Source organism: Gossypium raimondii, chromosome 13, assembly GCF_025698545.1.
Source record: "Gossypium raimondii isolate GPD5lz chromosome 13, ASM2569854v1, whole genome shotgun sequence".
Taxonomy (NCBI): domain Eukaryota; kingdom Viridiplantae; phylum Streptophyta; class Magnoliopsida; order Malvales; family Malvaceae; genus Gossypium; species Gossypium raimondii.
Genome location: NC_068577.1, coordinates 56,914,248 through 56,970,032, shown reverse-complemented (window position 1 = coordinate 56,970,032; position 55,785 = coordinate 56,914,248). Strand labels below are relative to the sequence as shown.

At 29.6% G+C, this 55,785-nt stretch overlaps 6 protein-coding genes and 1 non-coding gene across 16 annotated transcripts; 3 read left to right on the top strand and 4 right to left on the bottom strand.

The window, feature by feature from the left end:
- The first annotated feature begins 6,594 nt into the window (after positions 1-6,594).
- LOC105781872 (transcription factor MYB36) lies at positions 6,595-8,447 on the top strand. The gene is made up of 3 exons (XM_012606397.2): positions 6,595-6,767; positions 6,849-6,978; positions 7,639-8,447. The coding sequence occupies exons 1-3, from the start codon at positions 6,629-6,631 to the stop codon at positions 8,276-8,278; spliced, it is 909 nt and encodes a 302-aa protein (XP_012461851.1). The 5' UTR covers positions 6,595-6,628; the 3' UTR covers positions 8,279-8,447.
- A 2,229-nt stretch (positions 8,448-10,676) lies between these two features.
- Positions 10,677-14,664, bottom strand: LOC105784251 (protein DETOXIFICATION 16). Of its 2 annotated transcripts, none has more exons than XM_052626047.1 (8): positions 14,301-14,664; positions 13,330-13,871; positions 13,162-13,248; positions 12,618-12,674; positions 12,298-12,536; positions 11,616-11,734; positions 11,413-11,499; positions 10,677-10,997 (listed from the first exon to the last, which is right to left on the bottom strand). In XM_052626047.1, exons 1-8 carry the CDS (start codon positions 14,556-14,558, stop codon positions 10,962-10,964), a joined length of 1,425 nt encoding a protein of 474 aa, XP_052482007.1. In that variant the 5' UTR covers positions 14,559-14,664; the 3' UTR covers positions 10,677-10,961. The 2 variants fall into 2 exon arrangements, with proteins under 2 accessions (XP_052482007.1, XP_052482006.1); XM_052626046.1 differs by having other exon boundaries at positions 13,330-13,874; positions 14,301-14,663.
- Positions 14,665-18,686: 4,022 nt separating this feature from the next.
- Positions 18,687-18,816, top strand: LOC128036469 (small nucleolar RNA snoR77). Its single transcript, XR_008193264.1, has one exon. It is a non-coding gene; the product is annotated as a small nucleolar RNA snoR77 (small nucleolar RNA).
- Positions 18,817-21,083: 2,267 nt separating this feature from the next.
- Positions 21,084-23,182, top strand: LOC105784029 (zinc finger protein CONSTANS-LIKE 5). The gene is given in 2 exon segments (XM_012609783.2): positions 21,084-21,981; positions 22,658-23,182. Coding segments are annotated over 2 exon segments (891 nt in total). The 5' UTR covers positions 21,084-21,465; the 3' UTR covers positions 23,033-23,182.
- A 4,618-nt stretch (positions 23,183-27,800) lies between these two features.
- LOC105784129 (protein GLUTAMINE DUMPER 2) lies at positions 27,801-28,655 on the bottom strand. Its single transcript, XM_012609926.2, has one exon. It carries the CDS (start codon positions 28,607-28,609, stop codon positions 28,106-28,108), a length of 504 nt encoding a protein of 167 aa, XP_012465380.1. The 5' UTR covers positions 28,610-28,655; the 3' UTR covers positions 27,801-28,105.
- A 12,068-nt stretch (positions 28,656-40,723) lies between these two features.
- Positions 40,724-47,341, bottom strand: LOC105782726 (diacylglycerol kinase 7). 2 transcript variants are annotated; one of them, XM_012607657.2, is made up of 12 exons: positions 46,776-47,339; positions 46,553-46,675; positions 46,138-46,275; positions 45,963-46,048; positions 45,642-45,729; positions 45,049-45,124; positions 44,626-44,708; positions 43,842-43,912; positions 42,645-42,722; positions 42,275-42,362; positions 41,363-41,479; positions 40,724-41,149 (listed from the first exon to the last, which is right to left on the bottom strand). In XM_012607657.2, the coding sequence occupies exons 1-12, from the start codon at positions 47,127-47,129 to the stop codon at positions 40,991-40,993; spliced, it is 1,461 nt and encodes a 486-aa protein (XP_012463111.1). In that variant the 5' UTR covers positions 47,130-47,339; the 3' UTR covers positions 40,724-40,990. The 2 variants fall into 2 exon arrangements, with proteins under 2 accessions (XP_012463111.1, XP_052482447.1); XM_052626487.1 differs by lacking the exon at positions 46,553-46,675 and having other exon boundaries at positions 46,776-47,341.
- Positions 47,342-52,542: 5,201 nt separating this feature from the next.
- Positions 52,543-54,993, bottom strand: LOC105782727 (serine hydroxymethyltransferase 7-like). 8 transcript variants are annotated; one of them, XR_001129898.2, is made up of 4 exons: positions 54,760-54,993; positions 54,206-54,605; positions 54,002-54,108; positions 52,543-53,073 (listed from the first exon to the last, which is right to left on the bottom strand). XR_001129898.2 is itself a non-coding variant. In XM_012607659.2 (4 exons), the coding sequence occupies exons 2-4, from the start codon at positions 54,545-54,547 to the stop codon at positions 53,043-53,045; spliced, it is 444 nt and encodes a 147-aa protein (XP_012463113.1). In that variant the 5' UTR covers positions 54,548-54,664; positions 54,760-54,993; the 3' UTR covers positions 52,543-53,042. The 8 variants fall into 8 exon arrangements, 3 of the variants coding, with proteins under 3 accessions (XP_012463113.1, XP_012463112.1, XP_012463114.1); XR_001129900.2 differs by having other exon boundaries at positions 54,002-54,068; XR_001129901.2 differs by having other exon boundaries at positions 54,002-54,061.
- Between the last annotated feature and the right edge of the window lie 792 nt (positions 54,994-55,785).

The window sequence follows — 55,785 nt, the reverse complement described above, 5'->3', positions numbered from 1 at the left end:
ATTATTGTTGGTCCGACGGTCGAACTGGTTGAATTGGGAACCAGTGGTCTGATCTGTTCAACGACCGATTTGAAATTTAATATAATTTTTTTATTTTTCAAGTGATGATGTGGCATAATCTCAAAGCGTCAAAGTGCACAAAAAAAGTACAAATAGCAAAGTGGACATAGTGCAAAGTTCATGGGCCAAAAATTTTATTAGCCCTATGTTATTTGGTACCCAAGTTTGACACTTTTTTTTTTCTAATGTGACATTTATATTATTTTTGGTCTAATGTGGTACATGTATTTAGCAAACGTTATATATTTTGGTACCCAAACGTAACAATGTTGACATTTTAGTATTTAATTCGGGTATAGAATTGATTTAATGAAAGTTAATTGCTACTATTATTAAGTTTGAATTCTCATTATTTTGTTAATAGAATAAATTCAGTATTAATTGTGATTTTATTTAATTTTATGTTTAATTTGTCGATACAACGTGATTGACTTTGATTTTGGAGAGTTTTAAGGTTGATTTGATGAAAGTTAATTGATAATATTATTAGTTAATTATGAATTTACATCACATCAACTATAAAACTCAAAATAAACACTAAAAGTTAACTTTAGGTACAAAATGTATAACTTTTGCAAAATACATGTACCACATTGAACAAAAAATAATGCAAGTACTATATTAGAAAAAATGTCGAACTCAGTACCAAATATGTATTAAGCCAATTTTTCTATTTGATATTTAAAATCAATTAAAAAGTTTTTTTATGTTTATATAGGTTTGAAATAGTGTTTATTCATTTAAAATTAAAACCCTTCCTTTTTATTTTTTATTTTACAAAATATTTTCAGCGAAAATAATATATTTTTGTTTTTAAATTTTACATTATTTTTAAAATTTTCAACCAAGCATTATTTCTTTAATATTTTTATATTTTATGAAAACGAAAACGAAAATAAATTTTTTTTATCTCGAGTTTTTTTTTTTTGGTTGAATCTGGTGAAGAAGAAGAAAATAAAAGTAGAAAGGAGCCTAATTTTGTAGTTATATGGTGACTATTCAAACAAGTGTGATGCAATGTTAGAGGCATTTTCCATTGAAATTTAACCATACATCATCTCCATAAGTCATTAACCATAGAAGAAACTAACAGAAATATACAAGAAAGGGGAATGATTTTGTCTTGAAACTCAGTCAGTCTTCCATTTGACTCCATCCTGTGGAATTTTTCTTTTCTCAAGGATATAACAAAATTCCACAACTATATACAATCATATTTGTTTTTCTTTTAAGGAGGTGTTTTGGTATTTGTTAGTTACATCACGTCTCGATTAAATATAAAGTTGAATCGAATGAGATTTAAGTAGAATTTTGTTAATTTTATTCTTTTCATTCACAATACTCGAACTCAAAACTTTACTTAAAAAACATTGAATTTATTGTCACAGAAATCAATAAATCTCTATAACAAAAAGTAATAAGACTTGATAGTTGTTGGTAACTTGAAAGGAGGGATAAAGATAGGGGACCAATTATTTGAGCTCAACAACTTCACTCCAACACGACAATATTGTTTCCCCTCTTATTTTATCAGAAGGAAAGCGCATTAACCACGAATGTTAGGTGAGATGGTAGGAGTATCTTCTAAATTGACAAGTGGTCAATGGTTCGATCACTGCCTTGGATATAGAACAACTTTAAAACTTATGGCCAACGTCTACTCCCTTAATGTTCCTAAAGATCAGTTATCGAGTTCGCTTCAACGAATACACATTCCTAAAGAATAGTGTTTTATGCTACAGGTTTCTTTTAATTTTAGTTTCTTTACTTGTACTTTAAGAACTTTAGTTTTCTATTTTTTGAATTTAATAATAATAATAATGTTAACACCGTTAGTTTTAGTTTCCAATATAAGAGGACGTGGGTTCGAGTGCGCTGAAGCGTATTATCCTCTTATTTATGAGTTGGGGAGGGACTATAGATAATTTCAAACATCGTGTAAAAAAAATACGAATATAATCAAAATCTATAACGAGATAACTAAAAGTATATTATGGTGTGAAAGTCAACAAATTGCATGCATGATTGTCAACTTAGCTGACAATTATAATTTAACGATGTCTCTGACTTATTTATGTTTTGTTCTTAATCTCTGGGAATTAAATCCAATCTTATCTTAATCTTTGGGGTATTAAAATAACAAATAAAATTCGAATCTAAAATGACAGGTGGCTTTAAAATATCAATCATTAAAATAATTAATGATTAAAATACACATACTTTGTTTGAACTAAGGCATTTGTCCTTTAATATCATGCCTAATATTCAGCTTAGCACTAGCCAACCCTCTTCTTTTTCAAACATACAAGACAATAATAAAATAATTACCATTACATTATTATTTTTCAACCCTTTAAACTCCATTAAATTTAAATATTATCCTTATATTCATCTCCAAATGTTTTGATTTGGGACTAATTTAGAATCAATGTTATAATTTGAAGATCTATGGTGCAATTAATTCTTTTTCTTTTAGGTGTTTTTGTAAAGGGGAAATTAGCTTGCATTGTTCGCATCTTGGGTTTGCACATGAGGTGTTCGTATATTTTCATGAGCTCGCACGAGGTGAGTTCGCACAAAAAAAAAAACACAGGTGTTAATCTTATAATAGGGTACGTGTTCGTATGCATGAGGATTTACTTACGACGTCATATAATCTGGAACCGTATTATATAAATAGAAAAACTAAAAGATGTTAGTCAATTATTTGTTGATTAAGAATTTAGAATAATTTTGATTTTGATAGTTTCCTCTTGTTATTTTCATGTAGTTATAAGATTCTAAAAACACTTTTATTTCTTCTCATACCTTAATAAATATATTAATCAGAGGAAATAAGGTCAACAATGAGTTGTTCTACTTGCTTCTATAAGAAAAAAGAAAAAGAAAAAAGGAGTAGGACATAAAATATCACTAAATACGAATAAAAAAATTACAGATCGCTACATCTAACATAAACCAGAAGCGAATCTAAGGTAGAAATATTGGTCCCCTTCAAATGAAAAATTACCATATAAATTCCTATTAAATGACTAAATTAAAAATTAATTTATCATAAATTCCACTTTGACCCTAAAAATGAAGAAAACTAAATTAATAAATTATGAAATTACGTTTTGATCTCTTGAAAGTTTGTTATTCAATTTCGGTCCTCTAGAAAAAAATCGATTCGCCCCCTGTTTAGCGAAATGTTGGCCAATAAAACATGTGGAATTAATTTGGATTCAAGTTAATTGGGTATTCGAATCAACATTTACAAATTTAATTCATGATTATTGGAATTGGACCGAATTGATTAAATCGAGAGCCGTATATTAATTAACCCACTTGAAACCAGTTAAATCAGATTTATAAAATTTATAATTTATTTAATTAAAATCGAATTAAATGATCTAATTGATTCGATTATTCATCTGATTTTTAAAACCATTTTCTTCTAGATCATTTTCAGTGTACAATTCAATGCTAGTAACCTACTTAGTTGTTTTTCTATGACCATATGATCATGATGTGCAATTTATACTTCTTTTTTACCATAATTGAAAATTTGACAATAATAAGAGAAAAAAGGCATTACGATGACATGGTTAGTAGGTCACTTAACACAAGTAGGTCAGAGCCATTTTTACTTCATTTTAGTTACAAAATTACTTCCCCTAATACGTAACTGGTTTTTCTTAATAGCATAGCAGGGGTGAGGATGAGGTGACAAAGTTTGAAAAACTCGAGTTAGACAATAACTAAAAAGAGCTCACGTCAGCTTTCCTTCATTTATTGAATGGCAACTAATAGAAGAGCAATTAAAATATTTAGTTTCAAAAAGTTAAGTAATTAATCGAAAAAAACAAATAATTAAGTGACCAAAATAGAATCAAAGCATATTTGGATAACTATTTTTGTAGTTTGTCTTTCTTTTTAATTTAGGTAACTTTTGTTTACCGTTAGTAGAATAAAAAATTCGCAAGTAGGTTTGGGAGGGTAATATGTGTTATTTTAAAAATTTTAAAGGTTAATATTTGATACATTATAAGTAGAAAATTTTATTCTCGAGTAAGAATATAATATTCAAATAATATCATGTATCCTAATTTTTTAAAATATTTATTTTTTTAAAAAAGGTATGTGTCACCCTTTACTCTTAATTTTACAATGACCTATATATTAAGGGGTCAATATAACTTTCAGTTCGAATTTGACAATTAGATTCACTTTAATATTTGAATTAAACAATTATGCTCATTTTGATCCTTAAATTTAGAAAATATAAAAAACGATGACGTGACACTCTAGAACTAAAAAAAGATATCAACCTTGTATAATATTAAAAAAATAACAACATCCTGAATCAAAATGAACTTAATTATCAAATTCATAAATATTTTTGGTTTCCAAATATCCTCAAATAGTCATTGGCCGAGAAAAGAAAAGAAAAAGTAGTCATTGAAGAAATTATAGGGATGAGTAAAACTCGATTCAATTCGAAAAAATCGAAATTTTTTTTTGAATTTCGAGTTAACCGAATCAAGTTATTCGAGCCAACTCAAATAAGTAATTCGAGTTTCGAGTTCGAGTCGAATTAAATTTCACAATTTGAATAATTCGAATAACAGATTGGTGTAAATACTCATTTAGTCCTCGACAATTTTGAAAATGAGTAAATTGGTCTCTCTGAACAAAAATTACAAAAAGAAAATAAAAATATTTATCAAAATTCCAAAATTTATATTTAAAAAAATATAAAAAATTTCTAAAGAATATATAAAGAAAGTTAAAATTCTCTAAAATAATAATTTTGGGACCTAAATAAATTAACTAATGATTCAAGTTTAACATTCAAAAGTATCTTATTGTTTTTTATTATTTTACTTTGAAAAATTTTCAAATTTATGTGCTCTAACATTAAATTAATTATCTTGTAACAAGATTTTAATTTGACATGTTTAATATTTTAATTTAACTTGAACAATTCCACTCAATTTGAAAAATATCAAATCGAGTTAGAATGATAAAATAGGATTTTTCAACTCGATTAACACAAAATATTTTCACCCAATTCGATCGGAATGTTAAATGTAGTTTTCAACATACATATCTTAATCAAGGTATGAATTCATAATATACCTTTTGATCACATATTCTATCAGTACTGTAGTGTCATTCCAAGAAACTTCCTCTGTGAAAATTATATACCATTAAATTGAACATATTTACCAGTCAAAGCTGTGTTTGCATTGTTTCAAAAAAGAAAGGAAAAAGAAGTTGTATTTGCATTAAATTATTCTCCATTACATACAATAATACTCTAAGCATATATATAATTTCATATAGTCTAATTAATTAAGTTTTAAGCCTAGGTTAATAATGGAACAATGCATCGATTAAATATTAGTTCGATTGGCATGTGTATTATTGTTAACATAGGAAAACGTGGGTTCGAGCGAGCTGAAGTGCATTATCCTCCTATTTATGGGTTAGGGAAGAGACTATGAATAATACAGATATAATCAAAACTTATAATGAGATTATTCAAGAAAAAAAAAAAAAGAACAAAACAAAGATAGAAAAGACAAATGAGAGAAGATAAGGTGTGTGTCTTTTTTTTCATATCAAGTCCTTGTACCTGTACACATTTGGTCCAATTCCCTAATATTAAATTAAACTAAAGGAGATTAATTTAAAATGCAAAAGAAGAAGAAAAGTTGTGGTATACTTTGTCTAGTTCTATGCATAGATTAATCAGATAATCAAACTAATCCAAAAAGTAAGATAAAAAATATTGTTGGTTGAGATGGTAGTAATCTCGTCTTTTTTAATACTGAAAATACAAGTTTAAATCTTTAAAAACATGCTTATTTGAAAGGGGTATTTGATTTGTAAAATCTTATATTCTCGACAGTAATGAAAGATTTTGGGAACGTGACTACCTGGTTTGGATTTCAAACATTCTCATGAGTTAGTACTCTCACGTTTTCGATAGTGTCAAGATTTTGAAACATAGGACGGTCCATCTGGAATCTTAATTTTTAGACATTTTTACCCTTTTGTTTTATTATTTTATTAAATTTCACCCTTCATTTAAATAAAATATAAATATAATTAATGCTGCTTTTAATTATTATAATAATGATTTAAGAGTTTATTTACTTATTAATAAATATTGTAATAAAAGCTACAAAAATTATTATGATTTTATGAAAATTGAGATTAAAAAAATTAAAAGAAGAGTTAAGAAGAGAAACAAATTGTATTAAAAATATAATTGAATAAAATGTGTTAACTAAACGCTCAAAATTTTATCTTCCCAAATAGAATAACGTAACATATTCGATAATGTGTTAAGTAAATCTTGCGTTCTAATTATCGTACTCGGATGTGTAATAATAAGATGGTAGAGAAGAAAGAGAAGAATAGGGTTGACTAATGAAGGTAATGTGTTGGACTTTTTTGTCCACACGTCACCGGACGTCACCCCACTACTAATTCATACCTATAAATCAAGGTCTTTCATTCACCCAAGTTTCCCAGCATCTAACCAGCTTTTCCCCTTTGGCTAATTTTGAAGAAAGAGATGGGTCGAGCACCTTGCTGTGACAAAGCCAATGTGAAAAAAGGACCATGGTCACCCGAAGAGGATGCTAAGCTCAAGGCTTATATGGAGAAGCATGGCACTCGTGGTGGCAATTGGATTGCTCTTCCTCACAAAATTGGTATACCCTATATATAAACCTTAAGTAATATATATATATGTTTGTATAAGATATAGTTGATGAAGTTGACCTTGTGAACAGGTTTGAAGAGATGTGGGAAGAGTTGCAGGCTGAGATGGCTGAATTATTTGAGACCAAACATTAAACATGGTGGTTTCTCTGAAGAAGAAGACAACATCATCTGCAACCTCTATTTGAGTATTGGAAGCAGGTATCTTGTTTTTTTTTTCTTTTTCTTTAAATTACATTAAGTCTTAATTAAATTTAGAGTTAAACCTTAAATGAAGATCCAATTTTTTCTTTTTTCTTTTTACTTTAACCTAACAAGCGAGGATTGTCTTTTATTCTTTGTTTTAGTATTTTACAAAATTATAAGAATAAAGTAACATTTAATACTTGAATTTTATAATTTTTTTCTCAATTCGATTATTGAACTTCTTTGGGTATACATTAGCTTTGGAATTTGAGAATTTTTAATTAAATTTTTAATTTGAATTTCGTTAAATTGTGATAATGTGTTACATCATCACTTTTTAAAATAATTCCTTAAATTTTAATTTTTTAGTGGGTGTCGTTTTTAAATTGTGTCACATTATTATAAAAATTTAAAATTAAACGACACCCACTAAAAAAATTAAAATTTAAGTGATGACGTAACAAAATTTTAAAAGTGTCGAGTTATCATATTTTAATAGAATTCAAATATGAGTCAAATCGAGAAAAATTATCAAATTAATTATGATTGAGAGACTAAAAATTACATTTATCTCAAAATTATGTCCAAGACCCCAAAACTTTAAGCGTCAAATATATATGTATACATTTTTCATAGGATTTTGACCAACTGATAATGTGCTTTGTTTTGTCTTAGGTGGTCCATAATTGCAGCACAGCTACCTGGAAGAACAGACAATGATATAAAAAACTACTGGAACACCAAACTGAAGAAGAAACTACTTGGGAGGCACAAACAATCCGACATCAATACCAACTTGTCGGACCATAGTAATAATAATAATAATCAGTTCCCACAGGGTTTAACAAACTCAGCCATGGAACGTTTACAACTCCATCTTCAACTTCAAGCTCTTCAAAATCCAATCTTCTCCTTCTACAACAATCCAGCTCTATGGCCTAATATTCTTCCATTGCAACAAAAAGTAACCATCCAAGGTGCCTCCAATGGCAGTACCCCTAACATTGTTATGGAGCCTGCTGCAGCTGCTACAACACCCTTAACCGGAGACACTTTGGTGGACTCGAAACCGGTGGCAATGGGACCACTGGTTTCGAGTTTCCGGCAGGGTGAGGTGGTGGATGAGTTTGTTGGTGTACAAGAAGGTGGTCAAATGGCTGAAGTTGATGGGTTTGATGGTTTAAAGGACAGCATGGTTTGGTGGTCTAATGGGTTTGATGCAAAAGTAGGGTCTTCTAACTGTTGGGGTTCGGCTTCTTCTGTTGTTCAGTTCAATGAAATGTTCAAAGATTATGAATTGGGGTTCAATATGTAGGAAAAGTACAAAAGAAGGAGAAAAACAAGTTTGGGGGATTGGTATATGTAAGGGGTTTAAGCTTTATTTGGGTATGGAAAGTGGACATCTAAGGTTGGATTTCAGACTGAGATAGATGTAAATTTTTGTGAATAATAATTTTTTCATCGTATTTATCTGTTCTTTTTTTACACAATACTTAAATAGGAAGATAATGCGTTTCAGCGCACTTAAAATTATGTCCTCCTACATTGACAACAATGTCCATATTCAAGCTAAAACTCAACCGACTTGTGAATAATAATCTTAATTTCCTTCTAACCATATAACTTTGGAATCACTTTATATATGATATATCTTTTCTCGAGTTTTGTAGCTATTCATCTTTAAAGTTTGATGAGTTCATGTAAATGACATTATTATTTTAATCCCTTAAAGTCTTTAAAATTATAAGTTAATTTAATAATAAAATGCATTTTGATCTTCAAAGATGAAAAATTTATCCACTTTAAAATAGCAAGCATATTCAAAAATAAAATTGTACTTTGACCCTTTTAAAATTTTAAAATTTATTTTGACCCTTCAAAGATAAACTTATAACTTCGTTTATAATGTAATGCGCCTTACCACTACAACCAATATTTGTTGGTAAAATAAATAATTTCTTAAAATATATATTAGTATTGGTCAATGGGTCTCCTACATGTAGATTTCTTAGGCAAAGCAGCTTGGAGCAAGGGAATCCATTATGTTAATCATCTTGTTATTTTCACATATTACTCACTACAAATTTAGTTAATGAATTAACGGTTGTTATTTGCCTCAAGATTGAACTTTCAAAATCCGCAACTTAGAATGATCCGATTGAAAACTTTGTACTAAATCTATAATTGTATATACAATACAGGTCTAGTAATTAAATATAAACAAATAAATTTAACAGCTACTGTTTAGGTCAGGATTAAAATTTTAAAATTCGAAAAGTATAAGGACTAAAAGTGACCAATTTAAAAAGTAGAGAGACTAAAATTGATCAGGTTAAAGTATAGGGACTAAATTCATAACTTTTTTAAAGTATAAAGACTAATAGCAAAATAAAATTGTGATAGCCACTTCTTTGGTGCTCCCATAAAATTCACATTTGGAATCTGTAAGCCCATTCAACAATATTATATGTTGACAAAAACTTGCAATTTTTTCATTAATTCATGTTTTTAAATCTAGAATAATTATCTTTGGTGTAGGTTTTCTTCTTGCCTACATTGGGTAAACTATCTAATTAGTCACTGAACTTTTTGTGTGTTTCTATTTTGATCATAGAACCATGAAAATTTTTAATTTGATCACTAATTCATTGTTTCTAGTCACTGTGCCATCATGTCTGAAACAGCTGGATGATGTGGCCATTATAAACTACACTAATAATCGCTCAACTATGAGAGTGTTTTTATTTTGGTCACTTAACTATAATTTTTCTTTTGACTTAGTCACTAAATTTTTGAAATTAGTTTTTTGGTCACCATGCCGTTAAGTTGATAACGGAAGTTTGACGTGACATTTTTTTATTGGCCTAATATTTATATGAACTATAAATTTAGTCCTAATTCTTTAAAAAAAAATCAACAAATTTGGTCCTAAACATCCTTACTAGTAATTTGCACTAGAAAGTTTTTAATAATTGTTTTATTTCATGCTAGTAAGATTTAAGTTTTTGATACCGGAAAATCAGTGTTTTAAAGTAAAAATATATAAAAATTATAAACTAATAATTAGGATTATATTGACAAAATTTAAAAATGTTGAGAGCTAATTGGTTTTAGAATTAAGACTAAATTGATAAAATGTATAAATATTAAAGGGCTAAATTTATTATTAAACAAATAAAAAAACCACGTCAAACTTTCGTTACCGGCTTAATCTAATTTAAAAGACTTCAGTAACTAAATAAAAAAAAATTTATAATTGGGTGACCAAGCCAAAAACACTCTCATAATTGAGTGGCAATTCATATAGTTTATAATAATCACGTTATCTTGCCATTTCAAACTTAATGGCATAGTGACTAAAAATGAGTTCGAATAATTTAGTGATTAAATTAATAATTACAAACACATAAAAAGTTGAGTGACTAATTAAGTAATTTACCATTATATATAAAGCATCCAACCCTTTAAATGATAAAATTTTGAAGCAACTTGCACCTTTTGTTTTGTTACTATAAATATAGAAAATAGCTAAATGAAGAAATTGTTTGGACCTTTATGCATCATACAATGTATTTTGTATTTTTAAAAATTTCAGTCAAATTTATCACAATATTATAAACTAAAAGCATCTAAATTTGGGTTTTAGTGCACTAGATTTCCACAATTTAATTTTAAATTCATTTTTTAAATGGAAAATAAAAAACATTGACCGATTTATAAACCGTCCAAATATTTTTATTAGTTTTTTTATTTTAAATAATTTTATTATAAATTCTGATCGTATCAGCTCTTTTTGACATAATACCTAAAATTGTTCATAGTTTCTCCTCAACTCATAAATAGAAGAACAATGCACTTTAATACATTCTTACCCACATCCTCCTATATTGATAATAAAATATATACCGATCGAGTTAAGACTTTAATCGAAGAGCACTTGGTGGCAATAATGCATAACAGTACAAGTCAATCTCTTCTCTTTATGATAACATTGCACCCTATGAATTTGTTGCCCTCTTAACAGCTTTCTTTGCCTGCAAATAGACAAAATAAAAATTAATATTACATATATATATATATATATATCATAATATATATAGGGATAAAGTACTATTTAATACTTGAATTTTGAAATTTTTTTCAATTAGATTCTTGAGTTATCTTTTAGTTCGCATTAGTTTTTAAGCTTAACAAATTTTCTCAATTTTGGTCTATATTAGGACATGACATTATAAGATTGTGCCATGTCATTATCATAATTTTTTAGATGATGACGTGATACAATATCAGAGTATCACGTTATCATATGGACCAAAACTGAAAAATAATTGACAAATCCCTATATCAATGTGGACCGAAAAATTCAATGACTAAATATTACTTTATCCCATGTATATATATATATATATATATATATATATATATATAGCAAAAGAGAGCTTTAATTACTTCTTCCTCCCATTTAATGTTTAGAGTTACTATGGCTAAACATATTGCTTGTACAAAAAGTGCCACTATTAGACCTGTCCAAAGTCCCTGCCAACAATAATCAAAACATTATTAAAATTATTATTAACCGTAAAACAAATATGAACGATATCTCGATTATATAAAAAGATTTCAAAAATCATTGAAAGTAACTCAACTATTACCTTCCCTCCAAGATGGTAAACAAAAGCTAGTAGAACTGAACAAGGGGTACCAATAAGATGATATGCACCCAGATTAATCCATGCCCCAATTTTTTGCCATCCACATCCCCTAGCAACCCCTGCAATATATATCTTTTATTCATGTACTTATTTATTTATAGGTAAACTAAATTCAAGGTCATTAAATTATTCGTAATTTTATATTTTGATCATTAAATTTTAAAAAGTTATAAAATGGCCCTTAAACTATTCAAAAATTTTTACTTAAGTCATTGGCTGTTAAACTTGTTGTTGTATAACTTTCCCTATTCGCACCACCTGCACCAACTAAAAGCTCTAATTCTCTTCTTTTCTATACTTTAATTTTTTTTCATGAAACAACTTTGAACGTCACACATCTACAAACCAAAATCCAAACAATTTTATTCTTCGACCATCGATATTGACCGTTAGATTGACTTAGATTTAAAGCATATTATTCTACTCGTCAATGGGTACTAATTCATTGTGACTAAAATAAAAACTTTTGAAGAGGTCAATAACCATCTTGTAATTTTTTTAAGTTGAGTAATCAAAATATAAACTTATTAATAGTTTAATGAGTGGAGTTTACCCTTTATTTTTTATTTTTTGGATATATCGGCATAAAGGGGTAAAACTAGTAAGTTGGGGGCACACTAACCTGTAAGTACAGATTGAATACCATCAATAAGATGGGAAGCAGCAATGAGCAGCAACATTTGTCCTACATATTTCACCACTTGCTCATCTTTGCTATAGAGATAACCCCAATATTTTCGACCCGAAATCATGGCGGTGCCTATCACGGTTCCTTCAGTGACCACCATCAACAACGTAACACAGACCGCTAGTCGAGCGGCCCGCGGTCGCCCGGCTCCTAGTTCATTGGAAGCTCTTGTGCTGATCAAAGAATATAACCATAAGAGGGAAATTAAGAACAAAAAGAAGCAATTAAATTGCATGGAGTTATTGAAAGCTCACCTAACTGCAGCACTAAGTCCAAGGGGTATCATAAAAATTGTTGAACTTGTATTAAGGCTGAAAGAGTAACAGATTCACAATTGATCAATGATATTTGATGACATTATTGTTGATTATAATTTAAAAGGTAAAAATATTATGGAGGTTCTTGTATTTAGAGTCAAATTGCATTTTACTCACTCAATTAAAAAAAAAGGTAAATTAGCCCCTATACATTAGATTAAATAGCAAATTAATCCTTTCTAGTAAAAATTCTATCCCTTTGTATTCTTATAAATTGGTGTAGCTCACAGAATAACTAGACAGTGACATGTGGTGTGCTATGTATACCTCAAACTGAAGTACAAAGACCAGTTTTTAACAGTAAAAATGGATAAATTTTTTAATAAAAAGACTGATTTATTCTTGGATCTAACGTACAATGACTAATTTACCCATTTTTTGAGTAGAGTGAACCAAAATACAATCTAATTTCTAGTACAAGGGCTCCGTGATACATTTACCTAATTTAAAGGTATCGCATTTAATGGAATGGGAGATAAACCTGATTGCAAAAACTGGAGTTTCAAGCTTTGGATTTGGAAGCAAACCAGATAAAAGGACCATCATCTCAAAGGACCAGATTTCCAGGCTGTTCCGAAACATGTACAGACGGAGTTACAGTGACAATCAATACATTCGTATAACAATGACCATAAACAATCATAATCACCTGAGCATTATAGCTGAAGGAATTGATAGTTTCAAGAACTTACGGATACCATAGAAAGCTTCCATGGAGTAACCTGTCCAAGTTTTCTTACAAGAAGGAGAGGTTCTGACATACAATACTAGAAGCAGAGCATTAGTCCAGTACGAGAATGCGTTCGCCAAAGCGGCGCCTTTGTTTCCGAGACCGGATTTGAACACCAGTATCCAACAAACAAGGATGTGAAGTAATGTTGTGAATCCTGAGATTATCATCATTGGAACCACATTGTTTTGAGCTTGTAAGAACCTGATATGGCATTCCTGGATGGCGAAACCGAAGATGCTTGGCAGCATGAAACGAGCGTATTTACCGGCTTCGGCCGCTATTTCCGGGTCTTGTCCTAAGAATAAAAGGATGGAAGCAGCATTGGCCCATATAAATGCCAAGGGAATGCTGGCTGTTAGTAGAACAAGCAAGGACCCTTGCAAGTGAATACCAAGCATGTGATACTGTTTCGCTCCAAAAGACTGACCACAAAATGTATCTAACGCACTTGCCATTCCCTTCTAAACCATCACAAGGGGAAAACGTTAGAACTAGAAGGTGAAATTCTACTATTAGTCCATGTACTGCGCATAAGTTATAGATTTAGTCTTTACATTTTAATTGATAAATTTTAGTCCATAGCAGTTAAATTTGTTTAGTTAAATTATGATATTAGTCCTATACTATTTGTAAAATTGTAAATTTAGTCCATGTTTTCTTAATTGGATAATTCTTAGTCACTATATTTTTGAAGATCAAAATTTCAATTTTGATGAAAACCACTATCGTTAAATAATTGGCTTTCTGTGAGTGAAATTAGTAAACTAACATAACATCATATATATATATATATATATATATATATATATATATACGATAATACTGAAATTAAAGAAAAGAAAGGACAATTAAACACACACTTGTGTTCAAGTGAAGAGGGTACTTACCAGCAAGCTAAAACCAGTAACAGAAGCAAAGGAAGTCGCCATTGAAGCACCAGAAAGTGGAAGGTTACCAAGATGACCCACAAACATTACTGATATAAGCTGCAAAGCAAATACCAAGAAATTGACAGATACAAGAGGGCCAGCTAACAGGAGCTGCTTTTTAACCTCGCCCAATATCTCATCTTTGGCAAATCCCTGTTGAGATTGAGGAATTAGTGGGGATTCAAGGCAGTCCCTTTGCTCTTCAAGGTTCTCCATGTATTTGTTTGTTCCCCAAGAAAGCTCTGGTTTTGCAGAGCTAATGTGGGAAAAAAGAATCAAAGTGATTCCATAAAAAACAAAAATGGCTACAGATATTATGAGTAGCGAGAATCGAGCTGACTCATTCATAGCACGCTCTTCTTTTGTCCTAATTGAAAGAAATATAAATTGTTTAATAAGGTCAAAATTTGAATCGTGATGCACACAAAAAATAAAAATATTACAATTTAGTTCAATTAATCTATATCAATTATGGCAAGATAAATTCATATTTTTAATACATTTCTTTTCGGTTAATTATCGAATAAAATGTTATTAAATTTCAGGTATGAAATTCTTACCAAAATGGGTTAAATTTAAATAAAAACAAAGAGGAAGGATAGATTGAAAGATTAAAGGTTTGAAGTTCGCTAGATAAATATTGAAGACTTAAAATTAGTTGGATAAAGATAAAATTATTTTTATATGGTTAAAATTTGTAATTAATTTAAATTTAATCTTTAGCTTAAATTTTGATTTTTAAATTTTGATTTATCTAATGATAATTTAACACTAGAATTGTGTATAGCAGACTTGGCTTTGGGAGGTATCAATTCTTTAGTGTTTTCTATTGTGTTAGTGTTTTCTATTATGTTATTTCAAATTTCTTTTACTTTCAACATTAATGGAGAATTCAGGAAATACTTTAAGGACAATAAGAAAAGGTGTAGATTATTTTACAAGAACTTTCAAGTGCATGTAGTAGAATAATTAATTCTCGAGGAACCGAACGAATAACACTCAGGTCGTCGAGTTAATAACGTTAAACAAAAGCGCTTTTTGAGAGGCAACCCATATTTATTTCAATTTATTTAATTTTGAATTCAGTTTAATTTATGTTGAAAATAAAAGAAATAAGATTATTATTTAATCTATTTTATTGTGTCGTTTTTTAGGAATGATGGTAGAGGCTGTCCTATTTCATCCAAAAATAAATTAGATTTGGACGTCTATGGTGTGAGCACGCATTGTCAAATTTTACTGTTGTCATTTGTTGAAATATACACTCAGGATCAAACTTACCAGAACCAACCCGAATTGCCCGAATCACCATTCGCCAAATTAACACGGGAAGTACACTTGACCCTTCTATTTATTATTATTTTAATTTGCACATTGAAGGCAATATGGGCTAGGTAGGGGGTTCGTAGGATCGTGCCATATTTTCTTCTTTACATGTATTTTGCTAAAGCATAATTTCTTAATTCATTTCGAAAATAAATCTTTAATTCTTATGTCTAGTTTATTTAAATAAGTGGGTGAATCATGAATAACTATTGTTTGCTTGATCAATGAATATTTTGTATAATTGAAAATATTATGCCTTAGTCTATATTTCATGAAAATTGTTGGCTCTTTTGAATTTGCCTAATGAAATTACTCGTTTAAATAAATAAATAAATTTGATAAAAGCTTGGTTAAGAGTGAAGGTTCGTAAATGTGACAAAATTGAGTAACCGGGATAAGGTGTTTGGGTTGTCATCTCATTTCACATCAAAAAGTTTGGTGACGAACCGAAACTTGTAACATTCCACTAACTGAGCTGCCTTGAGAAAGGAGAAATAAATTGATTATGGACATGTGAAATTGAGTAATCGGGATGAGGTATTTGAGTTGTCATCTCATTTCCCGTCAAAAGGTTTGATTATGTGTAATAGCTCGATTTTCAGTAATGTCGAAAACAGTAGTTCGCGACCACCAAATTCGACAAATGAGCTCTTAAATTTTATTATTTAATAATTACAAGCCTAGATTTCATCTCGCCTAGTTTTGCCCACAAATAAATTAGCATGTTCAATTGGAAAAAGCTAGTTGGATTCCATCAAGGGAGATAGTGATCGAATTTAAACGACCCACACGGTCCAATGAACTAAGTCGAGCTAGTGTGAGATAAGTAGGGGTAAGTTTTCGGTTGAATCGAGTTAGTGAAAATTCTTTGAATTGACGAATCCTATTTTATCATCCTAACATGATTTGAAATTTTTTCGAATCGAGTCGAGTGAAATAAAATTCGAGTCGAGTTGAATCAAATCGAGTGAAATTGTTTGAGTTAAATTAAAAAATTAAAATCTTGTTACAGTATATCTAATTTCATATTAAAGCACATAAATTTGAAACCATGTATATTTGAAAAATTTTTCAAAGCAAAACGGTAAAAAAGATACTTTAGTATAATAAATTTAAAATTATTAATTAACTTATTTAGGTCCATAAAATTATTATTTTAGAAAATTTTAAAATGATAACTTCCTTTATATATATTTTAGAATTTTTAAAATTTTAAAATATAAATATTAAAATTTTTATAAATATTTTAAAATTTTGAAAATTATTTTTATATATAATAGGTTAGGGTCAAACTAGAGGTGTTCATGGGCCGGGCCGGGCCCAAAAAAAAATCGGCCCGGCCCGAAATATGGGCCTAGAATTTTGCCTAGGCCCGGCTCGGGAAAAAATTCATAAGCCGGGCCGGCCCCCCTTTTTAAATAAATACCAAAAATTTATTTTAAAATTAAAATAAAATTAAAAAAGTATTTTAAAATATTTTAAAATTAAAAAATTAAAAAAGTATTTTAAAAAATTTAAAATTAAAAAAATTAAAAAAAATATTTTAAAGTTAAAAATAAAAATAAAAATATTTATTATTTGGTAAATGGACCGGCCAAAAAAAGTGGTGCTTGAGGTCTGCCCGCTTTTTAATCGGGCCTCTTTTTTACCCAAGCCCATATTTCGGCCTATATTTTTACCCAAACCCTCCCATATTTCGGGCGAGCCGTCGGGTCGGGTCGGGCCGGGCCGCCCGGCCTATGAACACCTCTAGGTCAAACCAACTTGCCATATCACATAAATGTGTCGTCGCTTTCAACGATAGGATACTTTTGTAGGGAAATATGTTTTTGTCACTAATATATATATTCATTACTCTAATGATATAATTACTTATTAATTTTATAAAAAAAAAGTTTATTTTAGTTCTCCATCAAAAGTTTATTTTAGTACCTAAATTTGTCACATGAATGCTATATCGATAGTTGATTAATTGCTTACATGACATACACATAGATTGTTATATCAATAAAATTAACAAACGTTAATTTTTCTAGTCATTTTAAAAGAGGCGAAAAAACTAAATAAAATGTTAAAATGATTACTAGACCTAAAAAGTTGAAAGGTTTGGACAAAAATATTAGTTCAAAAAGTGGGCTTGGGCAAAAATAGGGCCTGTTTAGAGAATGAGTCGGGTCAGGAGTAAAGTTTTTTTGGCTCGGGCTCAACCCAAATTTGCAAAAATGAAATATGCTATTTTGTTGGTGTTTTGCCATTGTTTTGTTGTTATTTCACTATTATGATGTTACTATTTTGTTGTTACTATTTGGATATTGTATAACTCTTATTTTATTGTTAATTTTGTTATTATTATCTTAGTATTATTTAAATATAATTTTTTTTAAAAATTTATTTTCAATTTGTTAAATAACATTTATCTTAATATTTTTAATCTATTATGTTTTTTTTAAAAAATTATATATAAAAATTTAATTCGTGCAAATCAGGTTAGGTTTAGATTTTAACATTTTTATCCCCACTTACAACCCGGGTCAACCCTTGCAAACTCTATCTTTTTTCGATAATATAATCTCCGCCTTGCATATTTTGAAAACCCTAAATTCAACATCCGTCTCTTTATTACCAGTGCCGCTAAGCGTCTCAAGTTTCATTTCTCTCACTCAAACCTAATTTACCAACGCCGCCTCTCTGATTTCTCTTTCATTGTCTGTTGTTCTCTTTAAATTTCTTTAATTTCCCTAAGCCCCCTGTCTCGGTTTTGTTATTGTTTTTTTCATTCTTGTTCTGATTAATGGATTTATTGTATGAATTGAATTTGAAAAAACGGGGGAAGAGTTTGGCTCTTTGGCTAAAAACCCAGATCCCTGTCATGGAGATGAATATTGCTCCCAATATCAAATCCTGTCGCCGAAATTTGCCACGATCATCCATCGGTCGAGCAAACCTAGCGGACTTCTTTGAACAAAGCTGGTACATCTTTTTATCATTTTTTTTTAAAAGGACTTTGAGTAGTGATTCAGGCAACCTCCTGCGGTGACGATGGCAATTGGAGGTGTTAAACTGCTCGGAAATTAAGTAATGCTTTTGCTCTTCAGACTTGCTGAGGTCATATCCCCATTGAAGCTGGTCTAGTAAGCCTAAGCACATTCAGAGTATAAATAATACAATCAATTTGAACTAATAATTACAATCAATTAATTATACATTTTACATTTTTACTATAGTGAAAATTATACTTCAAATATTTGACCCTCGACTTTTTGTCATTGTATATTCCTATTTTGTCAATTATATTTTATTTTAACAAGAAATTATTTATATTATTTAAAATAATTTATCAACATTATTATTTATAATAATAAAATGATATTAATTAATATGATACCAATTATTTTGATCATATCTTTTAAAAGTTCTACATAAAAAATAATATAATATATTATTAATTAATAAAATTATAAATCTATGAAACTATTTAATATAGTTGGATAAATTAAAAAATAAAATTCAAGTTTCTAATTAAATATTTCATTAAATAATTAAAATATATAAATATATGATTTTATTTTAAATATGATAATAATTATTTTACTAATAATGTTTCTATTAAATTTTAAGGTTGGGAATTGGTACAATGGTTGTGTGCACCAATTTTGAAAATTTGACACGTGTTTTTTTAATATTTTACTATATGTCTATAGGATATTTGTTAACCCTTAATATTATTTATGAAGTTTAAAACTCTACTTATAATATATCAAATAATTTTCCTAAAACTTGGATATAAAACTAAGAGATAGGTTTACATTAATAATTATAATTATTTTATTAATAATACTTTCATTATTAATGCGATAATTATCATCACTTAATTATACTTTAAATTCATATTAAATTACACTTATTGTTTTAGATTATTATCACTTAATTAGTGTTGTAGTTATATACAAATTATAGCTAATATTTAGCACCGTAAATATACGTATTAGCAAAACTTTTCATTCAAATAACATTCAAAGAATTGACTAGAAAAATCATATTTTAGGGTTATGTTTCAGTAACAAAAAATTATGATTTTAATTATCATTTGATAAGTTTAGTTATTATTATTTGATATGCGACAGTTTTATTGTTATTTGATTCTAACAATACTTACATAATAGTTAATGTTTTTTATCATTTTATTTTGAAATATTATGTTAAACGCGATGAAATATTAAAATAAGGGTTCTTTGTAAGCGAAATTTTGACTCATATTTGAATGACAAATTATTTTAGCTGTTTTCTTAATATTTTACTATAAGTTATTTTACTTTTATATATTCATTACTTTTAAAATATTATTTACTAAATTAAAAGTTACAGATAAAATCACGTTTATACATGTAACATTGAAACTAATATAAATGCACATATAATTTTGGATTTTTAAAATTGATTGAGAAACATGAGAATTCTTTTAATTTAACAAAATCCTTGTTATAAATAAAATTTAATTTATTGGTTTGATTTAAATAAAATGAATGCTAACACTTAATCGACACTAGAGGCAGATGATAAGAGGGTTATAGGGGCCTTGGCCTCTCAAAATTTTGGAAAATTTGAAGTTTTAAAAAAATTAAAATTTTAAAAATTCTTTAATTAAGTCCTCCAAATTTTGAAAACTTCTAGTATACTTTTTTTCCCGAAAATTTTAATTGATCTCTTTTAAAATTTTAAAATTCTCATTAATCTCATAAAAATTAAAATTTTAATTAAACCCTTAATTTTAAAATTCCATTAAACTCGTAAAATTTTTAAAAATTATGTTAAACCCTAAAATTTAATCCCAAAATCCACCATACATGAACATTCATATACAATTCCAATCATAGGAGTAAATAATTTGCATTACTTAAATGTTTATTCACATCAAATCTAATTTTCAAACATCAACACCCTTTAAAAAATCAAAATGTCTAGTGGTTTTCGACGTCCTTTTCCATATGACCGCCCAAATGTTATACTTTATTTGTTTATTATATCGTGATATGTCTTTTCTTCCCTTTACATCAAAATTAAATCATGACTTGTTGAATTTCATGGTCAAACTCTATTGAGTTTATGTTTTTTATTTAATTTTAAAATGTTATAAAATAATCATTAAATTATTCGAAAGTTTTTATTTAAGTCATCGAAATATTAAAATTACCGTCGTATAGTTTTTGTTTTGTTGACATCGCCTGTACCAATAAAAAACTTTTATTCCCATTCTCTTTTACAATTTAATTTTTTTTCTTCATGAAATATTTTTAAACATTACGAATCTACGAACTAATATTCAACAAACTGTTTCTTCGTTCTTCGACACGACTGTTAGATCAGATCAAATTTAATGTATGTTCTTCTATTCATTGTTGGGTGTTAATCCACTCTACTACCGTTTAACCGTTGCTTAGAGCTCGTTAATTAGTTAAACCTTTTTGAAACATACAAATAATTTAATAACTTAAATAAAAACTTTCGATTAATATAATCATCGTGTGACTTTTGAAAATTAAATCGCACTATATCAATATTTTTATTGCAATGACTTCATCTTCCTTGTCAATCCCTCTTGGGCCCAAGGTCGGCACAGACACAAAGCCATCATTTTCAATCTAACATTTAAAAATCCCCGAAATACATTTCCACGGTGTATATCGTACCACGTGTCCTTCTCTCACTCGTTATCACCTAATTTTCCCGCCTCGCTAAATGCACACAGCCTGTTGTAAAACTCCACGTTGATTCCAAAGATCTCACCCCATCAACTGAAATGGCTGCTAAGCATTGCGACATATGTAAACCAACAGCTACCGATCCAGATTTTATGTGCCTGAGTTATGATTCTTCCACCACCGTCCACGGCGGCATTGGGAGGGTGTTGATGTGCGACGTTTGCGAGCAAGCTCCGGCTGCGTTCACTTGCAAAGCCGATGCCGCCGCGCTTTGTGTCGCTTGTGATGCCGATATTCACTCCGCTAATCATTTGGCTCGTCGTCACTACCGTGTCCCGATCGACCCTTTTCTTGGTCCACAAAAAGAGGATGTAGTAGAGATGGGTTCTTGGTCTTTGTTACCTGGTTTCAATCATAAACTGGTTGAAACAGAGGATTTGGGGATTTCAGAAATGGATCCGTTAATTGATTTGGAGTACCAGGATGGATATCATGTTTTACAGCATCATAATTTAGGTATGGAAAGCTTAGTTCCAGTTCAGATCGAACCGGCAACAACAGTTCCAGTGGTCAACCCTATTCACTTCTGCCAATCTCAGTCTCTCAGCCATAGTGTACGTACTTCAATCCTATTTCTCGGGTTATATCTCTATTAATATTATTTGAGTTTAATATCATGAGCAGGCTGGGGGGAAGGCCAAAACGCAAGTATTGTCCTTGACCCTCCAAAATGGTAGATTTGCTAGTTAACCCCTTAAAATTTTATGAAATTGCATATTAATATTGTGATAAAATTGTACGTTGACACTTCAAAATTTATGATTCGTCTATCGCCCCTTAATGCAATTTTTTTGACTTTGCCCATGCAAGAAAAAGGGTGAAGCTAGAAATTTTTGTTTGGAGAGTCAAGATAAAAATATAAATTGTTGGGAGGCCAAAGGGTTAAATCAATTTGATAAGTTTTAGGGGGGCTAAAATTGCAATATAGTCATTTTATTCAAGGGGCCAAAGCCTCTGCTGGCGCACTTTTAGATTAATCCCTGATTACGAGTCAATTAGATAACAATTCACTTAGATAATGATGAAAATACCTTATATTATTTCATATCTTACGTTGTTTTAAGGATGTTTTTATTATTTCATATCTTATATATAAAAATTTTAATTTACAAATACACATAATATGATTGAAACCAAATATATTTATCATATAATTTATTTATTTTTACTTATATTAAAACCAAATATATGTATAGATTTTGATGTGGATAATTAAATAAAAATTTTCAGGTACCGTCATCCTCGGTTGAGTTAAGTGATGGGAATTCCGTATCAGATATCTCGTACCCATTAAGAGGTACCACAGTTGATCCAAGTGTACTCATATGCAACAACCAAGCAAACCAAGTTGGTACAATGGATCGAGTGGCTCGGGTTTTGAGGTATAGAGAAAAGTGAAAGAAGAGGAAATTCGAGAAAACAGTTCGTTATGCTTCACGAAAAGCCTACGCTGAATCAAGACCGAGAATCAAAGGTCGTTTCGTTAAAAGAACCCAAATCCACAACCGAGTTGACCATCTCTGTAACTCAGCAATATCACCATCAACAACAACAACAACAACATCCCACACGCATTACTACGGTATCGTCCCATCTTTTTTATGAAAGGGAAACGTGGAAAAATGAAACCAAAAAATTTAATTTTAGTGATGATATTGTAAAATTCATCTAGTTATGTAGCAAGTAGAGTAATAATCCCAAGTCCATTAAGATTAAGGAAGATGGTATGTCACCCAAATAACGGTGATGTTTTTGTTAGCCGTTGATTTTTGGGGCTTTTAGGGTTATACGCAAGCAGATGTTAGAGTTCTAAGAACTGATATTTTGCTTGCAGTTCTGAAAATAATGAAGCCCTTTTCACCATTTTTATTGAGGGGGGCTTCTTTTGTTGTTATGTTACTAAAGTTTGACTTGGGTTTTTCTCAACTAAATTTTTTTTATCGTTTATGTCTGTGTTACGGATTATATTTGGGATTCATGATTACTTCTCTCAACAATATCAAAATCAAGATTTGAACATTCATTTATTCTTGGGAATGCAATGCATACCTAGCTCGTCTCGACACTTTCTTCTTTTGTTCCCTCTATTTAGAGGTGATCATGAGATGGGCCACAATAGAATTTTAGACTCGAGCTCAGCCCAAAAAATGAGTCTAAAATTTTGCTCAAGCTCAGCTTGGTTAAAAATGCTAAAATTGGAGTTCAGCTCGTTGATATTAATTTTTTGTATAAAAACAAAGTTAAAAAATATAATACATCAAATACATTAAAAATATTAAAATAAATATTTTCCAACAAATTAAAAATAAAATTAAAAAATTATTTATACCTAAATAACACAAAAATAGATAAAATTTAGCAAACATAATACCTTTAAAATAGTAGCAAAATTAATAATAAAATAATAACAACAAAATAGTAGCAATATAATAGCGAAACGATACTAAATCAATGACAAAACAATATTTTTTTTTTTTGCAAATTCAAGTTGGACCAGACTAGGGCAAAAAAAAGTTTAGCGAAGCTCAACCTGTTTAGAAAACAGGTCTCATTTTTTACTTAAGCCCATTTTTTGGGTCTATATTTTTTCCTAAACCTTCTCATTTTTCAAGCGAGCCTTTAGCCCAGGCCGAGTGGGTTTACCTCTATTATAGAGATTAAATCAAAATAATTTATTTATTATTAAATAGATTAATTTAATCTTATTATTATTAAAAAAATCAAATAAAACTAAACTGTAGACATCAAATTTTAAAAAAATTGTGATTTCATTTACAAAAATCTTCACAACATTAACTTTATTAAATAGTAAATAACTTTTTTTTAAACAAGAAATGTTAATGCTATCCAATTTTTTTAGAGGAAATAGATTAAATTTACCTATTTAATAATCGAATCATAAATTTTATCAAATATTTTGACCTTGCAAATTATGGTGGGGATTACATCAATAAGATTTAAAGTCTGATTATCCAACAATGAACCTTAATTCCTGCTTCCTTATGCTGTTAACTACTCTATAAAATAAAATAAAATAAACTAATTGCATTTAAAATAAGATTTTTTTAGAATGTAGCCTTGCTTTCTCTGATTTGAACATCTATTATGGACTCTAATCTTGGGCCTCATGGGCCATCCCTTTTACATTTAGGAAGTTCACTCCTATAACGAAATCCAAAAAGATGAACCCCATAGAAAAGGATTGCTTCTCTTTTTACTTTCAACTTAAAAAGTTAGGTGTAGATTATAGATATAAGTTTTTGCACTTTAATTTTTAATTTTTAATTTTGAGTTTTTATTTTTAATATTATAGTAGTTAAATTTGTTTGGTCAAATTCTATTATTGTTCTCATACTATGAGTAAGTTGTGGGTTTAGTTATTGTTCTCTAATTTAATCATTTTAGTCTCTTTACTTTTGAATTTTGAAATTTCAGTTCGAATTAAATTGTAGCCACTAAATCCATTAACAACAATGGCGTGACATTTTTGTAAATATTATATGAAAATTGTAACTTGGCATGACATTATAAACATGATAATATATTTTTCGTCTAAGATATTAGAAATAGAAGAATCTAGTTTAATGGATTTAACGATTCTCGCTTAAGTCATGATTGAAATTTCAAAACTAAAAAGTATAATGATTAAAATGATCAGATTAAAGTATAGAAACTAAAATTGTAACTTATATATAGTATAAGGATTAATAATGTAATTTGATTGAAAGGTAAATTGAGTCAACTAAACTATTCATGTAGTGGTAAAAGACTAGTGTTATCAAGTCTTAAATCGATATCTAATCATGAGTTCAAAGCTTGGATAACCTTTACTTCTTTTCGTAATTTCTTATAAGTTTATTTTATTTATACACACCAACATTCTCCGAAGACAATTATTGTTTATCCATACTTTTGTCTTAATTTTTTTTTTGGGGGAGAGTTTGACTAATATAAATATAGTACATTCACAAGTACAATACAAATACAAATGTATGTTCAACCAACTACAATGTAAATTAAATTAGTGCGAAGCACAAAGGACGAAAATTAAGCAATAATTGAACTAAAAAAAAAGACAAAACTCGAGATAACATATGCATAGAATAAAAACCCACACATCGTAATTACTTATAATAAAACTAGAAAACTTTAACTAACGAACCAAAACCTCATTTACTAAGTTCAAGGAACCTTGGAATAATGAATTCTAATTGAGTTTATACTTTGATCATGTACATTACATTTATTATATAAATAAATAAGACAATAATCTCCAGCAAAATAAATAAATAAGACAATCATAATTTGTACGACTATTAGATTTAGACTTGATCATGGGTCGAGTCATCCAACCATGCTCGAAGGCTTACTTGAAAAGTAAGAGGGTTTGGGTGAAAATATAGATCCGAAAAATGAGTTTGGACAAAAAGTAAGGCTCGTTTTCTAAATGGGTCCGGCCTCAAGTAAGCTTTTTTTAGCCCAACCCGAATTTACAAAATAAAAAACTGTTGCTGTTTTTTACTGTTTTGCCACTATTTTTCATTGTTTTACTATCATTTCGCTATTATATTGTTATTATTTGGGTATTGTATAACTCTTGTTTTATTATTAATTTTGCTACTATTTTAGAGGTATTTGCTTGCTAAGTTGCTCTTGTCTCAGTATTATTTAAGTTTTTTTATTGGAAAATATTTATTTTAATGTTTTTGATGTATTATATTTTAAATTTATTTTTATATAAAAAAAATAATACGGGCAAATCAGGTCGAGTTTAGATTTTAGCATTTTTATCCGGACTAGACTTGGACAAAATTTTAAGCTTTTTTTTCGAGCCGAGTCTAAAAAACGAATCTAAAATTTTAACTTGACCTAACCAAAACTCGGCACGGTACATGATCAGCTCTAATTAGATTGTGAGATGTTTATATATATATATATATATATATATATATATATATATATATTTGTATTTTGTTATGGAATTTAAAATCGCTATTTTGATAAATGATTACTTAAAATTAAAATATTTGTGTTAACTCAAAAAGAAACTATTGTACGACAGTTAGATTTTATATTAATTTATTGTCTTTTATCACCTTTTAAAGGAATTTTAATTTTAATATGAACCAAAAATACTAATATATATTTTCTAATACAATATATATATATTTATATTCATAATTTTCTTTTAACTTTTAAATAGGATTTCTTCTTTATTGTAATAGGTAACGGTGTTAATTTAATTAAAATTTAATCAATAAATATTTATATTTATATGAATTAATTTTTAAACTATTTTTCATGTAAAAACTTTCAACCGTTTAATAAATAATAATATATATAGATTTTTTATTCATGCATAAAAATATGAATTATATTAATAAATTTATGGTTGAATCGTTAAAATAAACGAAAAAACTATAGAACTAATTTAATTTTATACCGATGTAAGAGATAAATTCAACCCAAAATTTAATATTAATCAAAAGTTTGTTTGCAATTGCACCAAGAGTTTGATTTGCACTACTGAAAAAAAAAGTTTTTGACTACTTTTTCTAATAAACACAAAATATGGCCATTCAACATAAATAGTAAATACTTTTCCTTCCATGTTATGATGTACCAAATTATGTTATTTTGAGGATCTAAAATATTCTAAATTTGAGAAAACTTTCACAAAATTCAAAGAATTAATCTAATATTTTTTAAATTAGATTTTGAGTTCGAGTTTTGCGAATGAAGAAAATAATAATAATAAAATTTTGTTTCCGTTTAGAGTCTGAATAAACGAAACTCATAAATTAATCGAATCTTAATGTGATTATTGGTCTTTAGAGATCAAGACTAATGTTTATTGGGTCGAATGATAAGGAACTCAATACCGTTGGAATCTTATAGATAGAGAAATAATGTTAAGAAAGCTTTGCTTCAATTTAAGGTGTGATTCGACTAAATTCGAAATTTAATATGATTACCGAACCAAGGGCTGTGCTAGGGGGTCTAGCAAGGGCCCTAGTCTCCTTAAAATGTAAATTTTCACTTTTACCCCTTTAAGCTTTACAAGATTTTAATTTTGTAAAATGTAAAATTACACTTTGGGCTCTCAAAAATGATAAATTTTGATTTAATCTTTTAAAATTTATAAAGATATAAACTAAAAAAATTATAAAATTATATTTTAACTCTCATAAAAATATATAATTTAATTCCGACACTTACCTTTGTAACCAACATGGAATTGAAGGAGGAAAGTGAAGTCTTACTTACATTCAATTTCATTAAAATTTACATTTATCGAAATTATTAGAAAATAGAAAAGGGACTAATATTGAGTCCTTATATTACACTTTAAAAAGAAAAATAATAGAGATGATAATGTTAAAAAAAGATCATTACGAACCTCTACCATGTACCGTAAAACGTACATCAAAAAAATGGAAGAGAAAGAGCCCAAAAAGCATAAAAAAAACAAAAGGAAAACTGAAAAAGCTAAAGCTAACATCAATGGAGCATGCAATTGCAAGCTGAAAAATAAAAAGCTAAATATACAGACCCACAACACAACCACCGCCACCCATCCTTCCAAAGAACCCCCACCTTGAAATACTCAATATCTGATCTTATATCATCCTAAATTTTCTTTCTTTTTTTTTTCCTTCAATTTTTTCTTTTACAAAATCAATGATCATCACTTGAAGATTGTTGGGTCACCGTAGTTTCAGCTCCACCGTCACCACCACCATCACCACCACGGCAGACCTCTTTCTCATCTTGCTTGCCTTCCTCTCCCTTTTGATCACTACAGCAACATCGCTTTTCACTATTGTCACCCAAATAATACGACCCGTTAGAACCAATTGGGGTGGCCAAGAACGTCGGCTTTTTTTCTCCCGCCATTATAACAAGAACCTTTGGTTCCATAACCGGCCGACCAGCTTCACCTTTACCTTCTCCGGCTTCTAAGTCTCTCTCCGTTCCCCCTTCACCGTCGTTCTCGTTGTAACCCAATAGTTTCCAATAAGAACATGCAAGGACGAGAAGCGCAAACGCTATAAGACCCAACATGGCAGCTAACCCGCCGAACAAGTAGGGTACCGGCGAATGCCAGGGAGACGTGTGGAGTTCACTGTTTACGCCTGAATGTGTCCTTGCCGTCGCATTATGTGGCTCTCTTGCTTCCATTTTTGCTTGAAAATAAAAAAAGAAAGCTGAGTTGTTCTTTTTTTTTTTTTTGGTGAGCTTTAGGTTAATGCTTGGAGCATGTGAAGGTATTTATATAAGGAAAAAGAAGAAGAGAAGTAAAGAGAAATATGGCGTCATTTTTTGTACTAAATTTGAAGGGACCCACAAAGTGGGGCCACTCAGGAGTTCTTTGAGAATTTCTAAACGAAACAGTGTATGGGGAAACGCACTTACGAGAACAAACAAATCAGCTTTAAAAAGTTCAATGAATTTTCTTTTTATATATTTCTATTTCTATTTTATAATTTAATTTATGTAACATTTCATTTCTATTTTTTTCAATTTGATTTTATTTTTTTTAATTATCATATAAAATGGTATCACATCATCATTTAAAATTTTATATAAAATTTAAAAAATATATACTATTTTTTGAAAATATTTTTTTAAAAATTTTCAGATGATGTGATACGATATCAAAGCGCCGCATCACCATACCTTAATGATATCTAAATTCAGAGATTAATTTGGGAACACGGGAGAGCTGGAACTAACGTGGACAAAAAAAAATTTAAATCCCAAAGTGAGAAATGTTTCAAAGCTCAAAGACTAAATGTTCAATCATCTATAACGATAATCAACTCGTTACAAAGTATAGGATTGAAAATTAAAATATATCTAAATCGAATAAATATGAACAGAGCTTACATATAGTGAGATTTAAATTGAATAATTTGAGAGAGGAGTCACATATACCACTTGTAAATGATGAAACTCGAATATATATGAACTTTTAAAGTCTTAAATTCTTTGATTTATGATAATAGCTCAATTAAAATATTAAAATAATATAAATATAATTTTAGATACCTTTTATTATAAAGTAAAATTTAAAACACGTAAACCATGGTCCTTCTTCTTAGTCATACGTGGATTGCACTTTGAAAAATTATAAGTGAGGGTCTTCTTCACGATTGTTACATTCATCGTTATATAATATTAAATTGTTAATGATAATGTAATTATGCTATTTTTTACGGATTGAATTTTAGTTCGATTGGTATGAGTGTCAATGTAAGAGGGCATAGGTTCGAATGCACTTAAACGCATTATCCTCCTATTTATGGGTTCAGAAGGGGCTATGAATAGTTTTAAGTATTGTCTAAAAAAAATTGATATAATCAAAACTTATAATAAAATTGTTCAAAAGAAATTATGTTATTTTCAATTTTGGTTAACAATTGGCCATGTTATGAAATTTCATAATCCAATATATGTATGAGTAGATAATGAGAATTTGGTATGATTGATAAATATGAGAGGTGAGAGTTCAAGTTTTATTTTATGTAATTTATGTATTGATTTTGTTTAAATTTATATTTGATTTAAATTTCATTATATGTACAGGTCAAGTTAAAAGATTGTTTTAGAGTGATAAAATGAATAATTTTTAGAAGGGTCAAAATGTAATTTTATTATTATAGTGAAAATTTTTATTTTCTTCATTGTTATATATACGGATTATTTGTAAGCATAATTTTTTTTGAACAATCTCATTGTAGATTTTGATTATATCTGTACTTTTTGACACAATACCTACAATTACCCATAGCCCCTCCCCAACCCATAAATAGGAGGGTAATGTAATTTAGCGTACTCGAACCCACGTCCTTCTGCATTGACAATAATGCTCATACCAATCGAGCTGGTAAGACTCAATCGGTAAAACGTACTTAAACTTTAAACCTCTTATTTAAAGACAACATTAGAGTGATATTGCAATATTATATGTTAATAGATTAACAGATTTATTTAAGTCTTAATTAACTGAACCTATAAATAAATTTAATTAAATGTAATGTTTAATAAAAGATGTCCACAAAAGACATGCAATTCAAATAAAAGTGCATGCACCATACAATTTCAATCAACCATAGGCTTTTATCCATTGAATTTGAGTATTTAAAGTTAAAGTTGTAAGTCCAATCATAATAATTTTACAATGGGTTTGTTTATTCGTGTTTATTCATCTTTTTCTTAAAAAATGTATTGATTTTCGATTGAGTCTTAATTCGGTTAGTATTAGTATTGGTGTCAGTGCAGGAGAACGTGAGTTTGACTGTGCTGGAACGCATTTATCCTCCTATTTAAGAGTTGGGATGAATTATGAGTAGTTTTAAGTATTGTATCAACTTAAAAACTTTCAAATACTTTTGCAATCGAATTAGATTTTTTTTTAAATGTATTGCTAAACATTTAAATTATTTATATTTTTAGTTATAACATATAACTTTTTCAAAAAGAAAAAAAAAGGAAAGAAATCTTGTTGTGGGATTGGACTCTTTCAAGGAGAAATTTTTGAAGTGTTTTCTGTTAGGAATCAACGAGCCTCTTAACAGTGGAGATATTGTGCTTGGGGTGTCTATATTCAATTTTATCCTCGGATTTTGTTTCACAACTTTGCGAAGAGCACTCGACGAGTTCATGGAGTGGAAAAAGTGGCACCATTCTTACCACCAAAGCTAAAAGCTCATATTTCCTTAGTTGACAAGGCATAATCTACTCTGTGAACCCGCCTTGGGCTATCTACAAAGACAAGAGACAAAATTTAGGGATAAACCAGACACGGATACTTCGAGCAAAATATTTCCATCTATGAAAAGTCCGTTAACTATCAATGTAAGATACCTCAAAATTTTCTCCAAATAAAAAATATAAACTCCCCTCGACAACCTCACTTGCAATTAATTTTGAAAAGAATTTGATGTCAATTTAGTTACTCAATTCATTCATTAATTGTCGTAAATTTTAACTCAAAAAAGATAAAAATTGTTGAGCTAAAATTGGTCCAATAATTTCAACTAATTTTTGGCATTATTTGTTGTTGTTTTTTTTATATAATATGATGCTTCAAATGCACATTACTTTTAAGCTTTGATCATTATAATTATATTTTCAACAATTTATCATCTTGCAAATCAAATAAATATTTTCTTTGTCTTTTATATTTTTAGAGTTAATTATTAATTAATTGTTCATGCCCAATCCATTATATGAGTAAAAGAAATAAAAAAATACATTGCTTATCTTCATACTATCTAAATTTGGCAACTCATTAGGTTTTACATGCATATATAGGCATTGTTCAAAATTTCAAGTTTATTATTTTTTTTTTGGAATAGATAAGAATAGAGTTATTCGGTGATTGAATTCGATAGAAGACTTGAAAAATAAATCTTTCATAGTTTTACTTGTGACGTACAAACAGAGTGAATGTTCTTCTACAGTGAAGTTTTTTTTTTCTTAATGCACAGTATTAATAGAAGTCAAGATGAAAGTTAAGATGGAAGAGGACGGTCTTCTCGTTCAGAAAACAGAGTGGGAGTCTCCTTTTTCAAATGAAGTGCCTGAAGTTACTTAAACTACGAGTATGTTGGGTCAAATCCCGAATCAGATCTCGAATTAAATTATTATATATTTTACTATAATTACATAACAAATTAGTTTTTTCCTTCATTTTCTGTGTTTTTAAGTTAATACAATTTTTAATGGAAAACACAATTGATAGTCCAAGAGGTTATTTTGTATTTTATGATTATCATTAATGAGCATTTTGTAGGTTTTAATTAAATTTAAAAACATGGAATGAAATTAATTACAAAGATATTTAATAATGCATTATATGTGAATGATGTATTGGTTTAATAATAAAATTAAAACTCAAATTTATTTGTACTTGTTACTTTTTTTTCCTTATAATTAAAGATGAAATACATATATTCAAGTTAATTTTATTTTGAATCGATTAAAAGGTTAAATTAACATTTTTTTTAAAATTTATCAAATAAGTCGTTTTTTTTTAGATTTAGGGAAATAGGTTAATTTTAGAGAAAGAATATGAAAAGTGCGTTTTCTGCAAAGTTGGCAGGAAAGCTCGCCCACCAATTGGGCAAGCTTTCCGCACAATTCCAAAGAAAACGCATCTAGTTGGGCAAGCTTTCTGCACATTTAGTAGGAAAGCACGTCCAGCTGGACGAGCTTTTGCTGACATGTCAGGGAAAGCGCATCCAACTGGACACGTTTCCTTTGGAATTTTCAGAAAACGTTTTCAGCTGTGCGTGCTTTCTTGACATGTCAGCAAAAGCTTGTTCAGTTGGACTCGCTTTCATACTTTTTCCAAAATCGATCTATTTTCCTAAATCTCAAAAAAAAAAAAACCAGATATACATGCACAATTTAGCCGGATTTAAATTTAAATTTAAATTTAAAATTTTAAGAATTCCATTTCATTTTTTTTCCATATTTGCTAAATAATAAATCAAAGGAAATATGATAAAATTGAAGAAGAAATAACAAATCAAATAAAGGCTCAATTACCTATCATATACTTCACACTTATGCTTTCTTTCTTTTTTTAAATTTAAAATTCAGAATCATAAAAAAAATAAAAATAAAAATAAAAACTTAAAAGGGATAGGATAAGGGTGAAGGGTCCCACCAAATAGTTGTCTCTCCAAATGGTGTTGTGGGACCCACTTAAGTTGTCAGCTTCCATCACGAAATGACACGTGGAGTTTTGTTTCATATTCCGTTGTTCAACATAAATTTGGTAACATAATCATATAATCACTTTTCACACATTTTTAATGTACATGTGTATAAAAATTTAATTAAAATAAAATATAAAATTATATAAACATAATTATTCAAAATTTATTTAATATTAGTTATTAACATATTATAATTTATAAAAATACAAAAAATAAATATAAATGTATATATAATTCATTTAGAATGTAAATTACCCAAAGATTACATAAATATATACATATAATTTATTGAAAAATAAAAATTTAGACTTTATAAAATTATATATATCATTTTAGGAGGTAAAAGTATCATGAATAGAAAAATTAGTCCACTAATATACATTCGATTATTCTATACGTCATAAATGAAATTTAGGTTTGATGTATTACCATTCAAACTAGTTCTTATACGAGGTATGTGACGTTCACTGTTTGATTATTTTATCGGTCACGTTAGTTTTTAACAATACAAATGGATAAATTTTTAACAGAAATGACCAATTTGTTATGTATTTAATGTATAAGAACAAACTTGTCCATTTATTTTTTTGGTCGAAGGGGCAAAGTGTTATCTAACTTTTAGTAGAGGAACCTTTACGATACTTTTACCCATGTTAAAGTGTAATGAAAGTTAACAACATAATAAAATATGTGACAGTATCTTTACTTAAATACTAACCCTTATTATTATTTTTTTCAATCACCCCACCTCAACTGATAAATGAGAAGATAATGTATTTCAGCGCACTCAATTTCACGTCATTCTACATTGACAACAATACACATAGCAATTGAGTTAAGACTCAATCGACGATCACCTTTATTTTTTATTCCAAATTTGTTAATTATTCCACTAATATTGCTTATTATCTTTAAAGATAGGTTAGAGAAAATAATGACAAGACGTAAGGAATAAATCCATACCAAATCCCACTCATGAGCAATGAACATATTTAAGTGACCCTATCTCCTTTGCTGCCAATAGGATAAAAAAGCTTTAATTTACTTTTAATTTGAAAATTAATTTTTTGGGTCTTTTTTTAAATGGGAAATTTGGCATCTAGGTTGACAATTAGTCTCCTAAAGTTGGAATATATATAATTTAGTTTATGTGTTTTATTTTATTTTATTTTTGGGTCATTTTAATTGTTATGATATCATCAATCTGAGTATAGAACTCTCCATGAATCATATTCTGCTCCTACTTAATTTTTTTTTATGTTAGCTAATATTTTGTCTACACGATTTCACTTATAGAATTTTCTCAAATAACTTCACACTAGTGTTATACCATCTTTTTCATTTTGCAAATATCGGTATAGAGTTCACGTATGATTAGACTTAAATCAGAATAAATATGTATTAAAAGTTCAGATATAATTTTCACAATTCAACTTTGGAACCTTCAAGCTTTCGCCTAAACTTAAATGGCAACAAGATAAAAAGGATGAGATAAGACATTGTTTTTTTTACATACAATGCCTAGATTTATCCATATTTCTTCTCTAACTTTTATATAGGAGGATAAATGTGCTGGAAATAACGAATATTTCAACCAAGATAAGCGTCAATCGATAAGATGAGACATTGTTTAATACTAAAAGGCATAACGGGGGCAATAAACCTCAATGTATCTACTAGAACGAGTTCGATAACTAATTCTCCGCATTCTGTAAACTTATTAATTAAATAGATAGATACCGATAAAAAAAAATCCAATCATACATTGTAACGAGAGCATGCACATTAGCAAGAGCGTAGATATATGGCCTCCAATACTATAAATTGATTTGATTGATGTCATAAATTAAAATTATCTTAGTTCCTTAGACAGAAACGTACGACTTTGATTCCCTTACGTTAGCAGGCACTAATTTCTTTGATGCTGTACGTAATGGAATTTGTATAATGTGGATTAAGGGTGGAATTTGTTTAAGAGATGGAACCTTGTTAGTAATTAAAATATAACTTAAGTGGGATTGCCACCACCTTCATTTAGAAGGGGAGCCACGATTACTTTGGTGGGCTATACTCTTATTATATTCTTTAATCATAATTATTCCATAGTTATGATTAATAATTAATTAATACACATGGTAGAAGACAGCATTATTTGGATAAGCTTTAGTTGGATAATCTCAATGTACCATATCATCAGACCTTAATGGATTTCATGGATTAAATTACAAAAGCGGCTAAATTCTCAAACTAATGTGAATAGAAAGAGAATCTAGGGGTTGAAGTAATTTTTTGTTGTTTGAGTGGGATAACGTGGGAATCTAGGGTCACCCTCTTTTATTTCCCCAATAGAATACATAAAATAATTAATTATGCACCCTTAATGTGCATGAATTAATGAAGAAAGAGATCCTCCCATGGGACATGAAATGTATGGAAGATATATTAAAATAAAGCAAAAACTTTAGCATGTGAATTGAGATGATGTATTCGGATACAGATATATACAAGTATGTTTAATTTTGTTGACGGGAATGAGAAGTCGTTTTATCTCCAGCCTTCATGGAGAGTTGTGTACGATTCACGGAGGGGCGCTTCGATCAATGGAGGTAAGTATCTGCAATACTCGAGATAGGTGCTAGTATTGAGCATATGAATGATTATGGAGATACTTGGACTAGCCGTAACTTGAACCACCAAACTTGGTCTTATATGCACCTTAAATGTAAACCTAGTACCACTTGAGCTACATTGATGGTTTGAGCTGCAATGTGCCCAGGTACTTCTGTAATTATTCACACGCTCAATGCTAACACTTATCCTAAGTTTTACAGGTATCAATCTCCATCGATTGAGGTGTCCCACTCTATGAACCGTACACGACTCTTCAAAGAGGCCGAGAACAAAATCCTTACACAAGAACAATACCTTTAATTATTAAAATTCAAGTTAACTGTCCAAAAAGCAACACTTTAAAAATAAAACTTCTTTCGGAAAAATTGATTCCCCTTTTGAAATTTAAAAAGAATTTTAAAACCATGTTTGAACATATGTTACACATGAGGTTGAAAACAAATAATTAAGGGAGATAAAAAATGGGAACAAAGACATAAATTTGATATGGAAGCTATAAAGTGGAAAATAGGATATATATTAACAAGTAAAGAAACACATTAAGCTAAGTATAAGAAAGGAAAAAGATGACGAGGGTATAATGATATTAATTAGTTAATTAATTAATACAACATAAAGTTAGGGGGCCACTTGGGAAGCCCTTAAAAAGAGGGATACTGACAATAGTCCCACTTAAAAAAAACGTGTTTCAACACGCTCAAACTCACGTATTTCTGTACTAACAATAATATCAATACCAATCGAGTTAAGACTCAATCGGTAAAATAGTAGAATAATTTGTTTTGCATAAGAATGAATGAAGTAATTATTTAAAGGGTCAAAAAGTTCACTATATTACATGTAGGTTTCAACTTTAGATAATATTGTTGAGAGGAATAGTTATAAACTATGAACCTCGAATCTGATTGGTAAAACAAATATAAAATATATTAAAAAAAGGTGATTACATGTTGTAAGAGAAAAACACTTGAATTAGTTCTAGCTATTGTTTTTAGAAGTGAATTGGCCTAGCTAATCAAATCAGTTGGATTGGGAGCTGCTCAGAGTATCAATTCGGAATAAGGGGTTGGAACTATTTTTTAATTCTTAGAAATAAAAGTATAGGAACTAAATTCTAAATTTACAAAGAGTATAGGGACCTACGACATATTTTAATCTAAATTGTTTTTGCAGAAGAATGACTGGTGAAGTCTTTAAAGGACTAAAAAGGTAATTTACATATAGGGATGTAATTGAGCCGAGCTGAGCCTGAATACTACTATGCTCGAGCTCAACTTGAAATTTGAAGCTCAATACTTGGCTCAAGCTCGATTGAACATATGTTTTTAAGCTCAAGTTTGGCTCGAGCTCGATTAAGCTCATTTACCAATTTTTACACTCAAGCTTAAGCTCGGCTCGATAATTAAACTTAAGGTTAATAACATATATTAAGAGTAATAACATAATTTAGTAATTCAAACATATGAAAAGCTCAAGCTCAGCTGCTTGAATTCAGTTTTATCGATAACTCAAGCTCAAGTCGATAATTACCGAATCAAATAAAAAAAATTAAATTAAACTCAAATAATTTACGAACACCAAAATTTCATTAACACCCTAAAAGTAAAAACAGTTAAAATTAATTGTAGAGCAGATTGATTAAGACCCAGAGATAATGAAAACTGAAAAACAAAACTAATGTGCATGATCACCACCACCTCTCAATTAGATACAAAGGAAAAACCAAGAGAGAACTTGACACCACCTAGTAACCTAAACACCTTATTAAAGTTGTTAGGTGGGTTTGATGGATCCATCCCCCAATCACTCTCTCTCTCTCTCTCCTTCATCCATTTCTTCAATAGTAAGAAATTGCATATAGATTGGGTTTAATTTCCATGCAACACAATATTTTAAAATAAGATTAATTCAAATCCTATCTAATATTCGATTTTATTTAAATTCATTCAAATACATATAAGGATTGAGAGTATTAAATATGTAGGAGCATAATTAGAATTGTCCATGAGTCGGGTCATTCGGCTCGGCCTAAAAATTTATTCGAAAAATAAAAAAAATTGGAATACGATATGCTATGGCCATAAGTCGTCGGTTGTTGTTATGCAGAATGAAAAAAAGCGAGAAAAGCGGAGAAAGAGCAAGAACAACTTTTTAATCTTTTTCAATTTCATCCTTACGAACGCATACATCTCAAATCAATCACTTCTTTAAAGTACACACAATTATTGGATTGGCTATATTTGCCGTGAAAGAAATGAAATCATTTATAGCAACAAATTTAGTTGGAAAGTTGTGAGCCAAAATTCGTCTCATCGCCTCGCCGCTAATTAATACTCAAAAATCACTATATGAGTCGGTCGAGATTTAGGCCGATTGGTATAGATATTATTATCAATGTAGAATAACGTGGTTTGAGTGCACTGAAACGTATTACCCTCTTATTTATGGTTTGGGGATGAGCTATTAGTAGTTCTAGGTTTTATGTCAAAAAGAGTAGATAGGATCAGAACCTATAATGAGATTGGTAAAAAATGAATATATATTTTATAAAAATTATCATGTGTTTTGTGTGTTTACTTTTCTTTTTTTAATATCTATTAACAATACATTAATTTTTTAAACTTTGTTAGTAAAATTTTAAAAAAGAAATTATATTGTTAGTGTACTATATATTTGAAGTTACAATGGTTCCAATGTAATTAATTATTACAAGTATTCATCATAAGTATTGAATTGAATAATTAACTCAACAATTAAATCAAACTAACTAATAGGGGCAAGCCGAGCCCTTAATTGAAAATTTACAGTTCTAACTCCTCTATAAATAATCAAATTATAAATTAATATATGAAAAAATTGTCGATTAATGCGCTTAAATAGGAGGATAATGCGCTTCAGAATTGTCGATTGAGTCTTAGTTCGATTGACATAGGCATTGTTGCCAATGTAGGAGGACATGGGTTCGGTGTGTTGAAGCACATTATTCTCTTATTAATGGGTTGGGAAGAGGCTATGGGTAATTCTAGACATTGTGTCAAAAATAACAGATATGATCAGAATCTATAAGGAGAAAAAATGAAAATAATTCAGAATTGAAGGAAAATAATTGAATTCCGTATGTGTACTTTGTAAAAAGCTGAAGCTGTTCCTCGAGGAAAAGGAACAATAATTAGCAATTGTTTCAACCACTACTTGTTTGATAATAAGGTATTAACTTAATTGCAAAAAAGGGGGGAGCAGAGAAACGGATAATGGTGGAAAAATGATGATGTTTTCCAAAAAGATCTGATTAGGTTTCAATTATTAATTACTACAATATAAAGAAAACCCTAAAAAGGTGATAACGATGGTTGATCTTTTAAGAAGAAAACCCTAAAAATAATTTGTTTTATTATTCATGATGTTTCATTGTCAATTGTAAAGATAAGTATAAACCCATAATCATACCCAAAAAAAAATAGAAGGAAAAAAAGATATTTCTTGTATTAAAAATTTTGAAATATGGTTTTAATAGAATAAGAAATTTTTAAAAATTGCGTGGATTTAATCTTTTTTTCCGAAAGATCTCAAGCATGCATTGTCTCATATTGTTTGGTGTATTCGAATTATTAGAAGTGACAAAATACATTGTACTCTTAAGGAGAAAATATTAGTTCAAATATTGGAGGTGACATTGTTGAAAGGTGTAGCCATAAATCTTGAACATAGACCGTAAAATAGACATGAAACATATTTAAAAAAAATGAAGAAAAGGAAAAGAAAATTCACTTTTTAACAACTAAATTAGAACCCTTTATGGGATGAGGCTTTGAGTTTTGTCATGCATGATTATCGGGTGTGAGTTCTGTTCAACTATATTTTAATGATTTAGTTTTATTTAGATGGGATGAAAGTAGATTGATTAGTTTTAGAGTTTATGTTCTAATGCTCTACTGTTACTTCTATTGATTAAAGAGAGAACAAAATAAGCAATGTGTTTTTTAGTTGAATTGATGTAAGAAAAAGATAACTTGAAGATTTTGAAGTGTGACCAACATTTTCCTTAAAAGCGTAGTCATGTCTTTAGAGTATATCACAATTATAAAATGTTTGAAAAACAAATCCAAAATTTTCTTCTGTTGATATAAATAGCAAAATTTGCCAAAACAAAATCATGGATATATATATATAGAATTAAGTCTTAATTCGATTGGTATGGGTATTGTTGTAAATGCAGGAGAATGTGAGTTTGAGTGCGTTGAAGCGCATTATCCTCCTATTTATAGATTGAAGAAAAGCTATGTCTAATTTTAGACATTGTGTAAAAAAAATAGATATGATCAGAATTTATAATGAAATTGATAAAAAGTAGAGAGAATGAGTGAGAGCCAAATCCAAAATATACTATGAATTTGTGTTAATTTAAAGGAGCATGTGGAATGCACGTTTAATAGTGTACCTATGAACACTGTTCTCAATTATTGGATACGTAGCATTCCCAATCAATTGAATTTTCATTTTCTAGTCTAAAAAGTTAGAATACATGAGGCCACCCAACTTTGTGAAATTTTAGAAGCGACACCGACCAACGTTTTTTCAGCAAATGGTCCAGCCTGCTAAATTATTTTCGGAACTCTTGTTGCTTCTGCGTTTTCTAAAAAGTTAGATGATTCATCTCATTTGATTAAAAATATTAATTCAATCTATCCAACCAATCCTCGATTCCAGTCCGCCAATCCAATTATGAAAACAATGCTTTTCTCACCTAAATTTTTCTTTTCATGATTATTGTTCTCTCTTCAAATACCCAACACATTAATCCAATTTGATTAAATAAATCTTTTTAAAAAACATACGATTTAATCAATCCAATCACTTTCTCCGGGTAATTCCGACAACCCTGGTGTTCACAAAACTGCACAGAGCTATCTGAGCCAAGTACACTGATCTCACATGCACAACACTACTCATACATATATGCCCAAGAATTTGGCTAAGGATTTAAACAAAAACAAATGTCAAAAGGATACACCACTTGAAATAATTAATAAATATATAAAATACACTATGGAATTGACTCTGCAAATGAATTTTGGTACAACAGATTTGTCTCTTCTCAGTGCCCCATGTTCTAGGCAATGTGGGAAAACAAATATAATCTACAAGCCCTTTTGGGGGATGACAGACCAAGCTTGACCTCGATCCCGGCTTTATGCCGATATCATTCTCTATTGATCATTAGAGACTGATAAGGCACCCTCTTAATTTCGAGAAACGTCGAATACTCCGAGCTCATGGGCTGTTTCCATGGTTCCCCATCCATCTGCATAAATACATCTTTCCACTCTCCGCCCCGTATCTCCAGTCTAATCGATGAAGCCTGCAAAGCAATCCATAAAACTTGTCAAACATACCAAATTTTCAGACGATTGCAGCGACACTCAGAACTACCCATACAAGAACTGGTGCACAGTAGAGCAACTTTCGAAAGGTCTGGATCATAGTTTCTATTTTCTTTCTCTTTGGCTAACTACCAAGGACAATTTTTACACCAGTTGATTTGTTAGGATAGAAATTAAACAAGTTCCAGTACCTGTGCAATGTGTTTTGCAGATATGAGTTCAACCATTACGAATGATGCATGCCATCCTTGCTTTAAACCAAAAATTTCTAGGAGACCATCATCGGCATGGGCCTCGACAAAGCCTCTCTGAAAAATAAATAAAGACAAATTGAAGACAAACATTGATTTCAATCAAGGCTGTCAACAAGCTTAATATTTACACGTAAAGACCGAGTACCAACAAGCTTAGTATTTCCACATAAAGACCGATTAACTTCCAACTCTCTGTCATAACCAGACATTGATCTTTCACCGTAAGCTTGGGCCATAAGAAAGCATTTAAGTTTCCATAATCTTTCAGAATGCTGAAACCTAAATACGTATTCCACAAAACATGCAATTCCTTGTAACCAAGTTTTAACTTGACTAAACATTATGTAGTGATCATATAGAAACATGCATTTTCAGTAAAATAATGCTGACTAAGAACCATCAGAATCAAGACAATATTTCAAAGACCTATGCATCAAATGATCACAAATTGCCTCGTTTTCATAGATTTTGACCCTTGATAGAGTTTATTCCTGATATCTGGATCATGTTAGACATGATAGTTGACATTTTCAGTGTCAATTATACGTGTGCAAATACCATTTGGTTAAACTGACATGCTGGAAAAGAACATTGGCCAAAACAATTTCATTTCTTAAGTAGGTTCAAAGCTCCGATCATGGAAGTGAACCAAGCTGAAATGGTTTTCAATTGCAAAATCAAGCAGAAAATATTTTAGGCCCGGTACAACACCCAAACAAATTATATTCCTCAGCTTTTTGCAATCCCAATTCAAACATCAAGCACAAGCAAACAGTTCGAAACGTGAACAGATAGAGAGTCTTATTTCTGTAAATGAATGAACATTAGATAACTTGAAATGCATCATACCTTTTCCAAATACTCTGGTTTTAGCTTACCCCATGGATTTCGCCCACTTCCGTAATTATGAAGATTTAAAGCAACAATTGCCCTCACACTAAAACAAAGTATTATAAAATTAGAGTGTGATTAAATCATTCGCCATACCATGAGAAAATGCTTGTCATGCAAATTTACTACTTTAGCAATATAGCTCATTAAGCAAAAGGTTCAATAGAAAGAAATACTACAGATGTAAAGATATCTAGTGAACATTAAAAGGTTAAATAAGAATGATGAAAGCTAATAGATAAGATAACGACGACTGCCAAAAAAAAGATCCTAGAACAAATAAGATGCCCATGTATTACAAGGTAGAGGTAAATAGTTAGGGATGTACCTTCTAGGGACGGGAATTTGCTCCCATTCCGAGCACCTGGCCTTTTTAATATACATCCTTAAAATATTCTTCAGTCCCCTGCATTTAGAAATATATATTCACCTCAAAAAGAAAGGTTGTTCACTCAAAATAAAATTAACAAGAAAGACACCTTCTCCATAGGCTTGATGGAATATTTATTCTCAACAAAAGAAAATAGGTATCAACTAAGAACTTGTCGATTAAATAGAACAAGCATTTCAAAGAATGTGCATTTTAATTAAAATGATTGTTTTATTAATTTTAAAAAAATAAAGGCACAACACAATGTGGCTGAAGGAGACACCCTCCAGAAACTAGAACTTTTATGATTTCTACAGCACAAGAGCAAAAAGGCATTTGCTTGCGAAAAGCAAGGTGCTGAGATAATATAATGCTAAATACCATTTTTGTCTAAACATACTAATATTGTCAAGTCAACTTAGACTTTAAAATTATAGAAGAATACTTGATGCCTAACAGAGGCATGTCAATTGTCAACCCTTGTCTTTCAAAGCAATGCATGCATAAAGACTTCTGATTGGTAAAGCAAATTCAGCCTTGGCCTCAGCACCAAGACCACTGCCTGGGACACACTGTCTACAATGAATAAAAACCAAACCAGAGGTCAATCCGATGTGACCTATGGACTGATTCAACTGGTCCAAACAGTTGAACCAAATTATTCAATTAAATGTTAATTATATGATTTTAATATTAGACAAGTATTTAACTAGTAATTAATTAATGAAAACAAGTATTTTATTTAATGGGATTTAGAAGTTAAAAGTTCATCTTATCACTTGCAAAATTAATTTTAATAAAAAAATCCAAAAAACATTTTTTTATCAGCTTAAATCCAGTTTTTTACTGATCCACTTTCCTACTGATTCATTTGTTTCACAGTTCTTAGATATGAACCAGACCTATTGGGTCACTGGTTCAATCACCTGACCCAGCCCCCTGTTTCCAACACTGACCGCCTATGTAATAATCATAAATTTAAAGCAGTCTTTTCTTGCGGTTTATCTTGGCACCAAGGCCTATACCGTTTAAGCAAAAGTCAAACCTAACCACATGCTTACTAGACACAGACACAAAATATTGTTATTTAGAAAATCCAATGTCCATAATAGGTTTAAGATGCAAGCTAAAAAACTATCATAAATAATATCTAACCTTAAACTTGGATCACTCACACAAGGTGTGAGAAACCAGCCCTGAGTGCAACTGTAACTGGAGTAGATAATCTGCCACAAAATTCAATATTAGTTTTCTCAAAGCAAATCATAGACCAGAAAATACTAAGCTGCACACTGTAATTTAATTTAACTTTCGCAAAACTAGTGTTATCTTTTGGGCAAATCCTGCCAAAAATTGTGGGAGAAACAATAAAAGATACTGCATAAACCAAAATTACAACTAAGTTGTTTATAAGATAAATCAGAACAGAAAGTTTAAGTCTAAACATCCCAGCATATGCACTAATATTGGATACTTCTACAGAAGAACTCCAGATCTCTTTTATTAAAAGGAAAGCAGAAGGTGAAAAATGGGACAACATGAATGTTCCCACATAAGAAACGTACAAGACTTTCCTACCAGTTTCATGTAGATTCATTTTACTTCTATATCTTTTCACGAATCCTCCTCATCTCATGTCAAAGTATTATGAGCAGAAAATATTTAAAATATAGGTATTACAAGACTGAAATGCAAAATTTAGTCACAAAAATAATAAAATTGAGATTTTAATAAGCAAGAAAATGTGGTAGTCACTAATATCATCTGGACATATAATCTATAGATGATATCCCTGTACGTTTGGCAGATGGGCTTATTACCATTAAGCAACTTCAAAAATAAAATATGTACATTTGATAGACGGTATAGCGCTGAGGGATTACAACAAAACAATCTTCAACTTATGGTCAATAAGTAAAATAAAAAGAAGACCTAATACCTTATTTGTAATAGGACCTTGCGCAAGGTAAGGTTTCTCATTACGTAAATGATGGAATCCATAAGCAACTTGCGCATCCATTCCTGAATGCAAAACAATAATGAGAACAAAACATCATAAGCAAGGATTTAATGAGTTGTCCTAAGTCTAAGTGTCATATGCCCCCCCCCCCCCAAAAAAAAAAAATCTCGCTTTTTTTTCTATAGAATAGATGAGAGGGAATCATTATAAAAGCTCACTCATCCATGGAATCTATTAAGGATTTGGTTAAAAAGCTGAAACCCTATTCAGTTTCTCCTAAAATAAATTAGCAGCTAACTTACCAAATTTAAGATTATTAAGCTTCTACATGATGGTAGAGCTCCTCAACAAGTGAATTTACACATGCATGAAGTTAAACCAACAAGGATGAGTATACTATACCTATGCTAAAGTAATTATAGAATACTCCTCCATAGCAGTTCACTTTGTCAGGAATGCCCCCATCAATCTCCAAAGTCTGCAGTCACAGACAAGAATTTTTCATTTGAATTTGAAATTCCACATCATAAAATCACAATCAAGAGAAAAAAGATTTTTTTTTTATTTTAAAAAAAACACTAATTTTCAAGTTTAAGTAACAGATAGTAAATCAAGGCACTAGGCTTAGAAGGAAGAGGTTTTAGTTATATGATGTCATAGTTCATTTGATAATGTGCAATATATTGGATTAAATCATTAAAGCATACACTGATCTATGACCTAAAAGGTACATTTTTCTTTAAAAAAACTTGTCTGTATAATTTTACTAACAAGCAAAAATAGACAGATAAAACGTCCTTACATAATTATATGATGTTATCCACAAATGATATTTGGTGAACTCCAATAATACCAAATTAAGTCGCTTAACAACCAAAGTCTACAAACTCAAAACAGACAACTTAAACACTATCCAAAGGACTCAATTTCGCGTCAATCCTTGGTAATATAGCCATGCAAGTAAAACAAAGGGTTTAAAGCATAGAGGTTACTACCTGATCAAAATGACACTCTTCGGTAGCCTTCAAAGAATGGGGAGGATCAATAACTTCTCCACCAGGCATTTGCAGTACAACATGCCAACTGATCCATCAAAGAAGCAATCAGAGGTATAACAACAAACTAAGATATATATATGTATATAAAAATAATTTCTTATGCTAACTCATTTTCAATAATAAGAAACTGATGTATACACCAAAGTCCTTAATAGTGGATAATCAAACTTATAAATAGAATGCAATCAACTAAAGACCATCAGTATGCAACAGCAAAACAGAGTACAAATCAATATCATGTGATAAATGTATGCTCACCTATCTAAACGACAAATTGGACCAGTAGTAGCTTGGTGCAAAGTTCTTTTAATTGCCGATTTCCAAGCAAAAGGAAATGAACCTCCCTGCAGTAACATTCAGGGCACTAGTCAACAAAACGAGAGAAACAAACAAGCAAACAACATCAAAACTTAAAAATTTTAAAGTATCTTACCCAACCATAACTTCTAGACAAGTCATTGCCAGTACCAAGTGGAATCACAGCTACTGGAGGAACCGGGTCTCGACCTTTTTGATGAAGTTCTCCGAGACATCCAAGAACCCAACCAACTGTACCATCACCTCCAGCAACCTGCACAGTCATACAGAGTGGTATAACATCAGCTTGCGATGTTTTATTGACATCTAACCAATGAGTAACATACAAGTAAACCACCAATTTTAACATAAAGGTTATGCATAAAAGTAAAAATCAAGTACTTTATCCCTCAAAAGAAAAGAAAAGAAATCTTTTTTTTTAATTTAATACTTAAAAAAATTACTTTTAAAACTTAATAATAATTGAACTGTAACTGAGGCACAGACACAGAGTACAGGGGAAAACAAGTTGTACGTTGGTAGAAACATACTACAACTCTAATGTTCCGTCGTGTCTCTTTCGCACAGATATCTCCATTGTTACCCCACTTCTCAAGGCAAGCCAATCCATACCTTACAAATTCATGAGGTTTCACATCGAGGAGGTCGAACACCTACATTTACATAACTATAAATTCTTTAACTAACATACATAAAAATAAAGTCTCTAAAAATTTAAAGGAAATCATAAAAAAAAAAAAGAACAAAAGTTACCTGCTCTTCGCTGATTAACTGCTGGAGACGCTCTTTAAGGACAGGACCATGGCGACCACCGCTGCGAGAGTTAATAAAAACAACGATAGGAGATTGAGGAACAGTGCCATCGTAGTCGGAAGAACGCGAACGGAAATGTTCATCGCCGCCGTCGACGTCTTTTTTCTTAATGGAATCTAACATAGCAAGGCGTAGATACTGAGGCATCGAAAGCCTTCGTCTGAGTTCTTCTTTATCGATCTTCATACCGGCTAATCCCGACAAGCCACAAGCTCTTATCCAGTCCATCATCGAAGAACGAGCCACGATCCGTGTCGGCGACGATGAATCCCTTGCCGTCGTCGGCGAATTCATAATTCTTTTTCCAGAATCTTCTTTTTTGTATTTTTTTTTTGGGAAGTGAAGATGGGAGTACTTTTATCTATATTTAAGGACATAGAAAATATAGTCACCGAGGAAATTAACGAAAATGAGATTTTAAAAAAAAATTAAGCGTTTGGATTTTGAATTTCAGAGGAGAGATTTTTAAATGCTTTTTGCTTTATACTTTGTTTTGGTTTGTTTGGAGTGACTGAAACTGTAATGAAATACCGTTTTGGGGATTCTTTAATTACTTAACTGCCAGCTGTGTTTTCTTTCAAAGGTTTTTTTTGGGGTTTAATATATCATTTAGTACCTTAAATTATTTTTTATTCTAATTTGGTACCTAATTTTTTGTTTCAATATTTAATTTGGCATCTAGAACAAGCGAGCTAATGAATGTTTCACACATAATTTCTAGCAAGGTTGCTTTAACCAAATTAAACTGGCCAGTTAGACCACTTGGATCGAGAATCGAATGGTGTATCGGTCAATAGAAAGGTACTAAACAGGTTGATTTTGAAATCAATACGAACTGCTTGAGCCGATTTTTTTATATTTTTTATTAATTTTATATTGATTTATTTAATTGAATCGATTGGACCAATGAACCGGTAATCTAACAGATTTGACCATCAATTCGGTTTCGAATACCATGAAATTTAGTAAATAAAATGTAAGTGCTTAATTAGAACAAAAAAAAACTTATGTACTAAATTAAACATTAAATTCAAACTCGTATATTTATATAAGATAAAAAACACAAGTATTAAATTATCTCATGATATTGCTAGCCATTAGACAAGAACGAAGTCAAAAATCGTTTTGGGTGGGTAAGACTTTTCTTTTCCTAAAATGACAAATAGTTTTTTAAAGGGCAAAATATAATTTCATAATTAATCGCAGAGCTAAAATATTTAAATTAAAAATTTTATTATTATTAAGAGTTAAAATTATAATTATTTATATCTGTTCTTTTTTAAACAATATTTAAGATTATTTATGGTTCCTTCCAAACCATAAATAAGAGGATAATACATTTCAGGATACTCGAAATCACGTCCTAGTAACAATACTCATATCAATCGAGCTAAAATAATATTTTTAATTAATAATACTTAGAATAAATAATTTGTCTTTCTCTTAAAAATCAAAGGACATTTCATTCATTCACACGAATTTTCCACGCGGGAATGAGAAGAAAAAGAACGAGGGAACGAGAGAAGAGACAAACTAAAGAAATTTTGTGTTGGTTCATATTCTAGGGTTTATTATATTATTTGGTACCTGAGTTTAGTTTTAATATTCAATTTGGTATTTAAGGGATTTTTTTTTTTGTCTCAATTCAATATTTGCTCGTGGATTCAATTCCAATTTGATCACCAAACCAAATTGCATATATGACATATGTGTTCAAGTAAAATAAGCATGGGTACTTAATTGGGAGGAAAAAAACTTAAATACTAAATTGAATATTAAAGCCAAGCTCAAGTACTAAATTGAGAAAAAGTTGAGTACCAAATTGAATATTGAAATAAAATTCAAGTGCTAAATAGTATAATAACCATATATTTTAGAGCGTGTTGATTTTTCAGTCTAGTTGCTTATTAATTTGGTTAACCGTGTCTCCACACTAAGAAAAAGAAAGCTGGACCAATCATAGTGGCTGTTTGATTCCAATTATATTTAATTTTCTTTATAAAATTAATTTTATATTTAAATTATTTATTAATATTATTGATGGTTGATAGTTTTTTTTTTAATAATCTCGATCCTAATCATATCTATTTTTATTTTTTTACAGAATGTCTAAACTTATTCATAACCTCTTATTAATTCATAAATAGGAGACGTTTCAACGCACTCAAACTCACGCCTTCCTGCGTTGGTAATAATTCTCATATCAATCAAGTTAAGACTCAATCGGTATTGACTATTGGTAGTATTAAATATTCGTGTTTAGTTTAAATTTTGCCCCAAATCCAGATTTGTGAATCTCAAGCAGCCCCAAAAAAAGGTGATATCAACAAACAAGTAATTTAAATAAAAAATCTTAATGTTTATATTTTCTATCAATCTGATCATGATACTAAAAAATTATCTAAAAATTTTTATAAAATTTAAATTAGCTTCAAATATATTTGCAGAATATTAAAATTTGAAAGTTAAATTTATTATTATATCAATTAAAATTATATAAAATTAATATAAATTGAATTAGTTATATTTAAATATTCAATTTCGAAATTAATAAATATTAAATTATTGCTAATAACCTATCACATGTGTCCGCATTAAAGATTTTTGAACTTGACATTTGTAGGACATGCACTTGTATTATTGTTGTGAAGTTGACACATTTTAGTTTTATTTTTTATATGATGTTTTAAAGAGATTGATAGTTGATTTTAGGGTAAATTAGGTAGGAGTAACTCAATTATATATTTCTTTTGTCTCTTAATTATGAAAAGTTACAAAATGGTGATTTAATTATTTAGTTTTGTCTTTTTTATCATCACCGGTTAACATAAAAGTAGAAATACTCAAAACTTCAAAATAATTGGTGATTAAAAAGATAAAATTGAATAGTAAAGTGACCATTTCGTAACTTTTCGAGTTTGGTAACTGAAAAAGAAAATTACTAATAATTGAATGATCATTTTGTAACGTTTTAGAATTGGGTGATAAAACAAACCATAGTTTGGCTTATAGGAAGATAACTCGACAAATTTTAAAATTGGTATAATAGCAATATTAACCCTCAATATTTATATATTGTGTCAATTTAATATTCGATTCTAAAAAATTAACGCTCAATATTTATACATTGTGTAATTTTATCATTTTTATATTTTTATTTTGTTTGTGACATTAAGGGTCAATTTAAAAAAAGAAGAAGAAGAAGAAGATATGAGAATTGTTTTTTTGGATTTTTGGGTATTTCCATTTTTTGGTATCGTTCCAATCAAATTTAGTTGATAAATTTATTATTTTAACTTTTTAGGTGAAAGGGTCACAGAGAAGTAAATTTACGAAAAATACCAAATTACACAATGCGCAAAATATTGAGGGTTACATTTTTTAGAATCAAGGTCAAATTGACACAATCTATAAATGTTAAGGGTTAAAATTACTATTGCTAAATTTTAAAAGTTGTCACATCATGTCAACGATCGATGACCAAAAAGACAAAATCGAGTAATTGATTAACCATTTTGTAACTTTTCATAGTTAAATAACAAAAAAAAATACTAACAACGGGTTGACTACCAATATAATTTACCCTAAAATAAATGATTACGAACACTAAACTAAATAACTAACTCAATTCAAATTAATTACTCATAATAAATAAATAAATAATCAAAACTTAAAATTTTGTAATCTTTGTAACTTCAAACTTGTGAACCAAAATTTCATTTTCCCATACAATTATAAAAGTGACGTGTAGAATTTGGTAGCACATGGAAGATGATAACTTAACAAATAGAATTTAATGAGACAGTTGGGATCTAATTGAAAACCCCACTTCCTTTCTGGTCATAACAACAACTCTCCATTAATTTATTTTTTCTTTTAATGATTAATGTTTTAATTTTTTTTACCTTTCAATCTAATTTTTTATTATCATCTACTTTTTAAAATGTATTTTTTAACCATCTGTTTATATTTGTTCTTTTTTATTTAATGTTTAGAATTATTTATATCTTTCCCCAACAGATAAATAGGAATATAACGTGCTTCAGTACAGCTAAAACTGCGTCTTCTTATATTGATAAAAATACTCATATCGATCGAGCTAAAACTCAATTGACAAAAGAATTGATGAAGTGTTTAAACTTTGTTGTTGTTTTTTTTGGGGGGGGGGGCATATTGCAATTTTGGAGATAATATTATAGATTTAGTAGTTGGGTATTTTGATATTTGAGTGTGCTAGAAATTTGCTGTCTAATCATTTTGAGAATCGAATTTATTCTTAAATCATTAGCCACAAGAATCCAATTTTAGGAATTTTTTTAAGTTTTACAAATTAAATGCAAATACGTAAAAAAAATTTGGAATAATTATAAATTAGCACTTAATATCGCTACATAAATAGATTAAGAATTGATACTATTTAATTTAATATCGATAAATTGTACTAAAACTTATATACGATGGAACTCGGAGACTTACTGATATAATTGTGCATGATAAATATTGAACCTGGATACTTAAAATTCAGGGCGCCATCTGTGCTCAAGTCTCGTTGGCTTAGGAGTTTTTATTAAAATTTTGTAAAATTAAGCTTTCTTTCTTCAAATATGTAAGTTTTGAAATATGTTTTTTTATCAAGGTTTGCGATGTATTAAATTTTCACTAGTTTGTATCTTTAGTTGGCAAGAAAAATACTAATAAAGTAGGATTTAGGGATCTAAACACTAAGGGCACGTTTGGTTCGCTGTATTGGAATAGAGGCGTAATGGATTAGAGGCGTAATGGAATAGAGGCGTAATAGCAATCTTGTGTTTGGTTGAATGGAATAGAGGTGTAATAGCATAATGGAAAAAACTAAAATGACTAGAATACCCTTACCATAAATTTGTTTTGGTAAATGATTATTGTTATTGTTATTTAAATTTTAATAAGATTATTAATATCAATAATAAATAATTTAATCATATTTAAACATAATTATTATTAAATATATTATAATTAAAATATATAATTTAATAAAATTCTTAATAATCAAAATTCTTATATGAATTTACTCAAATCATAATATATGATACTATAAAATATAAATTAACATAATTATTATTAAATATATTATAATTAAAATATATAATTTAATAAAATTATTAATAATCAATATTCTTATATGAATTTACTCAAATCATAATATATGATACTATAAAATATAATTTAACATAATTATTATTAAATATAATTTAATAAAAATATATAATTTAATAAAATTCTTAATATTAAATATTCTTATATGAATTTAATAAAATCATAATATATAAAATTATATAATATAATTTAACATAATTATTATTAAATATAATTTAATAAAAATATATAATTTAATAAAATTCTTAATATTAAATATTCTTATATGAATTTAATAAAGTCATAATATATAATACTATATAATATAATTTAAAATAATTATTATTAAATATAATTTAATAAAAATATATAATTTAATAAAATTCTTAATATTAAATATTCTTATATGAATTTAATAAAATCATAATATATAATACTATATAATATAGATTAATAATGTAGATACTTGCTAAGAAAACATGGATTAAACAAATGTCAAGCATAGGCTTCTTCCAAAAAAAATTTTCTATGAACAATCACATAGGCATAAAGCAACCATGGTAAACTAGAAAAAAAAAAGATCTATCTGCTGTGTTTGTAACTTCTAATATATAAGTTCTGCATGCATATTCAAGAGAAACAACTAGTATACAAATCACTTACCATACAAAAGTTAAACTATAAAGCAGTAAACAGAGTGACATTAAAGTGAACTTGAAACAACCAACACTGACTCATAAAACAGATTCTTAAGCCTTAGCAACAGCTTTCTAGTGACATTTACATGCAATAGCAGGCTTTGAGAAATGATGTAGACTAGGGTCATTTCTCATTTACAAACATTATGGACAAACATTGCAAGTATTGACAGGTTTTCTATCCACACTTTATTTCATCAAAAACATTGCAAGTATCTCTTCATCAGTCGAGTACAAATTATCAAAATCTGACTCGAACTCTTCATCATCCACATCGTCTCGTGGTTGCATCTCCAATTCATCCATCAATTCATCATCGGTCTCCTCATGCTTCCCAGCTAACTTTCTCCGCAAAATGGCCTCAAGAACTAAAGGGAGTGCCTCATCATCCCCTTCAAAGTACTTCTTGATTCGGGTTTTTAGCTCTGGCACCAAATAACTAACAAAGTTAAACAGCATAACAAAAAAACAAACTATCATGATTTATCCAAACAAATATATACATATATCATGATTTAGTTTCCCTTCCTTCTCAACAACCAAACAAATAATTTCCAAATAAAAAAAAAAGTAAATTCCAGCAAAGAAGAAGCACAGATTTAAAAAAAGTAATTTCATCTTATTCAACTCCTGGAAGAAATCATATAAAATTTAGTTTTAGCCTTAAGTTCTACACCTGTAGCATCAGTTGACACATTATACACATAGGCAAATTCAAAGTACTAAGAAAGAGCTAAACATTGTAGTAACCGATTAACTTTCTGATATATTAATGAGTCATCCATTTCAACATCACCAACTACACATATAAATAAGAGTATCATAGAGTCGCATTTGCAAGCGATGCTACTCGTACTCGAGTATGTTCAGTTTTTTAAGTTTTTTGAGACATCTTCAAACTCGTATCCGGAGATATACCAAAAAAAGGCCAGCCATGAATACTTCAGGAAAAGAAATAAAAGTTGCAAGTCTAGAATTCCAAGCAACTACTGTTCTAGATGAAAAGGGCATATCAAAGCTCCTTTTCAAAAGCATAGGCAATTTTCCAACTGATGACAGCAAATTAATTCTAGAATAAGAGCTAAACTATATACATATATAACTCAAATATATGTGCTACAATGAAAAACAATCGGCTTCATCACCTTTCTCAACATGGTCTACTGTGTTATTAATTTTATGAATTTAAGCAATGAGAAATGCTACCAGAGAAAAGACAAAAAGAAGTTGGAGTCGAAACACCATAGTTGAAGCAGGAAAATCATCTAAACAAAAGGCTTTGCATGTCCAGAACCAGAATGCAGGCATATTATAGCCTTGTGACAAGTATTATAACAAAAAAAATAGCCAAACCTCTTGTCCAGCATCAGTTGAAATGATTGAAGTCGGTAAGAAATCTTCCAATTCAGCAGCCTTTTCTCTTGCAAGAGCAACAACACTTTCAGGAAAATTGGCAAATTCTGCCACATGAATACCAAAACTTTCAGGATAAACAGGTATATTTCAGAAGCTATAAATCATGAATAAAGCCTTAGTGCAACACATAAAGCAAATAACCTATCAAATAATTACAGTTCTTCACAGCTTGTAGACCTTAGCAGCAATAAGTCCACTGATTTGAGCCATATCACAAAGCAAAACAGCACCACACTTATCCGCAATCTGTCGAAACCTTCTGTAATCCCATTCCCTCGAATACGAACTACCACCACAAATCAATATCTTAGGCCTAAAATCAAGCGCCCTCTCTTCCAACTTCTCATAATCTATATACCCAGTTTGTGGATTCACTTTATATGGCAAACTCTCAAAGAAAATTGAAGCAGAAGATACTTTTGTACCGTGTGGGGTATAATACCCATGACTGGTATTCCCTCCTGATGGAGTATCCAATCCCATGATCCTATCTCCGGGGAATAGTAACCCAGTATAGACTGCGGCGAAGATGAAACTAACCCTAAAGAGAGCGTTGATGAAGTGTCAGCCGATTGAGATAAAAAATCCATGGAACAAAAGCTTGCATTCAAACAAAACCCAAACGAAAAAACAATAAAGGAGAGAAAAATTAAAACAGAGAAAGCCGAAGACAATGTTGAAGCAAAGATTCATACCTGAAATCGGCCTCCGATGAAGACAATGTTGAGGATTTGTTATGAAAGCAGAAGAAATGAGGATAGATCTGCAATGCCGATGGAAGAAGAAGCAGAAATCTATGAGGGCAGAAAAAGGAAACGAAAATAAGAAATGGGTAAGGATTCTCTAATCGGCGCTGGATGGGGGGATAGCTATTACGGGACCGGGTGTATTAGGGAAGGAACAGATCTGGGACGTAATGGTAATACAACCAACCAAATAAAAGATTAAATGGGGATTAAGTGGGGCCCATCAATAGCCAATACACCCAACTAAACATAATGTAATGGTTGTCAATGTTTTTGTATTACATGAAGGTGGTCAGAAATTACGGACAATAAATACCATAATCAATATTATGACCGGACCTCGAGAACTATGAGTGTTATAAGATTCCTTACTATAAATACCGCCACCTCATTTTCTTTTGTTTTCATGGGAAATCATTTCTGAAACACCATACCTTAATAGTTTTTTTAAGACTTCAAGAAAAACATACAACTTACCCTGCAGTAAATTCGATAAGATTACTCACTCGAATTTTTGTGTTATTTATTGAATTTTGTTGCAATTATAATATATTATTATGAAAAAAAAATCAGATTTAAAATATAGAACTATTTGTGCTCAACATAATCTTAGATTCTTCGAGATGGATTAACATATGGAAGACCACTTAACAAGCGTTGGTTTATTAACAACATCTAAAATAGTTAAGTTTTATATGGTGTTTGAGTTGCTTGGCACCTTATTGGAAAGATGGAGGCAAAAAAACACATATATTTCATTTTCCATTCAAGAGAGCAACTATAATGCTAAAAAAATCGTTTTAATGATCAACTTTCCAATCAATGGACAAACGGTAACCAAAGATAATAATAATAAGCTATTGTTGTTTTGCCATTACTTGTTAGGTGTTTGGTTGATCGATGAGCAGAATGAATGAAATGGTAAAGGAGAAATTCACTTGGTTGAAGAAACTTGTCAAATTGGCACCTTTAGCT

Bases quoted from the DNA above. Each gene is read 5' to 3' on its own strand.
- LOC105781872 (XM_012606397.2), top strand. From the start codon at position 6,629: ATGGGTCGAGCACCTTGCTGTGACAAAGCCAATGTGAAAAAAGGACCA. The intron at 6,768-6,848 runs GTATACCCTATA...CCTTGTGAACAG, and splicing joins TGCTCTTCCTCACAAAATTG to GTTTGAAGAGATGTGGGAAG. The intron at 6,979-7,638 runs GTATCTTGTTTT...GTTTTGTCTTAG, and splicing joins TATTTGAGTATTGGAAGCAG to GTGGTCCATAATTGCAGCAC.
- LOC105784251 (XM_052626046.1), bottom strand. From the start codon at position 14,558: ATGGAGAACCTTGAAGAGCAAAGGGACTGCCTTGAATCCCCACTAATT. The intron at 11,735-12,297 runs GTTAGTGTGCCC...TATATATTGCAG, and splicing joins TATTCAATCTGTACTTACAG to GGGTTGCTAGGGGATGTGGA. The intron at 11,500-11,615 runs GTAATAGTTGAG...TATTGTTGGCAG, and splicing joins TTTACCATCTTGGAGGGAAG to GGACTTTGGACAGGTCTAAT.
- LOC105782727 (XM_012607659.2), bottom strand. From the start codon at position 54,547: ATGGGATTGGATACTCCATCAGGAGGGAATACCAGTCATGGGTATTAT. The intron at 54,109-54,241 runs GTCTACAAGCTG...TTCATGTGGCAG, and splicing joins GTGGACTTATTGCTGCTAAG to AATTTGCCAATTTTCCTGAA. The intron at 53,074-54,001 runs GTTTGGCTATTT...ATTTGGTGCCAG, and splicing joins CAACTGATGCTGGACAAGAG to AGCTAAAAACCCGAATCAAG.
- LOC105782726 (XM_012607657.2), bottom strand. From the start codon at position 47,129: ATGAATTCGCCGACGACGGCAAGGGATTCATCGTCGCCGACACGGATC. The intron at 41,480-42,274 runs GTATGATGCATT...TTTATTTTTCAG, and splicing joins AACCAGAGTATTTGGAAAAG to AGAGGCTTTGTCGAGGCCCA. The intron at 41,150-41,362 runs GTACTGGAACTT...ATTGCTTTGCAG, and splicing joins CTGCAAAACACATTGCACAG to GCTTCATCGATTAGACTGGA.
- LOC105784129 (XM_012609926.2), bottom strand. From the start codon at position 28,609: ATGGAAGCAAGAGAGCCACATAATGCGACGGCAAGGACACATTCAGGC.